At 39.7% G+C, this 72089-nt stretch overlaps 4 protein-coding genes across 8 annotated transcripts in view; 1 reads left to right on the forward strand and 3 right to left on the reverse strand.

The window, feature by feature from the left end:
• Positions 1 to 873: 873 nt before the first annotated feature.
• tmem248 (transmembrane protein 248) lies at positions 874 to 13412 on the reverse strand. 3 transcript variants are annotated; one of them, XM_022738837.1, is made up of 7 exons: positions 13076 to 13412; positions 11022 to 11180; positions 10025 to 10313; positions 7547 to 7697; positions 5697 to 5880; positions 4115 to 4258; positions 874 to 2553 (listed from the first exon to the last, which is right to left on the reverse strand). In XM_022738837.1, the coding sequence occupies exons 1-7, from the start codon at positions 13076 to 13078 to the stop codon at positions 2533 to 2535; spliced, it is 951 nt and encodes a 316-aa protein (XP_022594558.1). In that variant the 5' UTR covers positions 13079 to 13412; the 3' UTR covers positions 874 to 2532. The 3 variants fall into 3 exon arrangements, with proteins under 3 accessions (XP_022594558.1, XP_022594557.1, XP_022594560.1); XM_022738836.1 differs by having other exon boundaries at positions 4077 to 4258; XM_022738839.1 differs by lacking the exon at positions 11022 to 11180 and having other exon boundaries at positions 4077 to 4258.
• A 1438-nt stretch (positions 13413 to 14850) lies between these two features.
• lig3 (DNA ligase 3) lies at positions 14851 to 31481 on the forward strand. Of its 2 annotated transcripts, none has more exons than XM_022738757.1 (21): positions 14851 to 14913; positions 15743 to 16322; positions 16939 to 17067; positions 17971 to 18189; positions 18326 to 18477; positions 18696 to 18862; positions 20615 to 20692; positions 20784 to 20952; positions 22800 to 22955; positions 23931 to 24062; positions 24199 to 24278; positions 24900 to 24987; positions 25083 to 25160; positions 25370 to 25493; positions 26542 to 26684; positions 26773 to 26847; positions 27292 to 27438; positions 28150 to 28300; positions 29181 to 29260; positions 29407 to 29493; positions 30602 to 31481. In XM_022738757.1, the coding sequence occupies exons 2-21, from the start codon at positions 15770 to 15772 to the stop codon at positions 30833 to 30835; spliced, it is 3042 nt and encodes a 1013-aa protein (XP_022594478.1). In that variant the 5' UTR covers positions 14851 to 14913; positions 15743 to 15769; the 3' UTR covers positions 30836 to 31481. The 2 variants fall into 2 exon arrangements, with proteins under 2 accessions (XP_022594478.1, XP_022594479.1); XM_022738758.1 differs by lacking the exon at positions 14851 to 14913 and adding an exon at positions 15162 to 15181.
• On the reverse strand, positions 30742 to 49705 carry rad51d (RAD51 paralog D). Of its 2 annotated transcripts, XM_022738760.1 has the most exons (11): positions 49345 to 49705; positions 49196 to 49257; positions 42574 to 42692; positions 37272 to 37353; positions 36919 to 37053; positions 36737 to 36832; positions 36513 to 36603; positions 35215 to 35285; positions 34461 to 34628; positions 32476 to 32601; positions 30742 to 30828 (listed from the first exon to the last, which is right to left on the reverse strand). In XM_022738760.1, exons 1-10 carry the CDS (start codon positions 49424 to 49426, stop codon positions 32506 to 32508), a joined length of 1002 nt encoding a protein of 333 aa, XP_022594481.1. In that variant the 5' UTR covers positions 49427 to 49705; the 3' UTR covers positions 30742 to 30828; positions 32476 to 32505. The 2 variants fall into 2 exon arrangements, with proteins under 2 accessions (XP_022594481.1, XP_022594482.1); XM_022738761.1 differs by lacking the exon at positions 36737 to 36832.
• Positions 49706 to 66818: 17113 nt separating this feature from the next.
• tmem132e (transmembrane protein 132E) overlaps positions 66819 to 72089 on the reverse strand; it is a 346699-nt gene continuing 341428 nt past the window's right edge. The window contains exon 9 of the mRNA XM_022738956.1: positions 66819 to 71324. Within this exon, the coding sequence (XP_022594677.1) occupies positions 70254 to 71324 (1071 nt within the window). The 3' untranslated portion in view covers positions 66819 to 70253. The remainder of the gene's footprint in view (positions 71325 to 72089) is intronic.

Raw genomic sequence — 72089 nt, forward strand, 5'->3', positions numbered from 1 at the left:
CAATTCAAGTAAAGCCTTTCAAACAGAAAAAAAATAATAATCAAACTACGTCATATTTTAAAATAAGTTGGAATTCTTGCATCTCAGATTTAGATTATGCTTCTTATTAAAAAGTACATTCAACAGGTACATCAATTATGGAACAAAAATATAACACAGAGGTAAGTAAAATCTACCAGTAATTGCTATTGAAAAAAAAAAGTCATACATAACGTATATAAAAAGGCGGATTTAGATTGTTGTTTATTCTCTAGTTTTCCTTTACGACTGTTTCTACTGCATCTTCTCTGGGTAAAGACATGCGAAGATCAATTTAAACGTGTTTTCATTCATGGCAGAACAGCACTGCGGACAGTGTTTGGTGACTCAGGATTTTAACCTAATCTAAGAAAAGGAATCTATTATATTGTTTTCCCTTTATGGCAAATCCAATGTGTTGCAGTACATTTGGAATAAATGATTGTCAAAGTCAACCATGCTCTCAAAATGGAAGAGCACAAATTTCCATCCTTAAAGCTACAGTTTCAGCACAACACAATGACAACTTTTATGTATGGATGTCAGGGGAGGTGGGCTTGTTTTATTTCCGTGCGCAGTCAAGTCACTATGCATGGAGGAAATCCCATTACACTCGCAGGTATCCAGGCGCTCAGTCACCTGGAACGAGCTTTCAGAGAATCACAGTCTAAAGCCGCCTTTATTTATCTGAACATCTTCCAGACTCACTCACACACACACTCACACACCAAGTGAGTTTTTGCACATTTTGTTGTACTACAAAATAATAAAACTTATTTTAATCATAAATATATTAATTTTATAAATATAATTATAGAGTAATTTATAATTATATTTATTTTTATAAGGAGCCCCACTTGTTTGTTCAACATCAAACATTTACATGTGACCTTGGACAATTTTTTTTTATTTTTTATCTTTTATTTCTTTGCGGGAGCGAATAACACAAAATGTGCAAGAAGTCTGAAGGTGCACTAACTAAGCAAACACTTGAACACGTGCAACTGATATTGACTTGCTTAAAATAAAAGCACGAGTAATTCAAAAGCCTCTTAAAAATATAATAACTCAAGGGCCACTTGACATTTACATTAATAGGACACAGATCACAACTTTAGATTTCAAACCACAGGCTCATCAGACTGGAATAGAACAAAAAAGAGAAAGATGGCTGTGGAAGAAGGGACTGGCAAGCTAATGTTGGAAAGAGAGAAAACGATCTCCCCGCCTATTTTTAAGCAAGCAAGTCAATCATATCGTACTGTAGGTAAGGCAAGATAATGTTTCGCTTCATCCAGGTGCAACAAAGAAGACTGTATCGAACATCACGAGTCTAGAAGCCAAAACCACACAACCGCGGCAGAGCGAGTGGCAGCTGATAGAAGACGAAGAGGCAGGTGAGTTGATGAAGCCACGGAGGAAAGAAAACAAAAGGCAGAAAATCATATTTTAAGTGTGACGACATCTACTTGTCTCAAAATAAGAAAATAAGAACTAATTCTCAACACAAACCACAGGTTCTGCAGCTGATTTAACTGCTATTAAAATGGGACTCATTAATTTCACTGTTGATGGTGTATTTTGTTTGTACATTAATGTGCGCAGTGCAATTATCTAAATACTTTACTCCTTGTTCACTGACACTGCAGTCACACAGGGGAAATGGATATTTAATTTGGCTGAGATAGAATATGATTGAGAGTTAAATTCAATTAAATGAACTAATTGCACAAAGCTGCTTTTTGAATGGAGTTCATGAAATGTCCCAATTCTGATCAGACTCTTGGGTTTGGTGCAGAGAAACATGCTACATTCATTCTCTTCCCTGTTGAAGCTGCAATGCCAAGTGCATACTTTTGATTTAATTCACAAGCATCTCATCCTCAAGCAAATATCTCAACCCAGGTATTTAAGCATATGCAGTTCACTTAAAAAACATATTTTAAGTGACTAAACACCATGCTCTCTCATCACAGGAGAAAAAACACTTTGAATATCTCAAAACCTTCTGTAAACAAACATTTACATGATAGTTGCTATAAAATGTATAGTGTGACCCACTTCTGCAGTTGGAAAGGAATTTTTTTTCTCTATCTAGCTTTAAAAAAAAAAAAAAAAAAAAAAAAAAGACTAAATGACTGGTAGAAAAATGGTAATGTAGTTCTTGAATCTGGCCTTTTGCTTTTGTTTACGTACTGCATGTTCTGACATGGCACAAGGGGACTCAGGCAAAATAATGATAATAATAATTATAATAATAAACCAAAAGAAAAAAAAAGGTTTTGCACAGAATATCAGAGTTCCTACAAATATTTACACCACAGATACAGGCACTTGTATATCTTTGGTTGGAGAAACCCAACATTGCAAGAGTAATGCATTCACAGAGCTTTTGTGTCCCTTATTGTATTTCCAGGGTTCACTAGGCAACTGGTATGTTTATTTTTATTTCTTCTGTTTCTTTGAGTTTGTCCATGTTACAGGTAAGTTCTGACATAGCTCTCTGATGACTTTTTAACTCTCTGACAACGCCACCTGCAACACAAGAAATGTAGTTTAGTCCAGCTCACGACCTCGTGACACAGACCCTCACACACACACACACACACACACACACACATCAACATAAGAAATAGAAATGTGGACAGAAGCAGTGAAGTCAGATGAATGCAAGATGACAGAGAAGATTCTTTAAAGGAGCTGTCTGTAAGCGTTGCTATTGCTACATAGCCAACATTAGCATTAACTGCTGTTCACTTACCAGGCTAGAAGAAACGTTGCGAGTTCGCCATCAAATTCACTCCTTTTGCCCGCTCCAGTGGTGGAAAGCAACGCCAATGTTACCTCTGGTTTTGCTCCTATTTCTATCTTTTCTTTTCTTCTACTGAAGTTAGCATGCTAACCAGCTAGCTCCGCCCGAGTTTCGAGTGACTGTTGCGTCTAGTCTGCACTGAAGAAGTAGCGCTGCTCAGAGGACATATTATAACCTCTTGTATAGTAAATGCATGGATGGCTGAAGCTCTAAGCAAGGCTGGTAAGTAAAAAGCTGTTAATGCTAACATTGGCTACTTAGCAACAGCAAAACTTACAAATAGGTCCTTTAAGTTTGATCAGATTTCCTCAAGTAATTTTGACAACTGTAACTACTGCCAAAGTCTCATGCTTGATAACATGACTAGGTCTAAATGTAGTGGCTTGAAGAAGTCACTGAAATATCTATTTTGCAATCATAAAGTATCTAAAATGTCACTATCAGAGTGAAGGACTTCTCTATTCAACACTGTGTAGCTGATATCAAACATTATGCAAATTTATCATTCATATCCACATTTCCATGATGTGTTTATCACAGAGTTAGTGATGCTTAACTGGCGGGGCTGTTCTTCAGTAAAAACAGGAACAAGACAACAGTATATGGACAAATTCTGCGCTATTTGGTCAGCAGGCTCGTTGCAGGGAGGAATAGTACAAACATTGTGCTGTTGGATGCAGAATTTTAGTTTGGCTCAACCCCCATCTGCCTGCATCCAAAAAATAAATAAATAAATAAAACAGTATAATTTGTTCCGTTGTTCGCTCAGCGGGACACTCCCAACCATCCGTTCGGCCTGACTCAGACAATGAGTCAGAGCATCTCTGTTCACCTCTGAACTGGTGCGAGCTGCCTCAGTGTACAGTGGCTGGGATGATGGGTGATACGTGTGGGTAACGCCGTTGAGTTACATCAAACAATAAGACCAAAGAGGACAACCTTCCTTTACTCCCGGAGCGAGATGCGACGACGCACGTACCACATAAACAATGTTCACCAACAACTCACCTCCTGATACAATCACTATAAACATTACCTGAAGCATAATTTGCAAATATGTTTGTGTTAACATCAGCAGTATTAATATGTGCTCTTTGTCTTAAGCAGGAAGGAGTTAATGTGCCAGAAAGTGCAACTGTTATATATAGTCATTTATATATTTTGGAAAATTGGCAGAAAAATCAGAAGCGTGATTGGATCATGTCTTGGACCGATCACTGGTCAACTGATGCTTGGCTGAAACTACCTGTTCACGTCACATAGCACTGCTGGTGTCTGTTGTACCTTCTCAGGGCAGAAGTCAGGGTTGGTTTGTCGTACTTTGCCGGGCCGCCCCTTAATGACTGCATAGCAGAACATAGTGATGACCATGACAAACAGGAAGTAGCTAGTGTGCATCAGATGCAGGTTGATGAGAGAACGGTCATCCTGGTAAGAAATGTGTTGAAAAACAAAAAGAGTTAAGAACAGAGTTAAATAACTGAAGGTTTTCCTATAATAAAAAGGGAACTTCTACATGCTCCATACACAAAATGTGCTGCAGGTGCTATAATTAATCAGTACCTGTACATACCAGGGCTGGGTTACAATATAAAGTCACAGTATACTTATTTAATCATAACTTTAATTTACAGAATGTGATTTAAATACAGTACGAGACTGTGGGATTTTTTTTTTTTTTTTATGAACTTATGAGTTATTATCAGTTAACTTTTAATATACTTAGTATGATAGTTTACATGTTGAGACCTTATACTGCAGAGCTGATATATGCATGTGTTTTGTTGTCACTGCAGCACAACTTTGGGATTTTCTTTTGGGTGACATGTTTGCAGCTTGATATTACAAATATAATATTACATATAATATAATATTACAATCTATGAATCCAGTATCTTTTAAAGACGCGTTGATAAGTCCAGTGGCCTGATACTTAAGGCCAATTCACCATAACTGTAATTAACACCTTTATGGCATGACACAGTAGGACTAAAGAGTAAGGAAATAAAACATGAGGAGACATAAAATGAAAATTGTACAGCCATTTCTGCCCCATATGACAAAATAAAGAGGAAGCAAGAAAAAGGAAGCAAACAGAAACCTCAAGTGTCAATCCATTTCTCTCTTATTTTGTTGACGATGTCTCAAGCACCACTCCCGTATCCTCTGTGTGTTGAAGTGGGCTGAGATCAGGTAACTGTGCAGGCACAGCATATATTTTGAAATTGTTTCCGGGCTCACTGAACCATTCAGAGCCCAGTTGTGGTCTGTCAATGGGATCATTGTAATCCTGGAACAATCTACTGCCATCAGTATAGAGCTAAGACTAAATGGCTTTTAGAATGGGCTTTGTGTTTGGTCACATTCACCTTATCTTATAAGGGGGTCGGGGAGTGATTTGATACCGTCTGAAAATCACACCTGAATAGTTCCAATGACATATTTGGCCTTTCCTGTATTTTTCACGTATTGTGTTGAGCTACAATTACTTTAATAATATAACATTATAGAAAAAAATGTATGTTAAGTTAGGTATAAAATACCTCATTAAGAAGTATATACTTCTAACCATCTGACATCGTATCTGCTTGTTTGAGTAGAAGAAGCTGCATCACCAACATTTCACTCTAAAACCTTGTCTGTATCGTAACTTTTAAATTTATACATCAGAAAAAATGAATTGGAAAATGAGAAATGAAGAATAATTTACAGAAATGAGTGCAACTGGCAGGAAGCATTTGGAAGAAGTCTCCCTTCCACCTGAGAGATCTCCACTAATTACAACATTTGACACTTGAACCAGGAACTCTGGAAGAACCTGAACAATGTTTGCTAGAAATGAGAAAATAAGGAGGTGGTGACTCACATCTGGAACGATGACAGTAAGCTTTGGGTTGAGTGCGTGGTACACCTTGCCGATGGCTCCTTTGTAACACCAGAACGGGTTGTAGTCCTGACTGTACTTGGTATCCGAGTCACGGACTGTGGTGAACACCTTGTACCAGGATGTGGCATTGGTGTACGTCTCCGGCACGCAGTGTGGCGGCTGCCTGCAAACCGAAACACAGATTGCTGTTCACTGACTGGTGTTGGTTTGATTATGGTGCTGAAGGTCGTGACGGTAGAAAAGTTACAGATGTTGTTGAAGAATTTATCGACTTCTTTATATAATTCTCTGTATTTATTCATTATTTATTTCAAATGTTTTTATTATGGAACATTTTAAAGAAAATAGCAAGCAAAAATAGCTTGAAAGCAAAGGAACAAATACACCAAAAACTAACAGCTAGATTGCGTATAACAATAAAACAAAAATCAATGTACAGGCACAGAACTGTAGATAAATATCTATTCTTACTTATTGATTTTATTTTCACATTGTGCAGTTAATCTTTGGACCCCCAGAGATTTCAAAAGACAGCTAAAACCCCATAATACTTTCCACTTAATTGAGATACTACAGTGTGATATTCAAAGAGTTTGTCCACACTGACAGCAAAGACAAACTACCGATATCAAAGTCACATCTGACATCTGATAGATCCAAATGACACTGCTGATAGTTCTCAGTGGTAAACGGTACAGATTCACAGACGGACAAGACGAGCCGCTGCTCATCTCTTCAGGCTCCAGAGGTCCTGGTGCCCGTTCAATCAAATATTCAACATGAAAGCTGTGTTTGCTGCATGAGATTGTTTTGACACGTTTCACTAATCTAAACAAATAAACTTGTGCCTCACACATGAGCGTGTATGAACCCTGTAGGGCTCGCAAATTCATCATTTGCATGTGTAAATCATTTGGGAAACATGATATGAAACAAGTGACTATAGATTCACAGCTGCTGTGAAGGTGTTTGAAGATAAAATTTAATTGGGAGATTTCAACGACTGCTACCGAGAGAGCAGCCTCGTTTGGAAGCCCACGCAGGACATGAGACGGGGCTACAAACAGTAGCTGCGAACAAAGAGAGCAGAGTGGTGGCTTTGACTCTCTAATAAACTCTCTTTGGCTTCAGTGATACAGACATCATGTGTCTAACGTGACAGACATGCAGAGCAAGTTTAACATGACCAGACAACAGCTAAGTTTCATTTTTGTAGATGAATAATTGTCATCTGCAGCTTTTAAAATCTGCTGGCAACATTTTTGATTCCAGCTGGTGGTTGCCATCTTCAAATAAAGAAACTGAAAATGTGACCTTATTTGATATTTGTTTAAATGCTATCTGACCATAAGGAAAATACCACTGCAAATCATCATGTGAATGAAATTTGCAATGATTTGATTAATTTGTTATTTGCTAATAAATAAAGAGAGAATAGAGGTGCAGGTATAACATCTAACTAAACTCCACCATATATACAGTATATATATAAACATATTTATCTTTATCAGTTCAACTTTTAGCATTGGACTGATCTGAAAGTATTTCACTTTGTTGTTGCTGGGTGTAAAGAACAATAAATGCCTCTATGTGTTTTGCCTTCATCCTCATTCACACATTGGTTCTCTTTTCTTAGACACAATATCACCAGCTGCTGCGGCTGTCTAGATTAAACACTGTACGGACGCACACAACAGTCACACCCAAAGCAGTGAGAAATGACGCGAAGACAAACATTAGATACTGAATTTCAGTTGGTCAGTTATCACTCAGCTCTATGCAGAGATATGAAGTGTCTTCCTGTGAGTCAAGAAGGCAATCCAACTCACACTGTGACTGGGAAGATATTGCTGGCCGCTGTGATGGTCATGCAAGTGCTGAACACCACCTGCTCGCAGTGTCCGTGCAGCACGCAGTCGTCTGAATTCCAGGATACAGGCAGGGTGAAAGTGATGTTTATTTCTTCATGGGCTTCCCGGCCTACGACACAAAAACATGTGATTTTACAATGAGAGCATAACAGCTTATTATAAGATTTACATTATTGGAGACAAATCTGTGTCTCTTCTCTAAGTGCTTCCACTTTTCAATCACTCTGTTAGCCTTCTATGTTTATGAAACGTACCCATTACCACAATTTATATGCCTCTAACTTGCATAGCCACATTCTCGTAATTGTTATGTTGACATGGTAATAATTGGTTGTGATTAGCCATGATCAGGCTAAAACAAACTGCAGGCCTAGAGAGAGGCGCCTCCTACCTCTGAGGCAATTATTAGAGCCTAAAACAGCCTGCACACAATTCCCACAGCAGGAAACCAGGGACAGCCGCAGCAGCAATATTTGATGTCATACCAAGCATCTCCCCTGATAACAAATGACAGACTGATTGTAGGCTTATGCAATATTTATCAAACTGCAAAGGGGATTATAAGATTATCATTCAAACTGAGTGTACTCCTGGGTATGACTGAACATAGATGTGTATATCCAGGGGTGGTGGTGGTGGCGGAGGTGGCGGCGGCAGCAATGAGTCTCAAAGCAAAAGTAATTCAAGCCAAAGTCAAACAACTGGTGACCTTTCTAGTTAGTCTTCATGCGCTTCATCTAGGTAATTTTCTCTCAAAATTTCATTTGTGGAATACACATGAAGAAGGTTAATTGGATCGAGACGTAGACATGAGAACCACAATTCATGATGAGGATTTATACAGAAAATCTCATTTCAAAATAATAACTAATATACAGTATACAACACATTTGTTTACACATTCATATACAATGTTTTTTTTTTTTAAATAGATAAATGATGCATACTAAAATTTAAAGAAATCAGTTTTGAACAGTAATTGATTTTCCAAGGCTCTTCCCTCTCATACTGTGTCAATTCAGCCAGGACTGCAGTATTTACTCAGTCTAATGCAATATTTGCATAGCTCCTTATTGACTTTGCCCATCTATTCTTGTTCCTTCGTAAATCTAAAACAAGGTAGTTCTTGGCAGACTGCTGAGCCAAACAAGGGCCTGAAACATGGGAACGTTCGTCTTTGCAGATTTCAGTAGTTGAGGTATTGTGCATTCAGTAGCCACGCCAAGTTATCTATCAGCCTTGGCATGAAATTATTAGTGCACGTCAGAGATAATCAAAACAGATCAAGTATTTGGAGCTAGAACGTCCTCAAAGGCAAAAAGCTAAGACCACATATACTGCCAATCTGGACGGGATTAATATCAGTGCGTAGGGATGTGACAAATAAAATTACTGAACCTTAACCGTGGAATTTAATCTCCTCTGAATAGAGACAGAGATACAACATTTTCATTTTGCTCTGTCACTATGGTAATAGAATGACATTCCTAAATTGACCGATTTACATATCCTGACAATAATGACGTTTTGTTTCATGTCCACTACATATTTAATTTTCTTAAAAGATGGCACCAGATTCAAATATGAAAATTAATTTTAGCTGCTTAAAGTAGATGCAGAACTCTGATGCCAAGTTTAAAGATGCAATCGTTTCTTTCATCCTCCCAAATTCTTTCTATGTGGAGCTGCTGACTGCTGCCTTTAAAAATAGTCCACGTCAGTAGCATGCATACATTTCTCACATGACAAATAACTCACGAAGCAGTAACAATGTCTTTGTGACAATAATGTGCCTGAGTCTATAGTACAGAGAAACAAATTTGCTGTTGCATGTGCAGAATTCCTGCTTCGAGAGATGTAGTGACAGCTCAAGCCAACCTGAAACATCAGTATAGGTGCGTGCCATACAATGCTTTCACTAGATCATCACCATCTGATATACTGAGCTAAAATAAATTCTGGTCCTTCATTTTAGCTCACAAAACTGCATTCTGTCTGTCAGCTGTGTATGAGCGGTGTATCCACAACCTGTAGTAGCGAGGCATGGCTGTTAGTTAATACAGGCTGGTTTGTAATGGTGCATTTACAGCTGTTTTGTTGAGATCTCTAGCTACACTGTAAGCGATGGATTGATGACATTTTCTATTTGTGTTGATGCTTTTCATGAAGTAGAATGGAGTAAAACAAGTTTGTGATAATGATCTTAAACTGGACAGGTGAGGATCACAAACAGGTACACACACTTATATAAAACAAGCCCACACACAGGTAAACAGGGCACAGGAACAACAACATTAGTTACTGGCTCTTGTATTACTTTTCCAATATTTAATGGCTAGTCATTACAGCTCTACCTAATTTCCTGTCTAACACATTTTTCCCCCAAAGACTGACCACAGGTCAAATAAACTGGTGATGATGAGAAAGAGAACCTACCAGATAGACCAACTTGCTGCCCCAGCACTGTGGCGTACAGGTGAGTGATATTACGAGAATACCCTCCGAACGGGCGCTGGGGGTCCAGCGTGAGGGTGATGGGGACTGAGATGTTGATGGGACCCGAGTCCTCCAGCAGGAGCGGAGCCTGGGTGCTGGAACGAGCTTGGCCGCTGGTCACGACCATGCTCTCTGGTGTGGTGGACTCGTTCAGACCGTGCTTTATCGTTTCATTCTCCGACACACAAAAGTCCAGCTCATTGAAGCGCAGCAGAAAGGTGTTCCAGTCCTGACAAAGAGTAAGAGTTTTTTGAATGTTGGACATGACAATATGTCGTGATTAACCAAAGATCTATTATCTGATTTACACCATACCATGCACAGAACCTCCCTTATGATATTTAAGCTATGCATTAGCAGATAACATTTTTTTATATATATATCCACAGATATACCTTCAGTCCATCCAAGTATGTTACTACTTACAACCTTTTTGATTTGCATATACTTCCTGTTCAGATTCACATGCAAAAGGTTTGTTTCCACATATGTACCTTCTGTATGGGACTGTAGGGGATGTATTCTATATTCAGTCTTTATAATCGTTTGGTTTTGCTTTGACTTTTTGTTATCTCCAATTATCATCTTTATTTTCATGTGTATGTTACAGCCACTTGGAAAGCGGTTTAATGTATTGTATAGCTTGCACAATATATTAAGTAAACCTTTATTCCCTCGTTGTTATCCTAAAAGAAGCTTTTTTTTAGCCTTAAACACTGAAGTGGGTGACACTAGAAAAAGCTGAACAGGTCAGACAAAAGCAGCATGATTTAAAATTTAGGGCAAACGCATCCCTGTGGCATGAAGCAGGTCACTGAGCTCATGACCTGACATTTACCTTTAACAGTGACCACATGTTATTGGTACATGAAAGATACTTAAAGGAGCAAACCATATAAATTCATCTCCTTTAAAGAACTGAGTGCATGTGCCTCACCTCTGTCAACTCTGGAGACTTTATCTCTTTAATCTTGAAGAAATAACCGATGGTCAGGAAGGCGATCGCCACTGCACTGACGCTGATCATAAAAATGACCAGTGGTGGACGGTTGTTGATGTAGCTTCTAAGGTTCTCTATAGGATTCAACAGGTACACCTGCATATGGACAAATACACAATGTTCCAACATGTAAGCAATAAGCTTGTGTCTCACTGGGGTTTCTCACAATGATAGTAAATAATAAGATCTTACACCAACACTTTAAATTATGCATAATCTGTATCTGTGTATTTAGAATAGATCATGCAGTCACAGATATACAAATATGACAATAGATAACAGCTGCCTAGGGCTAGAGTCTCAAAACCTGAGTCTGTGTGAGGTAAATTTAAAGCATTTAAAATGTGATGCATTAATAAATGGGCCAGAAAAAATTTAGGGTTAAAATTGTGCAAAAATTAAAGGTAGTTTGGCTGAATCTGAGTCAGAATGTGACGACTGCTGGCAGATTTTACTCTGTTGTGACTGTCATGCCAGGAGGGTTTGACAAAAAAAAAAAAAAAGTGTATTGTACAGTTTGTCTGATTAATGTTGCTTAAATGTCCTTCATAATGTAGGATCTGATGAAATCTCAGAGGGTAAATTGGGGAAAGATTAAATTTAATCTAAACAATTTGAATATTCTGGCTCTAAGTGTCAACAATGCCGATGTGCTCAAGTTCCTTTTCTGTCACTCTGGATAGATGCAATAATGCAATAAATACAATTCTGATCAACTACAAATGAACCACACCTCTATAATGTTTAATTTAGAGCACCACAAAAATGACTCCCATTGACAAAATGTAATAAATGTGTATGTATGTATATATAATTCATAAATGCTGACGTGTATACCAGTATCACTTGTGCAGTACCTTTAGGTCCTTTCAAATGTATACACTCTGTGTTTGACGCTACAGTGGTTGCTTATATATACTGAAACTTCACATCAAATGGTTTAGCAAGTTGCTTTTAGCAGGAGCATGAGGTTTCAATGGGACATATGTCAACATACACAGGTTGATTTACAGGCAATGAAAAGGAACGAGTGGTTTTGAACTGGTATGTCTTCAAGACTGTTATTCAGCTAATACGTTAATGAACCAACTGTTTCTGACTGGTTCATTATCAACTTCAAAAATTAAAAACAACACATGGCAGATTGCTTCCTTAGACACTGACACTGTATAACAGACTTTGTTATGCAAAATATTTTACTGCACACCAAATACAGAGCATTTATTTATTTTTCCTATAAAAAGGCAGAAACTAGGATTGTCATTTCTTCAATGTGCCAACCAAAAGTTTTACCAACTAATATATATTTCAAAATTGCCAAAAAAACAAAACACCAAATCATCGTTGACAGTTTGACGCGTGTTTTTTAAGTTGCCACTGTGGTGCAGTAGTAAGATAAGTGTTTATGCAAATAAATGTAAGTTTTACAACCTGTCCAGTTTAAAGAAGGACGCTCATCATCATCCGTCACTCTACCTGCCTGTCTGCTTGTGCATGACGTGTAGCCATATTCTTCAAGTCAACATACTCTATGGTCAGTACAGCAAGCAAGTCTAGTTTCCATGGAGAGGAAGTCCAAATTTTCCTCCAAAATACTAAGGTCTCAATTCCGGCTGCAGCATACAGTAAGAAGTCAAAAGTTGACATTTTGTTGAAGCAAAACGATTAAAAAACGTCAATGTTTTCAAAGTGCAGGGGCCCTTAGTCTTCCTAATTCTAATTATACAAAGTAATTGCATTTGGCATTAAACAAACATCTTTAAACTGCAGGGGTTTTTCAGTCAAGGGCTGTATTTAGCTCTCTTCACACAAGAGACCGCAGCCAGCCAGGTGACAGAACCTGTCAACGCTGTAGCACGATAAGCTAGCTACCTGGCCCTTTCACAATTCTTGCGAGATGTGACAACAAACGTGACATATTAAGGGTCAGGCTATAACATTGCCAAAACAGCTGGCTAAATATAATGAAATTAGACAGAAGCAGCTCTCACCATTTTCTCTTTCTGTGCATGCGACGGATGCTAGCTGGGTGTTTCGTTGCGGGCCACAATAAAGGCAGCAGTTTTGCTAGCAGGCTAGCCTCGCTGCGGAGCTAGCCTCTACTGCTAGCTTGCTTGCTTTCCAGAAGCTAGTCCCTCCTGAATGTACAGCTGAAAAGCAAAAGTCGGTGATCGGTGGAGACGGACAGGCTTTCAGCGTTAAAAACACCACGTATACTCCTTCCCATTCTTTGCTCTATAGTTCACTGCAGGTCTGATGAGAAGTATCTCTTGCGCACAGTCTGGAATAACGTCAATAATATATCTGGGTCCTCCCTACTGACATCTCCTCCGCGTACTCGCGCACTGCGTAGTGAAAGCGTCGCAGCGCCGCCTTCTGGTTATTTCTGTAGAATCTGCGCCCGAAATTGATCGTCCATTCATTGAGAGATATTGCCGCTTACGCAATTTACGTACAAGACGAGCGAGCTCCCATCGTGTTTACAAATCTTACAAGGCTCTTGCTATATTCAGGTACCGTCGGAAATATAAAGTGTAAAGGGGTTGCGCAACTGATGATTAGGTATGCTTATTTCGTGTCTTTAACTCGGATGTATTGTAGTGTTTTGAAATGTCCTGTGCTACGAAACTAATAATAATAATAATAATAATAATAATAATAATAATAATAATAATAACAATCATAATAAATTTGAATGATAAGAAGAAGAAGAAGAAGAAGAAGAAGAATTATTATTATTAATTTAGGTATTCTACAACTACCTAGGAGTACAATATGCAGAAACTTCTATCCGGGTATTCCAATTTTTCTTGTAGCTACCAAGCTGTAGTAACTTCTGCATTATTTATCTTTCCACCTGACCTGCCAAATAACAGTATGAGAAGGAAAATTATAAATGCAACTGGACTGTTTTGATTTTTGTTATATGTTAAATTGTTCACAAAACATTATTATTAGTTCTAGACTATTAAGAGGGTACGTGCATGAAGTATAATACTTCTGCAGTTGTATAATGAAAAATGCCAGCCTAGGGGTATTTCGTTGTCCAATTTGAGCTCGTTCTTCATCAGTTAAGGTAAATAAATGAACAAACCGTCTAAATAATGAACATAATTTATAACTGTCATAAGAGAAAATTTAAAAAACGTAAATATCATTATTATAATACCACCTATCAAATAGTGGCATTTATTGTGCCACTGGTTCTGGTGGAATTTGCAACCAATCTGCCAATTTGGATGAGTTTTTGTCTGGTAATTTTTGCTGCATGAACACTTAAAAATATATATATAAGAAAGAATAATGAGAACAAAAAGTGCTCCGGTCCAGCAGATGGCAGTAGATACATCCTGCTACACGTTTAAAGGTGCACCGTTTCTCCACGCTTTGAATTCAATTAGCAGCAGAATGCCAGTGAACACCGTGCTGACTGCAGCTGCCCCGTTGGCTTTTAGCCTTTAGCTTTGTTTAGTTGCATCAAGCGAAACAGTTCACTAGAGATTTACCGGAAGTAGACAGTATATCCTTCGAAATAAAGAAACTATCTCGCTTGTGGAAATAGATAAGGCACTTCGCATGTTCTACGAGGTGGAACAATAGTACGATCTTAGTATATAAGTGTTGCAAACTTAGTTCAACACATTTTAAATTTAATTGATACAAAATTCTCACATGCCTAGCTATTATTTTGAAGGCATAAACCGGAAGTGGGTTGTTTCTCTACATTATAGTAGAATTTAACATGACACTCGAGCTGTTGTCTAACAACAATGCGAAGGGGGAGTAGAAATTTAAAACGTGTTAACATATTTTACTAAGATTCTTCAAGGTACAGTAGCTAAATATGCACAGATATATTTGCAACGTGTTCACTTATATTTGATAGTTGCTGTGAAATCGTTTAGCTGGCTAGGCTAGTCGTTTGTATGTGTAACAGAAGGAGTATGGCTAAAGCTAATCAACTAGTTAGCTTAACAATTTGCCTTCGTGTCATCAAATTTACACGTATCTTGTGCACGTATGGTTAACGTTTAAAATGATATAACCAGACCGTTATAACTGTAAACACATAGGCATTCTTCAAACATTCAGTCAAGGTAAACGATGAAGTTTAAGTTGTTAAAATGTTGAAGACACATGAGCACTTTGTGTGTTTAGCCCCACCACCTTTTGATAACAAATTAGTGATGTAAAACATGGTGGTGGTGCATGTAATCCAGTGGTAATTAACATAGTTATACACCAGCATTGTCAAATGGCATTCTTGAGAATGTGAATGCAACTTATTCTAATCAAAATGTTTGATTAAACACATAGATCAGTGAAGACATTTCCCCAACTGAGGGTCAAGATGACTTGGACCCTTTGTGAATCAAGAAATAAATTTAGGATCAGTTGCTGGGGCATACTTTGGTCCTTTAATATGTAATGGGAAGCTTCTGCTTAACTGGAGCTGCATAAAACTTTGCACTGAAATGTTGAAATGTTTAAATGTGGCACACACTTACTCATCATGATGATAACAATAAGGGAAATACACTAAGCTGAATCAGTGAAGGAAGTTTTAGTTATCTTTGATATGTTAAGGCAACATTTATACAGAACAACAATGAAACGAATTAGCTCTTTAACCCTTATGTCTCTTTGCTTTTTTTAAGGTTGTATGTACCCGCTATCACAACTGGATGCAGAGATCTCTTATTTTTTTAGCTCCCAGGACTGTCTGTGCAGGACTACAAACTCTTAGAACACTTGTTGGGTGTCAGCAACTCTTCAAAGTGTGTAGATCCTCGCCTGTCTCTTCATGCTTTGAACATCAACCTTCACCCATTTATGTGTTTAATTTTTCCAGGGAAATCTGTAATTTTTCCTCAGTATCCCATAAACACAGGTTCCTCCAAAAGTGTTCTCCCCAGCTTTCCCTGCATCAGTATTTCTCCAACGAGCCAGATATGGCAGAACAGAGGTTCATTGTGGAATACGCCAAACGTGGTACTGCAGGTTGTAAGAAATGCAAGGACAAAATCCAGAAGGGCATAGTGCGTATAGGGAAGATTGTGCCAAACCCTTTCAGTGAGTCTGCAGGAGAGATGAAAGAGTGGTATCACGTGAAGTGTATTTTTGAGAAGCTGGAAAGGGCGAGAGCCACCACGAAGAAGATTGAGGACATCACAGACCTGGAGGGCTGGGAGGAGCTGCAGGATGAAGACAAGGAACTCATTAATAAACACGTTTCAGGTACAAGACACACACCCAAAATTACATTTTTTTTAATAATATTCAAAAGCCATATCTCTTCATAATGTTCAGCACTTATAAACATCTGATAAAATTGTTGTTGTATTTTTTCTTTTGTATGTGCATAATCTAGTATTGTGTATTCTAGGCAGTGCTAACACTTACTGGGAACTCATATGTAGCACATAAAAAGGAAGGTTTTACATGTTAATATCACCAATACATTATTACACATTAAGAAAGACAGTGACTATTACACTTTTGGAAAGACAGTAATCAGTGAAACTGGCCAGAGGCTGCAATACAGTGTAGAAACTAACTTCTTCTGTCTACTGAACTTTAACTTTCAATGTTGCACAGTTAGTTAAGTGATTATATATAATAAAAACCTGAGGCATCACATATCAGTACAGATCTCTAAGAGTTATACAAAGGCAATTGGACATGCTTGGGGTTCTGGTGCAAGAGTGTGTGTGAGTCTAAGTGTTATGTATATCTAGGCATAGATGTATGTGACATTCAGAAACTCAAAACATTCATCTTTGTTCTTGTTAAAACCATGTGTATTGAAAATGGGTATGATATGGTGTCTCAAGTCATTAGTCTTGTCTTGTAGACCTGATGGCCAAGGTCAATGCAAGTCCGAAGAAGAAGGTGCAGGCCAAGATGAACACCACTGGCCAGCTGATGGCTCCTCCCGCTGACCCGTCCGTCAACGCTCCACGCAAGTTTTCAGGCTTCACTGGTAAGATAAGACATCCAAGGCCAAGTAGTTTCTTATTTGTACTGTAGCCATTCACAAAAGAAGACATGATACAAAAAGCTGCTCACTTTTACAACTAAAGTAATGGATCCAAAGAACATGATATAAGAGTGAATGATTATTCAATTCTGAGACAACAAAGAGTAACATCTTGAACACCAAGGGTCAGAAACATGTGTGCCACTTCTCTCTGTTTATTCTGTCATGGGGGACTGGGCCCTGAATACACCACACCACAATACCATATGAAATTGCCTTAATGAACTAACTTTTTAATGCTGAGAAACAAATAGAAAGATCAAAAATGTGAAGCCAAACGTGTAGATGCAGGTCAGTTCAGTTCAGATCTTTTATTATGCCACAAGAGGACATTCATAGCAATAAAATAAAAGCAATAAACTTTATGTTTTCATAGCAACATAGCATAAAAACATCAGTCACAGTAAGTTCATGTGATTAATGTATATGATTCATTGAAATTAAGGGCAATTATTGCACATGGGATAAATAAAAACTTGAACCGGTTGCAACTAATTTCTGGAAGCTTGTATCTCTGACCAGAGGGGAAGATGTTGGATTTCTCAAAGACAGAATGGTCTTGATTTGCTATGATAGATTGAACTCTGAGTGATTTTATCTGTTAAATTCTTTGACCGTGAAGGCTGCTGCTCACCAACGGATTTACTCACACTTGATAATGTTGCCCAATTGGTCCAAATTAAACCAAATTATTGTATTATCCCCTTAAAAGTGATCAGTGAAGTCGACTGAAACGTACTAATGATCATTAAGCTGTTTTTATTCCACTGTGTATCCAACTGAAGGACTCGCTTTGCCAAATTTGTTCTCTTCACTTGTACTCTTCCTCTACACTGTCCTGTCCAGCTGCGAAGGCCGGCACCTCCAGCAGCTCAGGACCATCAACCCCTTCCCCTGCCAAAGCCAGCCAAGGCAGCCCCCTGTCCTCCCAGCTCTGTGACCCCCAGCACAAGGACTGCCTCTTCAGAGAGTTTCGCAAGCTTTGTGCCACGGTGGCAGAAAACAACAGCTACAATGTCAAGACACAAATTATTGAGAAGTATCTCAAGAAAGGCTCAGGTGGAGGTTGGTGTTATTTTGTTAGTTTTTAAAAAAAATGTTATACATATTGTTTATTTAGCACGACAACATCTGACTAAATCGAAGGTCAGGATTTCTATGACATAATGTTGTTCTTAAATGTTCTTTGTTGCCATCCTAGATAAGTTCCATGGAGATCTTTACCTGACAGTGAAACTGCTCTTGCCGGGCGTTGTAAAAAGTGTCTACAACCTCAATGACAAACAGATCGTAAAACTCTTCAGTCGCATATTCAGATGCGACCAGGATGACATGGTGCGCGATCTGGAGCAGGTCGGTGATCACACACGAACTCTTGTGCTTTGTGAATATTCAAAAGTATAGCACATAGCATGAATATTAGATAATTCAAATACCTTTGGACTAATAAAAACAGTCCCAGTGGATTTCTCTCTGGGCTAATTATAGTCCCCGACATTGTGCAGTAAAAATAATGGGAAAATAATCAAAAATGACACTTGAAAAATACAGTTGGTCTCTTTGTTTTTAAGGGTGATGTATCTGAGACAGTGAGGATGTTCTTCGATGAGAGCAAAGCATTTCCTCCAGCTGCCAAGAGCCTGCTGACCATCCAGGAAGTGGACGCATCCCTGACCCGCCTCGCCCAGCTGACCAAGGAGGATGAGCAGCAGACCGAGCTGGAGGATATTGCCAAAAAGTAATACAGTATATCATCATTTCCAAATTAATTGGGCTGGATAGTAAAGTAACACAGATACTTTCATTCATAAAAATAATAAACCCTGCAGACCTGCTCTATTAAAACAGTTTAAAACACTTTAAGACTCTTTAAAGTGACAACCTCAAAGATTTCAGTCCTGGTTGCTGTGGCGACACCTGTAGTTACTGGTGGTATCAGCAAATGCAGTTTAATACTACAGGGCAGAGAATTCTTGGGGCCACAAAAGAAACTATTGTCATTTTAATAAAGAAGTCAGGAAATAATTGGCCTTTTTTCCATCACTCTGTGGGGCAACCGTGATCTGATTTTATGCTGCACACGGTTGGAGGTGTGCAGCCTGTCGCCTGCAGCTCCTCATCAACTCACTGTGGCTGCCCCCTTGTTCCATTACTCCTTGCTCTATTAATATTTCAAACTGATCTGCTGTCAAAAAAATCCAAAAATGACCCCTGGCTTGTTTTGTAGATGCATTTTTGATGAACCACTGCTCACTGGCACACTGCATTTCCTGTGACTACTTCATATCAATGTCAACTCATGTAAAATGCTTTTAATGTGAAGCTGCAGCAGCAGGAAATGATCAGTTTACATTAGCAGCAACTTAATACATCATTTCTCCCTGGAAATTCCTAGTTTGTTATACTGCTAATATATAAATATCGCAATACTATCTTCAGTCGGCCACAGGCTCCATCACTGTTGTCACCATTGCGTTGTTCAGCGATACATAGTGACTTAACAGACATTTATTTAAATGAAAATCTTCGAGATCACCACTTTAATGCATCTAACAGCAACACAATCATTCATGTGGCTGAAATTAGAAATAACTTTAACTGTTGACACATAAAACAGTCGTTCACTATAGAGACTTAAAGGTGATTTTACACTAATGAAAACATAATTATGAATATTATATTCCATTTCTGCCAATAGATCCCCCTGAATTCCACACATTGATCCTGTAAGTGACCTGTGTTATACAGAGATGTGTGTCTGTTATTTAGCCTACCCTCATTGATTGGACAAAATAAGAGAAGCACCTCTGAGTAATGCAATACAGTTCAACAGCACCACAAACTACGTCCTCCAAAATTATCGTAAAGTTGAACAAACACCTCAATGTTAATAAAATCTGAACATTATGACCTTCATGAAGAAGGGTTTATTGCAGTACTATTGCAGTAAACAGTAAACGGTTCACTCCACCACTGTGTAAAAGCCAGAGAGACAGATTTGGTGTTTTCATTTCACAGTATTTGTAAATGATGCAATTATTTGTTTCCACATGTTTAGCTTGTCCTAGATTTTTATTGTTAGCATTTGTTGGTTTTGCAGTGTTCTTGTCTTTTAAGATTGTTTGCCTCAGGCATGTGTAACACACACACACACACACACATACATCTCTATTTGACATTCTACCCTCCACAGCTCAGACACCACAGCAGGACTGTGTTTATTTGTCCGAAATTGCATGTTCCTTGTAAACGGACAGAAACATTATTTTGTGCTGTACTGAATTAAATGTCTTAAACAATAGTCTTCATGGCTGAAATGAAGCAGGTTCTTTCTGAATTATTTACAGTTGATGTAATGTAATCTAACTATTGTATATTTAAACCCTTTCTGGTCGTAAATGTTTACATTTATGCTTCATGAAACGCTGAAATACTCCAGCACTTCACAATTTTTACCCCAGTGATAATCTGCATTCTCTGCTCATCACAGATGCACCAGTAATGACCTGAAATGCATCATTCGACTTATTAAGCATGACTTGAAGATGAACTCCGGAGCGAAACACGTGTAAGTGTCTTTGTCTTCTGCACGAAAGTTAATAAACACCATGTTCTTTCAGGCCTTGTGAGTAAATTTTTTTTATTGCCCTTTCATGCAGCTTGGATGCTGTGGATCCAAACGCTTATGATGCCTTCAAAGCCTCGCGTAATCTGGGTGATGTGATTGAGCGGGTGTTGAGGAATCAGCAGGAGGCGTCCAATGGTTCAGGGCCCAGGAAGCTCCTCACTGTGGAGGCCTCTCTCATGACCCCCGTTCAGCCCATGTTGGTGAGTATCAACGCTAAAATGCGAAAAATGTTCTTGCACTCCTGTTCTCAACAGTTCACTGTCTTTTCTTCATCTTACATCTTTTACATTTCTTGTTTTGACAACTTCTGTTTGACGACGTATGTTAAATGAATCGAATGAACACGATGGGACCTCTGAGCAATGACCTAATTTAATTGCTAAATCGTTATATATCATGTATCCAGCTGTGGACCCATACTGATTACAATACTGTAATTATCCAGTTTTGCTTTAGGGCAAGGTATGTGGGCTATCAGGGAAATTAACAAGGAAATTAGAAAGAGATTTCAAATAAAAGACAATAATTGTTGAATCTGTCTTAACATCATTGGCACTGTTAGAGTTCTTGCTCAGGGGCTTCAAGTAGGATTTTATACTTTTGTGCTTTCTATCAGTTCAGAAGGTCAGCTGTTCCTTTTTCAGTAATTCTACTTTTGTTCAATTAAGGTTAGGATGACCGTACATTTGGTCCAAACAAAGCAAACATACATTCAGCACTAGAGGAGGGGCTGAAAGTCTATCTAACCATCAACCTGAGTCTCTGCCTGTGATTGGCTTGTCAAAGGATTGAATGAGTTTCCTCTACATTAGGTGAAAGCTCCACATGCTACAGAGCAAACGATGTTCAGAGTGTTTCCAGCTGATGGCTCCAACCAAACAAACAGGCAGCAGCTGGACCTTATAGATAACTCTGCACTGTAAACACATGGTTATACTGACTCCCCTTCTGCAAATGCAAATATTAATTCAACATGATTTAAAAGGTTTTCCAAAAAACCTACAGACCATTAAATTTCACATTACACAGCAGACTTTTAATTACACAGTATGAAAGTAAATTGAAACTCACTGCGGCTCCGTCACATTTTAGTTTACAAATGAATAACACGGTCCAGCTCCTAGCTTCCCACGGGCTCAGAACTTTAGCGTTTTCACTCCTTACTTCATTCTCCCCTTCACATCGGTTCGCAGAAGATAAAATGCTGCATCACTTTCTGTTACATCCAGTAGACACATTAGCGAGAGAGAGAGAGAGAGAGAGAGAGAGAGAGACACAAAATTAAGTATGATTTATTTTGATGGTGTGCTCTGAAATGCAATTAGTGCACACAGAGCAGCAGGTGAACATGCAGTCACATTGCCAGCAGAGTCACAGTCAATTAGTGTAACAGTGCAATATTACCTGACTGCATACTGGTATCACACTGAAGGGGATAAATGATGTTTTTGTGAATGACACAAACACATGGTACCACACAATGGTAAAGTGGTAAAGAGTAAAGCGCGGCTTGCTGGCTTTCACTGTCATCACTGTTCTTTCCTGCATGTAAAACCAACGCCTAGATGCAGCAAGTGGGCTGTATTTTTGTGGTTTTGACCATCATTTCTATCAGTTATAAAAACACTGTTCTCATCAAAGTCATTTCTTAGACGTGGGAAGATGATAACGCCTCTACAATGATGTCAGACGGGTTAAAACACAGGAAGTCTCATGATCAGACAGGTTGTAAACAAACAAACAAACAGCTCAGCCAGTTCAGAAATGAAGAAAAAGTGCATGTGAGCACAGCAGAAATGTCATTAATAATCCTATACTGCACAGGACTGTGGTGAGTGCATTGATATTAGCTGTAGGAATGATAGCCGAAAGCATTACAACACATTTCAGAATGAATCTATCAGGATTATCCTTTACCTGCACCTGAAAGATGAGGACATTTCTGCCAGTGGACCAACCAGAGCAAACTTTTAATGAAGAAGTAGCCATAAGAAATTGCTTACCTGCTGAGAGCTTTGTGACTGATTGTTTTTTTGTGTGATTTCAGGCAGAAGCGTGTAAATCCATAGAGTACGCCATGAAGAAATGTCCCAACGGGATGTACTCTGAGATCAAGTACGATGGAGAACGAGTGCAGGTCCATAAGAACGGAGACAACTTCAGCTACTTCAGCCGCAGCCTCAAGCCGGTGTTACCGCACAAAGTTAGTCTTATCACACACTCACAGACACACGCATCCCGCACGAATGTAAACACACAGCCGCACGGTCAATGTATGAACAGTCAGAATAAAATGACCTCAGGTTTGCCCCTGCAGGATTAGCAGCTTAAAGGTATTATCCTAGTGTGAAATTCAGACATTTCCCACAGCGTTGCTTTTCCAGTGTTTGCTTTCTCTCTATGAGGCCCAGAGCCTTAAACATGCAGGAATAAATAGCTCGACATCATGTTCATTAGCCCTTTTAAACCACTAGAGGTTGCTGCTGTGCACACAATACATCACCCACAGTCACTATGAACCTTCAGTACAGAACACAGCACCAGGAAAAGAGCAGGAGAGCTTTTATACATGTGGATGTGTACAAGTCACGTGCCTCAACTCACCGAATGCTTATGTAGGCTTCTCTGCTTATTTTTTTTTTTGCTCTCTATTTGCACAATTTTGTCAATCATAGAACTAGTCTGTTTTTGCAGTGGTTTCTGTTAAAGTATGGACCAGGTGTCGCCCTCTAAACTATGTATGTTTTATTGTGTAAAAATTGCATGATGTAGGACAGGAAAACAGAAAACAGAGAATGTAGCCCTCTATCCTGAACGGCTATAGACATGTTTCCCTGTGTGACTGCCATGCCCGCGCTCCCATAGGCCAAATGACAGATTATGCCGCCTCAGCCCCTGTAATTAAATTAATTTATGTGAATGTTAGTATATTAGAAATTACATAAACGGTTTAGATCATCCACCACAAAGTATAATGAAGGTGGATAGAGAAGACGAGCCCAAATGAGGGAGACCAAGTGCGCGTGTGTGTGTGTGTGTGTGTGTGTGTGTGTGTGTGATGCCTATTAAAATCTTTTGGTGGTGCCGATCTCTTAAGTCGTGTTGTAATAGATGTTTCAAGCGCTTCCTCTTTTTACTCAGTGCCTAAGCCCAGTGTGTGTCCATGTTGATGTTTCAGGTGGCCCATTTCAAAGACTACATCCCTCAGGCTTTTCCCGGCGGCCACAGTATGATATTGGATGCTGAAGTCCTCCTAATTGACACAAAGACCAGTAAACCCCTGCCTTTTGGGACCCTGGGTGTACACAAGGTGGGAACACCAAAGCCAATTTGTACTTTTGTTTTTTGTTTTTTTTTTCCCAGACAGCATGAATTTTGTCACGCAGCTTGTTTTTTTGATCAGTCACTCTTGTCACATGTCACACTTTCCTCTCCTCTCCCTTCAGAAAGCAGCGTTTCAAGATGCCAAAGTGTGCCTTTTTGTTTTCGACTGTATCTACTTCAATGGCGTGAGTCTCATGGAGAGGTAATGTGTTTTCACTCCAGCTATTGAAAATAAAAGCATCTTTGAATTCCAGTGTACAAAGAATAACCCCTGATGGGAATGACGCAGGCATGCACTTTTCAACGTCGTTGGTAAGATGCTTGTCCAAACATACACAAAGACTTTGCTCTGTCCTTGTGCTTTACCACTCGCGTGTGTGTGTGTGTGTGTTTAACGCTTTAACAGTGTTATTTATATAGTGTTTTGATATTGGTTTTACGTCGAGATCTCATTTTTATTTTAGCCTCTGTTTATTTAAAGGGAATTTCCTTGTGGGTTTGGTAGTTCTACTTGTGATTTATATAGTTTCAGTGTTTATTTAGGTAGGACTAAGATTAGATTAATGGAAAAAACTGAGTCTCTCTGGTATATTTGTGTAAATATATATCTCTCTAACTTAATCTAAGAAGAAGCAGCTATTTTACCCAAACTTGAATGTTTTATTAGTTTGTATATAAGGACAAAATTTAAAGCCCTTTAACATTAAATTTAGTATTTTTTCAGTCTTGTTTTTATTTTTAGAGACATTTCCCAGCATCTTGTATTTAGATATAACATATAACAAGCTGTCTTACATTTATTCACTGGCATCATATTCTCCAGGCCGCTGCGTGAACGCAGGAAGTTCCTACATGACAACATGGTGGAAGTTACCAACAGGATCCTGTTCTCAGAGATGAAGCATGTCACTGTAAGTACAACTCTTTCTGCTGTATGCACACATCTTTAATAGCTCAGTGCCGCATGGATAGCAGCTCATGCTATGTTCTGTTGTGTGCGTGGCAGAGGGCGGGAGACCTGGCTGATATGATAACTCGTGTCATCAGAGAGGGACTTGAAGGCCTGGTGCTAAAAGACATAAAGGTGAGTTGCTTTTGTGATGATAATATGGGTCTAATGTAAGATTCTCTGTCCTCGCAGTGGATCTCTTACTAACTCAGTTTTTTTTTTTTTTTTCCCCAACTAAAACATGTTATACTTCACATCTGTTGCAGTGCTAAAACGCAGTAACACAATTTAACGCGATTTATACTAAAAGTTTGAGATGATTGAGGTTTATATCTGTGTCTCAGGGCACCTATGAACCAGGAAAGCGCCACTGGCTGAAGGTGAAGAAGGACTATTTGAACGAAGGCGCGATGGCAGACACGGCTGATCTGGTGGTGCTGGGGGCCTTCTATGGAAAAGGCTCAAACGGTCTGTAAAGCCCTAACCATCTACTACAGTGTATTAATTTCTTTATGCGGGGGACTTGTAGCCTTGACGCTTTATCTTACTTGTTCTGACAGTTTTAGTGTCCCCTTTTTTTTTTTCCTATTTTCAGCCATTTCCTGTAAGGTGAGGGGCGTGACTCGGGTACTCCCAAATTAGCTAACCAAGACAGTTTTACCATTACTATTAATTTTTAATGATATGAAAATTCTTTTAATGATCAGAGGGACCGTTTTGCGAAGTGTTCAAGTTTCAGCAAAATTGATATTTAATGTGTTTTGTTAATTATATGAACAGGCTCTTTATTAAACAATACATTAGGATTTGGTATGAGAGGATTTACAGTGGGTTTAAATAGTCTGTATGACCCTAAGTCAGATCTTCAACATAAAAACGAAAATGTGTGTGTGTACTGATCAGCCACAACATTAACCCCAGTTAGTTTGGTTTATGTATGTACACAGAAATATGTAATTTGCCCAGGGCTTCCCAGACTTTTGCATACAACTGTACTTAGACAGGAAATTAACAACAACACATCTCTATTAACTCTATTCCATTGTGAGCTCAAATAGACACAACATGCACAAGGATAAGCTGTCATTAGGTAAAGCAAACAGACAGACAAGATATGGGAGCCTTTGAGGAGGCTGGGTAATGAGCATGTAACACAATGGAGGCATAACAAATGCAAAAACAAAAAGGTACACATCTCCAAAACAGGGCTAATAAAGACAGCTCATGCAGTGTGAAGACAATCTAATGGAGCAGAGACGATAAATCAGATGAAAACACTTGTCATAACACACTGTAGGACGGAAGTGGGAAGTAGCAAGCAGCAAGCAGCAGCTGGAAAAATAGACCTTATAAGTGAGTCTGAATAGGCCAGTTTTGGAAAGTCAAGTGAAATTATAGACTGTAGGCGTGTGTATTCAACGCCCGTGGAGGGGACTGTTAAGTGGGTCGGAAGTCTCAGAGGCAGCACTTTTCTAAATTTCCTTCCTAATATAAGGTGTGTTCTTCTACCCACCAGGGGGCATCATGTCCAGTTTCCTAATGGGCTGTTACGACCCGGACTCGAAGAAATGGTGCACAGTCACCAAGTGCTCTGGAGGCTACGATGACGCCACCCTGGCCAGGCTCCAGAAGGAGCTGGATGTGATCAAAATCAGCAAGGTCAGAGAGGATCCACTTAGAGGCCTGCCTGGAATATGGAGCTGATGTAATAAAACTGAAAATGAATCTTTTGTGTGTTTGTGTGTAGGAACCAAGCAAAATCCCAGGCTGGTTGAAAATCATCAAGAACTATTATCCAGATTTCATTATCCGTGATCCTGAGGTGAGATTTCATTATTCAGCGCATTTGTATTTCCCAGTGGACCTGTTCACGCTCAGCCCAGCTGTATATCTGGCTACTGTAGACCTTTAAATGAACCGATCAGTTAAAAGCATCTCTTGCATGTGTCTTCAGCAGGAACGTTTACAAATAAATTACTCCGACATATCGAGATAATGACCGCCCACGCTGTAGAGCTGGGAAGTCTTTCCAACCTGCTTATTTAATGAAAATACTTGAAACTTCAGAGACTTAAAACGTTTGATTGAAATGACCCTTCCTGGCTTGAGGTTTGAAAATAGATTGAGAACCAGTAATGAATTCCACAAACTTCTTTCCATAAATAGTAATTATCAAGGCTTTTTTTTTTTGGTCTTTTTTTTTTCCATCTAAAAAGGTAAAAGCAGTTGTATATTTACCTTGTCATTTATTTTTCACCTGCTGCAGCAAGCACCTGTCTGGGAGATCACAGGCGCTGAGTTCTCCAAATCAGAAATGCACACAGCCGATGGCATCTCTATCCGCTTTCCCCGCATGACGCGCATCCGTGATGACAAGGACTGGAAGAGTGCCACCAACTTGCACCAGCTTAAAGTAGGATATCTCCTGCTTTGATTCAAGTGTACATGCCATAGTCTGATTGTGCAGTGGTGTTAATAATGTATAGCTCTCCCTTAGTGCTTAAAGAATGAGTGGAGTGTGTTGAAAGTTGAGTTGGGTTGAAAATCTAACTTTTTGCGTCCTTTTTTTCCCCCCATTTGATACCAATTCAAGGACAACGACGTGACAATGAATGATTGTAAAAGCAGCTAATTTATGGCACTATAGGAAATAATTAAGCATTGTCACATAATGATTAGATTTTTAATGAGATCCCAGTCACAAATAATGCTGTAGGAATCAGTTGCTCATTTGATACTCAATGCCTGAAGTGCATGCCCTGGGGTTGTTGCTAATTACTTTCCATCTCTATTGTAATATATGATGGAATATGGGCGAGGAAGGGGAGGCCAAGTGATATAGGAGATGGGAGTAGTAAATAATAATAAATAAGGCCACTGTTGAACAAAGCACCCATGGGACTACCTGAGTTAAGTATGATTTAAATGCAGAGGAGGACGAGGCCCAAATTTGCAGTCAGAGTCATCCACCAAACACTGACAAATGAGCTGAAATATTGGCTGAGGCAGTAAAACATGTCTGCGCTAAATTATTTGAGTCCAACACAGGCCTTCAATCTCTGGTGACACGAAACATTACATCTCTTGGCTGAAGTCCATGTTGTCATTTCATCAATCTGCTCAGGAGCTGTATCGCATATCAAAGGAGAACTGTGACTTTAAAGTGACAGCTGGACCGTCTACATCCAACGATGACAAGGGCTCGTCAGGAGGGGACAGCGGAGGAAACTCGCCGTCGCCCTCGTCCCAGCGAGGCGCCCCTCCCAAGAAAGCCAGTAAGTACAATAGCAACATAAGTGACAACTTAGTGACACCATAGTTTTACAATGATGCTTATGCAACGGTTTGACGCTACAGCCCATGTTTATAATAAGGCAGGATCCCTACTGTTGAAGGGTGTTCAGGCACTGCAACTGACAATTATTCTCAATATCATTTAATCTGCTGAATATTTTCTTCATTAAGCTTTTAACCGGTGCAGTGTCAGTGAAGTGAGAGTCTGAGATGACATTTTGAAATTGCTCCAATTGTTTAAAACCGTATGAAGGTTTGAACAAAGAAAAGCAGCAAATCTTTACATCTGTTAAGTTGGAAGAAGCAAAAGTTTTTACTTGAATATTTTCTCAAAACAATCAATTAAACAAAACCATTGCAAATTTTCACCTCATTATTTGCTGAAATTTGGCCTCTGGAGTATTTTTGCAGTCCATGTTTATTCGCCCCGTTACAGCCCAGATGTTAGCTGTGGTACATAATGTAACACTGGATACTCCTATTCTGTTATTTTCCTTCAAAGCACTTTTTTTCCCCTGTCACTTTATATTCATGAAGTGGAGTCAAAGCCTTGGGACAAGCACCAATTTTGTTGCTCAAGTTGAAACATTTTCAACTCATGCGGACACATCTTTGCCTTCACCCACAGCAATGTCAATGTCATCATCATTTACACGCCTTTTAAAAGACAGCCTCAGAAATGGAATGCATGGTATTTATTGTACAGCGGAATAGGGTTCATTTGGCAACTTAAATTTTACCTGTAACACAGACAGAGATGTGTTGGTTGACTCAGCATTCAGAGCCCGGTGTCATGTGTGGCTGAGTGCTGCAATGCCACCTTATTCGAGATACCATCAGTAACATACACTCAATTTACAGGCAACAGCACGCCACCCAAACCAAAGGCGGTGAAATCCCAGCCTCGCACTCCAGCCTCAGAAGCACCCGCTCCCAAGAAGGTACTGACAGAATGTTCACATGACAGATGCACACTTTCAATTTTACATTCAATTCTGTGACACAGTGGGGAAACAGTGGACTTGAGCTGCACGGGCTAAACTCCATGCAACAGTAGTTGAAGTGACCGTTGTCCATTTACCACCAGGTGAAGAAGAGCGAAAGTGTTCACAGCAACGGACAACAAAACAAAACAAAGGCAACTTCTCAACTGCTGCAGCCAAGGAATGACAAGGTTGGTCAACAGCAGGTCTCACTTCATTTATACTGAAACTGTCACGGTGCTTTATAAAAACACTACAGAGGAAAAAGCTGAAGAATTTGATGTAAAAAATTTTCTGCTGCTTGTGGGGTATAATGTTTTTTTATCTTAATGGCTATTTTTAAATACATACACCACAGTGTTGACAGTCAGTGGACTGTGTAGTTTAGCTGATTAGTTCATAAATTTCATAATTAAATAATTGACTTAAAGCCCCAAATATTCTGGCAGCTGCATCTTCATTCATGTGAAGAATGGGTTCCACTGTCTTACAATTCCATAGACCAAAAATATTCAGTTAATCTACTTAGCTGCAGCTAGGTTTGTGCCGATTGGCGACCAGATTGTCTATCGACAACAAGAGACACAAACACCTGTTGTTTTGTCAGCACAAGACTCTGCTTCTTCATTCAAACCAACCTCTTCATGCTCCCTTTTCCATTCAAGTGTGTTGTGCAAACTGACAAAACCCAGAATCTCTGTTGTCCACATGCAGCTGCTGCTGCTCAATTCTAGACTGCATGTGTGTTTGTGTGTCCACCTGGTCTGTGAGCCATGCAGCTCTTTTCTCCTTTTCACCATCTCTAAGTGCCAAGCCTGTTGCAGCCATGGCGGCTTGCATCGCTAGCTGAAGCCTGAAATTCACTCGTGAGTGTATATACAGTAAACACCTGTAATTACTTACAGTTGACTTCGTTATTTTTCAGTTATGCACTGCAGAACTAGTTTTCGTGTGTATAACATGAGTGAGGGAGAAAAAACTTCATATTTTTATGCTCACTACGTCGTCTGATAAATTGAACCAATATACAGGGTAATGGCAGCAGCTGTGCTTTGGGATCGGCCATATTAACATTTAAAAAGAGTTAAAGTTACCCCACCCCTTTCAGTCACCGGAGGCGACCATATCATCTATCAGCAATCGCTGGTAATGACAAAATAACAGTATGAATAAAAAACTGTATTCATTTGTAATCATTTCTGGTCATGCTGCAGTAATTACAGAATTAAATCAAATAATAAAACACAAGTGTCATTTTGTAATTTTACTCCTGCTGACCAGTTGTGTTGTTCCCTGCAGACTCTGATGGACATCTTCAGCGGGGTGAAGCTCTTCATGCCCATCTCAGTGCAGGACTTTGACAAGCTGAGGCGGTACTTTGTGGCGTATGACGGAGACCTCGTCCCGGACTACGACACCACCTCAGCCACACACACTCTGGCTGAACCTGAAGAAGACAGCCAGGCCCAGAGAGTCACACCCAGCTGGATCTGGGAATGTATCCGCAAGAGGCGCGTCGTACCTCCCTGTTAATTTAAAACAAACAAACAAAAAACAACAGTGTTTACCTCTACTACACATCAGTGTGACTTAACTTTATGCATGTCAAACCATACGAACAGGGCTAATCTTTATGGGTTAGATTACGTGACACTAGACACTGTGTCCATGGGATTTACACACTGCTCTCACTTTTATTTTTTCCCTTTGTGTTTTGTACACTTGCAAACCAGCAGGGGCCACATTCAGTACACATTCACTTTTGGAGTTTCAATTTTTTTTTTTCTTTTTGCCAATTTCAGGTAATGGAAAAATAGTGAATCCTGGTGATAGATGTAGTTTTTTGTAAGAATGACATGAAAGAATGAAATGCATTTTACATAAAAATCATGTAACATAAAATTACAATACAGACAGTTGAACTAAAAGACGGGTGTGTAGGATTTAGGGAGATCTATTGTCAGAAATAGAATAATATTCATAATTACGTTGTCATTAGTGTACAATCACCTGAAATTATGAATCGCTGTGTTTTCATTGGCTTAGAATGAGCCCGTTATATCTACATAGCACTCCATGTTTCTACAGAACGGACAAAACAAACACTGGCTCTAGAGAGAGGGCATTTTGTGTTTTTATGTCACCTGAAGGCCACTGTAGATTTTCTTGTATGATTGGAAAGGGAGGGAGGGATGAGGGGACGGGTATGCAGCTGGTTGTGACCTGCATGCAACTAAATCCTACACACTGGTCCTTTTAAAATAATGTTTTTTTTTTTTTTTCTAGAATCATGTTTTATTTTTACTGCCAGAGTGAAACATTTCTTGGGGTATTAAACCCCAGATCATGAAGTGAAAACACCCAAATGTGTCTGCCATCAGGAATAAACTAAATGTTGATGAAGATAATAAACGTGTCAGAAGCACCATTCTAATGCTATTTATATCCTCCAATTTACTCTGTAGCCACTTACAGTAAAAGCAGTGGTGTTACAAATATGACTTAAATGGATTTCGGATGCCTGCCCAAACTACGGACTTCCTGTGTGAGATACAGGAAAAATACATTTTTCCTGTCTGAAAACAGAGCTATTTCTTTGGAGAGTGCCGTTCACCTTCCCAAATTCACCAAGATCATATGAGAGGAATTACTTGTTTTAAAAGGCTTCTCTCCTCCTAAACCAAATACATTTCACTCTGATTCTAAATCATGAGACTCTTTGTACAATACGATGAGATGCTGAAAGGTTTTTTACTGCAGCCTCCTGCATCTAATGGCTTTTCAAGGATAATTCAGATTTGCCTTTTTATCCCCGGGATACTTTAGGCTATGAGGTGGCTTAATTAAATGTTTGAATGTATTAAAGCTCTGAAGAAGCAAAATCCACTTGAACCTGCTCTGCCTCCTCTGAAAGGCCTGAACTATAGAGGAGTAAGGACTTGGCTCTTTATTCCTCCCTCCTCTCTCAACAGGTAAAAAGAAAATCTAGGGCCAAAATATTAATACTGCAGCAGATGACTGACAGAGCATCTCAAAGGTATATGCTGCCAATTTTGCAGCAACAATCATTTTGATCTGAATAACTGCTATAACTTAATTCCAGTTATCAAATATTTGCATATCGCTCCAAAGACACATTTTCTTGCAAATTTGGTCAAGAAACACTCATTTACCTTTGGTCAGAGGATTATAGTCGGCTCTCATCAGGAATCAGTCTCATCCAATTTTCGCTTTCCTGAGGGTTCTACTTGCGAGCGACTCCACCACTGCAAGTCGAACTCTTCTTTGATGTGACAAGGCTAAGAAGTAGAGCAGATGACAGGGTTGATTTAGACCTAGTTTAAAAAAACAAAACAAAAACAACTCGGCTGCAATATAAAACATTCATTTTGGCAATGTTCACTTTGTTTGTTTCATCTGATGGACGACTTTTATGATTCCAAAAACAGAAAATGTATAATAAATGCATTTGTGGACAGTTATTTATGCAAGGAGGAAAAAGTACAACAGTTTTCAACAATAACAACAATTTCCTCCTGGTATTAATATTAGTCCATTCATGTATTTGCTACGCTGTAGTCAGAAGGCTGTTCTGCTGCCTCACTTATTTTTGCCCGCTCGGTGTGTAACTGAAAAACTACAACAAACCCTTGAATCACATCAGCTACATGATAATGGTGTAGAGCTGAAACCTGCAACATACCTTACACAGTGTATTATTACTTTAGTCAAAGAAAAAAGTATTTTGGGAAGCTTTAGCTCCTATTTACTGATGATTCTTTTTTTTTTTTTTGTTTATTGTATTAGTTTTCATATCTCCATGCAGCCATTGGTTCGTGCGGTACTGAAATCAGTTTGAAGACTTTTTCAGATCTGTATTACACCACAGTGAATACTACTAATGTTTCAAGAGTCAAATACTGTATTTTTCTACTGTTTGAAAATAAATCGGACACCAATAAATGCATGGAATACATGCTCAAAACACACAGCTGTGATGTAAGTATATGTGGTTTGTAGTAACACTGTTTTATAGCAAACCAACAGGTATGTTAAAAAGGTCCCATATTATATAAACTGAGGTTTCCATGTCTTTTTTGATTATAGATCAGGTCTAGGTTCTTTATTAATACTGTGAAAATATCAAAGCGCTCAGTCCACAGAGAAATGCACACAGCCTGGGTTCAGAAACTGAACCTTAAAACCAGCCGTCAGGACTTCTGTAACTCTGTGATGTCAAAACAAAGCAGTCAATGCTCTCAGCCATACCCCAAGCCCCGCCTACCTGGAGCCACCATCCAACCTTGCAGGATTTGGTTTCTCTGAGTGTTTACCTGAATATTTTTATTTGATCACTCCAAAAACAGTCGGCCAATCAAGCTCAAAGCATCCTCTCTTCTGATTGGTTCACTGACCTGTTGTTACTAGAGCTACAGAGAGAAGCCTGAGAGAGGAGATGTAAAACTACATTGAGATGGTTTTTGGTTCTTAAAACCACAAATATATGTTCTTATAAATATCAACACATCAAATAAAAAAATGTATAAGTGTAAAATATGGGACCTTTAGGACAGTGTGTGTTTACACCTTTCTCCAATAAAAAGAATGCACAAATAATTAGTTTATAGAAACATTTTTTGGTTATGGTAGTAAAGCAGTGAAGAAAAGACTTTTAATGAGCAATAACTGCACAGTAAATCTGCACTAGGCTCCAAACTGCAGCCAGAGGCGACTGTTTGAAAATATAAACTTCGCTAACAAGAAATCTTAACAAAGTATCTACAGTTTTATAGAGACCAAACTTCACTTGAGTGCTCGCTCAGGGTTTAATATTTTGTCACATCTTGTAGATGGATGACTGTGTACATGGCAGTAGAATTGTTTTTGGGTGAACAGCTGGGTGTCCTGTATCTTGTTTGTTGCTTTGTCTTTGTTAATTAGAGTGATGAGATATTTTTCTTGCAAGAAGCTGCTGTTAAAATGAAATAAAGAGCTTCTTTATCAAACCAGACCTGTTTTCAAAAAGAGCAAACACGACTTCAAAAGCTCCATTATAACAAGACATTTTGACGTTTGCCTCTCAATGAAACCCCCTTTAACAGAATCAATACTGTGTTGCTGCAGCAGATGATGGGCAAGTCAATGCTGCTCGTCGTACCTGTCTAGAAGACTTGATCAGTGTTGCAGAGCGCACACTGGAGCGGCTGACAGCCGTGGCCTTCTCCGCTCGCTCCAGCAGGACTCTGGTTCTGGGGATGTGACTCCATGATACACCGAGGCCTGGCTGCACCTCCCCGCTGCCGCTTCTCGTTACATGGTTTGTAACCTGCAGGCCCAGACACCTTCATGTTAAGTTTTTAGTTGTTGTTTTTTTTTTTCCCCTTTCTCTCTCGGGATTATCACACCATTTCTACATACTGTTTTCTGATGCAGTGTAGCTTTCCAGAGATAATGAAAGCTTTAGAAGACGGGGAAAAAATAAGTAGGACAAGCATATCGTCCCACTTTTAATCAAACGGGACATCAAACAGCCCGTCAAATTATCTTTATCTCACTTCAAATAACTTGATGAGCTGAGGTGAAGGCAGATTTTCTTTGGTGCATGCCTTTTAATGCGATTAGTTCTTTTCTTCTTTTTTTTTTTTTTTTTTACATAATTATAACCTGCAGTCATACACCTGAACTAACAAAGGTGTTTTTGTTTTACACCTTCAATTGTCAGAATTGTTTTTATCTTGATTCTGTTTTCTTACCCAAAACAAAAGGTGGGAAAAAAATTGCTTAGTTTTCATTTCAGGTCTTACAGCAGTAACAAGAGAAAGGGTGAAAAGGTTTGTGGGGAGTTTAGATTGACACTGGAAATGCATCTTGCATCCAGAGCAGCACACGTCAAAGGGCTGTGTCGTCCTTACTAAAACAGCAGCATTGAAGTCCTTCGCCAGCGTCTTCAGAATTCCTGCCACTTGTATCATCAAGGACATCCCTGGAGGCACAGGAAGTTGTGGCGAGGTTAGTCTGTGTGCAGAATACTTTTAAGTCTTATTGTTGACTCACTTCGTTTTTAGCCACACTTGGTGTGGGCTCTAGTGATGGCAATGACAGACGACTATTTGGCAAATATTAGCATGTTAACACGCAAAACTAAGATGATAAACATGGCAAATATTACCTGCCTGTTGAGCTACATACAAATCGTACACACTATGTACTAATCTTCACAGCATACACTTCTTTGCAGTTAATTAAAGAAAAAAAAAAAAAAAAAAAAACTCCTCAAACTCAAACATACTCAAAACCTGCTTTGAATCAGTATTAGCATATAATAGCTAACCCCATTCGTGACCTCAGCAGTACGAGCATTACTTCAGACCATCTTTGATTCAGTTACGTAACATCCCCAACTTAAAACTCAAATATCAAAATGCTAATTTTTGCCTATCATCCAGCAGCAAGTGTCATCTTCAGGTTATTTTAGTTATCTCAGATGTCCACTGTCTGCACAGAATGATAAAATGTTTGCCCAGGGTGACTGTGCCAGTCACTGCCTCGGCCTGCCACAACCAGCTCAGTCTGTGGACACATGAGATCACAGAATTATCTTTGAAGATGTAACCTGCGGGTTGAGGACAGCAGTCTTGACTTCTGTCCTAAGGTCCACATGGAAAACTTTCTGTGACTGTATAAAAGATCAAAATGTGGTCAAGGTCAAAAATGGGCCGATTAAGTCGCCAAATACACTGAAGGATATTTTTTTTAATATAAATATAAAATTTTAGGACATTAATAATTACTCTATGATACAACTACCTCATCTCAACATTATCTGAGCTGAAGTGAGCTCCTTCTGTTGTCACATGACCTCCAGTTTAGAGACATAGTCTGAAGTGTTTTTGTTATAATATATATATATTATTTTATTCACTTGTGGAGAAAAAGAAACTGATTCCAGAGAAATTATATTGATATGAAAACAACCTTTGATTACTATACATAGATACATAGAGTTATTTTAAAGTGTCTAAAGCCTTTAACTAAATGCTTCATTAATTATTTCTTATGACTGGAACTCACTTAAATGTGATGGGAACCCCTTTTTTATTTTTTATTTTATCTTATAGATTCTTGACAGGCGTTAGCAGTTTACAGGCTCAGGTGTAAACACAGCCTCAGGAATGATGGACTATGATGGACTAACAGAAAGAGATATCACCTTCATTTTGTTTGCTTCCCAGTAGAGGAGAGATAACAGCCGACACCGAGTCCACAATCACTGCCTTGGCAGAGCCACCGCCAACAGATGCCTAATACAAAATATGACAAACTTAGATTGCTGAAAATTTGATCTGTCTTTCTCAAAAGGTTCCCTAGGTACAGAGGGATTGTTGGTGTATTTTAAGCAAAAAGGAAAAAAAAAACAATCTACTGGAAACGAACCTGCTGAAGCCCACCACTGCAAAGACTGTACAGACAGTCGAGTAAGGAGAAGATGTCAAACAAACGAAAGATGTGGATCCTCTGAAGAGCTTCCATCTGTAACGTGATAGTGTCTTGTTCCATATTATTTTATATTACACATTATGTGATATTTCTTTAAAGCTCAATTCCTGTCAACACACCTGCTCTTCTGTGTTACTTGTTTCAGTTTGTAGCATTTGAAGCAAGCGCCTGGCAGTCAGCCCTCCTGTCGTATCAATATATATTACACTCTGCTTCAGTTGGTATGAAATGTGCACCGCGACACCAAAACACACCTAGAAGACATGACAAGCATGCAGGGAATAGTTAAAGACGGCAGGGATAATTGGACATGTTGGTTAACTACATGGATAACCACAATTAAGTATTACTTCAGTATTATTTCAGCCAGAGTTCATTTTCTTATTCTACAGGAGAAGGGGGAATTCTAAAAAGAGGGAATTTATGAGACTGAAATTATCAGTGATGGAGAGGGGAGGTAGGAAATGTTCACCTGAGATTTGCCACTTCCTGGGCCTCCTGACAGCTCTGTTATCTCTCCAGTATACAACCCCGAATCCAGCAGTTTATCTAAGCTGCAAGAAACAAGGTACAATTCATTACTCACCGCTGCCATCCCATGTAATAAAATATTAAGTCCAAGTGCATCTGTAGGCCCAACAAAAACTGCAGTTGGCTAAACATAATACACACACAGCTTGCATTAGGTACCAGACTATTATTAAAATGTTTGGCCAATTCTTAATTTCAGTTGCTATTTCATTGCTTCTTATCGAGGCTCAGCCACTGGCTGCAGCTTTCAAATTAAACCTTTCAAAAATAGTTGGCTTTTCATGTTTTTGTGTGTGTGTGTGTGTGTGAAATATTACAACAACTACTGGATAGACTGGCAAGAAATTAGTGGTTCCAAGAAGACGAACCAAATGACCTTGGTGATCAAGAAGTGGCTCAACCTTTAGCGGGGTGGTCGGCAGTAGATCATATGAGTTGATCTGCAGTATTGGCTTATCTAGCTTGTAAGTTCTGCCAGTGCAGCTGAACAAGTGAACAAGGTGTTCAGGCTGATGGTTCACTGATGTTTCATACACCGGGAAGCGTTTGAAAAACTCAGCAAAAAGCCTGAAGTGTAAGCGGTCACACAACTGTTCCCAAGGTCAAGAATGCACTTTTGGCACGCCGATATAAACCTTCTGTGTACGTCCTGTTTAAACACCGCTCTATTCAATTAACTCCCATTTCACCATCCATTTTTTATGACTTTGTCTATCTCTTCCAGCATTCATTCCAGCTGAGGCCAGTTACAAGAAACCCTTGTACCAGGTGAAAGCAGATACAATAGCCTCGAATTCCTTGCAAGAACAGGCCGAGATGGATATTTTATCCATCTTTATTGACAGGAATATATTGAGAGGAGAAGGGCCTGTACTTAAGATTCATAACTTTGCCAGTTTTGTTATTGGTTCTTTGTTGCTGCACAGGTAAATCTTCCATGAGCACTGTATTTCTATTTTGATACTTGAAGCTCCAGATAAATGAGTTCTATTTGTGCGCTCATATTTTTCGATCATCATCAACAAAGTGTGTGTTGTCCTGATGCTTCAACCATCTGATCTTTCAGTATTGGAAAGTGTTGATTACCTGACATTCACGCCGGTGATCTGCGCAATTTGTGGAAATCGCATCGTCTTTGCCTGCATGTGTGATGACGGATTTGACAGCCTTACAGTTAAATCTATACAGCCAAGGTCCTTCAGCTTGAAGGTTAAGCATCACTGGAAGCCTGTGGTTGGTTGATAGTGGTTCTCATCACCCACAGCGTGATTGTGAAGAGGAGAATTGGCGGGGAGGGACATACTTGCATTATTGCAGCCATTTCTGACAATGGTGCAGAGAGGGTTGCGCTGTTGATGAAAACATCAGGTTGCTCTCTTGTAACACGTTATTGTGAAGGCTCAGAAGGATGAAAGAGTTTGCCCTTGAAAAGCTGTAGATCCAGAATCTCCCATTGGCTGCACTCATCGGAGAGATCAAAATACTGTGCAGTCCTTGAACCTAAAGGTCTTCATCATAGTGTATGATTGGACTGAAGCAGTGGGAAAGGCTCAGATTGTGTTGTTGAATCTCGTTTTCTTTACAGAGAGAGAGCACAAGACAATTTTAAATTCCGGTGTACAGATATTTACTTGACTTCAGCACCAGGATAATAATTTAAGGTAGACACATCATGCACATTTCCAGGTCTATGTTTTATTCTGGGTGCTACTGGCATAGCTTTGCATAATTTATAGATAAAAAAAAAAAATCAATGTATTTTATACTGGCCCCTCGTGCAGCCACTAAGTTCAGCCTCTGTCTGGAAAAGTCAGTTTCAGCTTCTGTCTCTTTGAGCCCCCTCACATGAGCCCTCGAGCTGCCCCTCGACTTCTGCTGGCTCAGGAGACTACAAAAACAGACAGTGGTCAGATTCACTTACTCTTCTCATTCTTTACTCAAAACGTCAACTTCACAAATACATCCGCGCAAGTTCGAGCCCGAAGCCGATCCAAAATATACACAAGTGGACGGCGCTAACGACACACTGAACTACCTTAGCAACAAAGGCTACAGAACTGAGAGGGATGCGTTTGCGGGAACGCGCACACGATCTGTCGTTCACCAAATCGTGGAACTTCGCCCTTGTATCACAGACATCTGAGATCATAACAGGTTATAGGACAAAAACAATACAAAAAGGCAGGACAAGTCCCCTTTAAAGAGATGGTGGGAGTCATAAGCATCTTACTTAAGGGGGCTGAAATACTTGTATCAGTTGCAGCTTCAAGTGGCTGTGGGCTAATGAGAGTCACTAACACTGAGCTTCAAAGCTGAATCCCTCATGAGAAGACTATGACAGAAGAGGTTTGAAGTGACTGTCTTGATTTGAGTCTGAATCTTATCTCTTAATCACAACCAAAACGTCTCTACAGTAGCCTACACATGCCATTATAATATCATTGTGACATTACGCTATCAAGTGTTGACAAAAAAAGAAAAAGGAAAAAAAAAAGAAATGCTACATGACACATAAGCTGATGAAAGCTGTAAACCATTATCAGCCCTCATCATTCATCCTGTTTGTATGAAAAATCACCATGGCAGCCATGTAAGTCTGTTTCTGTTTGTCTTGGCGCGTATTGTTAGATCTTCTGAGTGGCTACAATAAAAGCCATTTATCATTCATGATCAATTATTATGCTACTTTTGTGCTTTGCCACTTAAGTTGTGATGGAGCTGTTTGCAGTGTAAGTTGCATGTCTGTGTTTTGAGTGTTTTCTTGCCACCAAAACACAAAGACATAGAGACTTCTTGAAATTTCAAGAGGCAGCTACTATTGTGGGCATAATAATGAGAATACAGTTTAGGCAGAGAGCTCACAAATTTCTGACAGTCCAGGAAAGATTTCCTACTCATGCCAAGTGTAAGGCTTCAAAAACACATTTGGTTATTTCATTATGTTATAGCAGAAAGGTTTTCTTTGAGCTTTTTTGATTACTTTTTGACATTTCTATTAGCTGGATGAAATGAAACCAAAAAAGTATTATGTCCATTAAGTTCTTTTCATCATCCTCTGAGCTGAAAAGACTCACATTCACTGTGCGTATATATTAAACACCTAGAAGAAGAAAGGGAGTGTTAAAAAGTGTGTACAGCCTTCAGGGCTTCAGGGCTCTCGGTAGGAAAAGTCAACAGTTAACTGTCTTCAGTGAGTATGATGAAGAAAATGTAAATACTAAAATATTTGCATTATTTCATTCAGGCTGAATTCTTTTCTCAAACAGAAGAAAAGAAGAAAAAGAAACATTAGTTATCTGCTATTATAATGAATAATGTTTTCTGTAAGCAGCTCAAGATCTTCTCTTCCTCTTCTGTCTACGCAGGCGACCTGCCAAGAAAACTAGTTTCACACTCAGCATCAGTCAGAGAGGAGAACAGGAAGTATCCTATTGACTATCAACTGATTAAAGTCTCTAAAAGCATGTACTCTACAAAATACTTGCTGCCAGTTTAACAGGCACAACCAGCTGAAACTAATCCAGCCCAATACAAAAGCCCTGCAATAAATCCAACCAGCATGAAGGTTGTAATTTTCAGATTTGTTGAAACTGCTTTAGAGATATATATACCTCTCAGTATAACTTCAACAGCATCACAAGTCTGCCTCTGTAACCTGAATCAACACCTCTCACAAACTGTTTCAACTGAGCCTTTATACAGGTAGGATTTACTGCCGGGTTGTTTTATTTGGGTAGCTGTACCTAATAAACTGGCGACTAAATACATGTTTCATCGCAGCGTCTCTGCAGAAACCACACAGCGTGTACCGACTGAACAGCAGAGAGCATCACTCATCACTTCACTTTTTCACCAGCAGAGCGCAACCAAGACACACACAAATCACACCGGCTTCACTCACATGGCTGATTCAGTTTCATATCACTAATCCAAAGCACTAACTAATTCATGAAAACCACTTAAAAAGAGCCATGAAGAGAGAGAGAGAAAAAAAAACACCTGTGGTCATTAATTATGCTGAAACAGTGAGTTTAGCTGCAGAAAAAGTACCATCCTATAAATTATGCCAGGAGGGCCCATTTCACAGATTTGTCCAGAGCAGTCTGTGTCCTGGCTCAAGAATATCTCCCTCCTAAAAGTGAAATATTTATCTGCCACGCTTTGTGCTGTGGCTGTAAACAGCTGACTCAATCTTGTGATGCCGGTACACATTTACCTTTCACGGGATGCAGTGTCTCAGTTTGGCAGGTTAACTGTAAAGTCCTGCTGCACTGTAACACAATACCATGCTGGTATCAGTGGAATTTTTTTATTTATTTTTTTGGTTTCTTTCAAGTCATTAAATTTTGATTTTCTGATGTACCGCGAAAATGCTTTAAAAAGGACACGGCAATGGTGTTTGTTTTTTTAGTGGGAAGTAGTCAAACTGGAGGCCAAGTAAATGCAGCTGATATATCAGAAGCCACTTTAGGCTGCGTTCATGAGCCAAATGGAACAACGAGCAAAAGGAGTGAGCTTTAGCTGCTAAAATGTTTCCTCGGAGCATGAACGTAGCACACAGGCCATTTCTAAAACGCTCTATTGCTCTGCTGTATTTTTAACTACAGCAGCCGTACTCCAGGTGCATGTTCTACCGGCGCAGTTCGATGCAAATTCGATTCTAACAACACTGAAAAAGATTTTAGTTTGATAAAAATGGATCGATGCAGAGGATTCCAGTTACAAACATCTTTGGTAATGTACGATACTATTGATTTCACGTTATCCTGCGATCATGCAAAGTCTGTACTGGTTTACAATGCTGAAGACTGACACTTGCAAACATAAGAAAACTATCTCCTCCTCCATTAAAAGGCTCTTTTAACACAAATTAACTTGGACTAGTATTTAAAAGTTCTTCTTCAACCATCATGTCTTTCAATTTAAAAAAAAAAATATATATATATATATAACCACTGTCAATAAAACAAATCAGACACTTTACTCTGAAATGATGTTAGGAGGCACTGATGAAGAGGCCCCTATATGCTCCAGCAAGCATCTTAAAATCACTTCTGCCTCTCAGTTGAATGCAGGGAAGTGTCTTTTAATTCAATATGTGGAGAGCTGTCCTTAGTAATACATATTTGATTTCGGAGGTGAACCTTCCTCTAAGCTCTTGTGGCACTGAGCCCACCGTTAAATCCCCCGGTCCCTGAGAGACAAGGCGGTGCGCTCTGCTGTGTGTGCAGAATTGTCTTTACCTGGGATTTCCAGTGGAGAGGATAGCTGTTGAACTCAATAGTTCCTCATACAGATCAGCTCCGGACACAGGGAACGCTGTGTGTTGGGCCAGCAGCACTCTGCGGATGGCGAACAAGGCCTGAAATACAAAAATGACAGTGTATGAGGCTCACACGACTGCTGCACGGCACAAGTACTGATCCAACCCGGCCAGCGATACCGGATTGTGTAGCTTTCCTACAGACAGGGCCATTAGGTCAAATTCTGGCTTGTTTTGATGTGATTAGGAGGATTTTTGATAAAATGTCCCACTTTCTGCTTTCTCATGCTTGTTCTCACATGTTATTCGGTTCACATGAAAGTGCTGCAGCTACAGTGGCGAGAAAAAGTAAGTGAACCCTTTGGAATTACCTGCATTTATGTATAAATTTATCCTAAAATATCAGATCTTCATCCAAGTTACACACAATCAATTTGAAGTAGTAACACAAATCATAGTATTATTCTTGTACATATTGAAAACACAATTCAAACATTCACATTGTAGGTTGGAAAAAGTATGTGAACTTCGAGCCTAATGACATCGACAAAAGCTAATTGGAGTCATGAAGTCAGATTCGATGTGTGTGTTCGAGCTACTTTTACTTATAAAAAACAACAACAAAAAAAAACCTTGAGTTTGCTGTTAACGAGAATCATCTGCTGATGTGAACCATGCCTCGCAGAAAAAGAGAGAGATTTACAATCAAGATTTGTTGATTGCATGAAGCTGAACAGGTCACAGAGTCATCTCAGACAGTTTAGATATTCATCGGCCCACAGTTTAACAAACTGTCAATCAATAGAGATGATGTAGTTCTCTGGCTATTCTGCACAGAAGTGGGCGTCTAGCTAAAATAAGCCATTACAGTGCAGAATGATCAGTAACATAACAAAGATGCTCAGAATAACAGCTAAAAGCTTAAAGGAATCATTGGAGCTGGTTAACGTCTATATTCATGAGTCTACCAGACACACACACACACACACACACACACACACACACACACACACACATCATGGGAAAGGAGCACAGAGGAAGCTGCTGCGCAGGGGAGCGTCATGATTTTGGAGCTTTGCTGCCTCTGGACCTGAACAGCTCGACAACATCGACGGGGAAAATGAATTCCCAAGTTTATCAAGGTCTCTGCAGGATAACGTCAGAGTGGCTGTCCACCTGCTGAAGCTCAGTAGAAGCTGAGTGATGCAGCAAGACAATGACCCGAAACATCAAAGTAAATGTACTACAGAATGACTTCAAACAAAGAAAATCCAACTCCAGGCCCAGTCAGAGCTCAGACCTTAGAATGACCCGAGGAGAGCCGCTCACACCCGACATCCTCAGAATACGACTGAGCTGAAGCAGCTCTGTAGGAGGAATGGTCCAATATTACCCCCCGAACATTGTGCAGGTCTGATCAGCTGCTACTGGAAGAGCTGCTTTGAGGTTATCGTAGGTTCAACCAGTTATTAAATCACAGGGTTCACTTACTTTTTCCACCAGCACTGTGAAAGTTTAATGGCTGTGTTCAATAAATACACAAAGAGTATAATTGTTTGTGTGTTATTAGCTTAATCACATAGTGTGTGTCTACCTAGATGAAGCTCAGATCACAGTTTATGAGCAGTTAATGCAGAAAATCAGGTCATTCAAAACTATTTTCTTGCCACTGTAACCGTTTCTGCTCAGGCTCCATATCAAACCCAACAATTACTGTTGTCATAGAGTCATCTGATTATTTTTTGTTTGTCTGGCCAGAAACTAGTGAAAAATGTGCATGTCCATCACATTCTGCCACCCTTTTTTCCCCCTCGTCTTTTTTTCCCCTTTTCCTCCAAGCTACATAAACAATAATGGTTGTCCACGGCCTCTGACACACACCTGACACACGCCTACACTCCGGCAGTAGAGGAAATAGAACACCTAACTATATAGCTTGAATGCCCATCAAAAGTTCCCACAGACAAAAAGGTGGTATCCTGAAATTGCCTGTTTTCTTTCAGCCACCAATCTTAAACCCAAAATATTCTCAATGATTCGACGATATAAAAACAGAAGGGAAGCTGAAAATCCTAACATTTGGGAACCTGAAGGAGCAGCCGTGATATTTTTGCTTGATAACTTGAATGAAGGATGAATCATTTATCAAATCTGTTGACTTGGAATCCTCTGTTGATTGATTAACTGAGTAATCTTTTCAGCACTTTGTCTGGAAAAGCTTTGATCCTGGCTTTGACAATGTCAGGGGAGGAATACTGCATTATGTGAGTTTGAAATACAGGAAATGTTATATCCAATATCAAATTTGTGTTGGTCTTGTGTTGATATGGAGCCAGCAGCCAAGCAAAGCTCTTCACCATGGGAATACTTTGATTTCTCTCAACTAGACAGTACTTAGTTTGATATTTTAATTACCAAACAAGCTAACACACCATTCAGTTGTAATGGAAATAAAGTTAAATCAATTCAGTTACACAAGCACACTAAGTGTCGCATTTGTTGCCTAATTAAACAAAGTATTGTTACTGTTGAGCTGAAACACACAAACCTTCCCTTTATTTAAGCTTCACATCAACACTCTGCTGTATCTGAACAGACACAAATGACAAGAAGGTGTCCTACAGTTAATTATAAGCCAATACAATGTAGATCAATAATTATCACTGAGTTAACATTGATCTAGAACACAGATCAAAATAAATCCCACTTCTCATCAGGACAACAAAACCAACGGGGTCAGAGAGAAACCATCACCAAGGGAGAAAGTCGGGATATCTCTACGTCAGGACTGAGCTCATTGTTGAACCCAGTCTCCACACAACTGGCCGGAAAGTCTCATAACTGTCGCTATTTAAAAACAACATGAGGTCCACGCTCTAGTAAATGAATGATTTCGATTGTCAAAAACGTCTCCTGATCTAACAACACAGGTGAGGGAGGTGCGGTTGGAGCGAACAGTCCTGTATAGTTGGTGTTATTACAGCGAGACAACCGAGAACCATCGCCACCTCCAGCAACCCACCACTAAACTGGCTCCTCGATCATTCCTGACAGACATAATGTTTTGAAAATGTAGGGACATTTCTCTTCATTCTAAGTCTCTAAAGGAAGTGGAGCACTTCATGAAAAGTCCCTGAAGAGCCGACTGAAGGTACATGACCGAAGGGAGCACGACTGCCAGAGGCGAATAAACGAACGACCAATCGGGTCATGACAAGCGCTTTTCTGATGCTCACAGGGTCATCTCATGGGATGTATGGCTTTTAGTAAACAAGTATGTGATTGTCTATTTGATGTTTGTATCTACCACACTGCAGTACAACAACACAAGTGCATCCCACTGGATCTCACATGACATCAGTCTACTGCATGAGAACACACTGCTTTTCATCGTCCAGGCTGCGTTGTGATGTTTTGTATTTAAAAAAAGGGATCTGAGAGAGAAAACAGCAAATGTTGGATGATCAGCTTTCTGTGGAAGAGCACTTAGTGCTATTTAGGAGACTCACATTCTGATTAGTCTCTCCTTCCGGGCAGAAAGGATTTCCTGCCTGCGTTCAAGTCCGACAGCGAAAATTTATTTAGTAAAATAAGACAAATCTGTTGGGTCTCAATTAGTGGGATTTTTTGGCGCCCCAATTTAGGATGTGGCCTAATGAGATGGGTGTGTTTTTACATAAAAGCCTTGCCTTGTTCAGCTTTAATTGAACTACAAGAGGCTGCTGCAGTCGAATAAACGTGTCGGTACAGACGACCTAGCATTGACCTCCTGCCCGTTGTGTGTGTACAACAATGGTTCACATTCACAGCAGGAGTCTGCCCGACCAGAGGGATGCTGGTTATCAGCTCAGGGGATGCCTGCAGGCTGAACAAGCAGGTCAGGAAGTCTAGCTCAGTCACAGGGATGAACCTGAACCTGCTACAGGCAGAGATGGAAAAAAAAAAAAAAAAAAAGAAATATTCAAAAAACTAATGATCTCATGCGGGAAAAAAAAAACATTCACTCATTCTGTGGCGATATCTTCAACACTTTCAACTTAAATCACCTTGGTCAAAGTGGTACGTGACTGCTGGAAATAAAATATATATAAGTGAATCGGGAGGCTACAGGCGCAGAAAAGTTTAATTACGTGTCGACAACATGAAAAGAAAATGTGCAGTGATAGGAGTATGGAGACGGTACAATATATTCACACTTTTTTTTTAACTTTCTCTTATACTTTAAGTTTTTTAATCCCTTGGGGTTAAAAAAACTCATTTCCTATACGTGTCTATACAATTGCATGTACTGACACTCTGACCACAGAATGACTGAAACTCTCACATTGCCAGAGTCGTCTTCCATGCCCCGTCCAACCCACACAATTATGCATGGATACAATTTTATCTAAAAAGGCCCTTCTGGGTCTCCATCCTGATTATTTGTTAGTCTTATATGTTCGAAAAACTTTGGTGGAAAACACCGATTATTATACAAAAAAACTGTTTTCTTTTATCTGCCCATAAGGTCAGAACTCGGTTAGGCAGAATTTCTTTTATGATCTCTGCTCTCTCTTCATGGTTCTCACTGAAAGAAAGATTTAAAACTGAAAGAACTGGCCTCTCTTTGTGGGTTCAAACTGATAATGAAGGACTCTGCGGCAGAACCAGTCAGGAGTTTTTAGAATTGCTGATGGCTAAAAACATTTTTCTGTTTATTCCTTCCTACTCTACACATACAGTGCATAGTAATTAAATACTACTTTTAATATTTGCCACGTCACTACTCTATTAGAGTTGTCTGCAAAACTTTGCCCATCACTGTACAATTCACATATTTTGTTGATGTTGATTTTTAGGATGAAAAGAGTTTAAAAAACCCCCCCAAAACATCGCCTGCAGCAATGCTGATGCACTGTTACTTTTTATTTCATGAACTTAAAGAATAGAGACAAATTAAACAGTGACTGTCATGTGCAAATGTTTGGACACCCTATTGAGCCAGTGCATAGACTCAGTGACTCTTTTCAGTCTCACTTTCTTGACTGTCATTTGAATCCAGAATTTGTTGATATCTCTCTGCACAGTGCTTCCTGTGCCACTGGCTGCCACACAACCCCAAAGCAGAATATTTCCACCCCAATGATTAACAGTTGATAAGTTGTTCTTTTCATCAAATGCTGCTGATTTTTCTCTCCAAACACACCTTTGGTGATTGTGGCCAAAGAGCTCAGTTTGAGCTTCATCTGTCTCCAGCACTTGTTTCTAAAATTACTCTGGCTTATCCAGATGTTGCTTTGAATATTTCAGGTGTTGACTTTAGTGATGAGGTCGCAGCTTAGGTGTCCTTCTGATGACTCCTCCGTGTAAACACTGTTTGTGCGTCAATGTTGCACAGTCGAACCACCACTTCTGTGGCAGCTCCTCAGCAGTCATACGGGAGTTTTACTTCTCCTTTCTGCCCAGCAGTCATGGAGGTGTATCTTATAGTTTTCTTGGTCCTCCAGATCTTGTCTTTACTTCCACAGTTGCACTTAACTGCTATGTGTCAACAACATTTCAGACAGTGGAAATTTCAACCTTTGACACTTCTTTTTATAGCTTCTCCTGCTTTGTAGGCAGTAATTAGCTTCATTTTCTGATTCTCAGTGTCACCACAAAGTTTGAACAGACAGAAAATTACCAGCTCTGGAAATGTAATTAGCTGAATTCCTAATGACAATTCTTGGCCTGCCTTACAAGACTTAATGAGTCACTTAAGGCCTATCAAGTTATTGAAGTTGTATTTACCAGTAGAAAGGTGCCCAAAACTTTGCACATGCCACAATTAGTAAAATTTTTTCCTGTTTTTTAAGTTCTTCACATAAAAACTAACAATGCATCAACAAGTGGATAAAGGCTTTTCAATGTCTGTTTACTGCAGGGGCCATATTTGCATGCAACTGTACTCTACATACATACAAAACATTATCTAGTTGTACTTGCTGAGTGGGAAAAATACAATAAAATATACATAATATATAGAAATTAATAGGAAGCAAATGCGATGTTCAACCTTGAACTGAACCACTGCTGTGAAACAATTTGCATGGCTTCTAAACTAGCTGACCTGTGGTGTCAGGCTGCACATAACAAGCCCAGTGGGAGGTTTGCTTACATTAAGCATGCCCTTTTTTTTAATTATAGGCCACCTATTATAATAAAGCCCTTAGACTATGAGATACTAATGCAGCATGTGGGTGAAAGTGTGTCCAAGATCAACATGATATTGGTCGGGTCCTAAACCTCCCACTCTACACTGAAATGCAAAGTGTAAAACGTGGGTGTCCTTTGTTTACACATCACAAAAGACAGATATGAATTTGACTTATTTAAAGGAAATGATGAAAGTTTGTCATTCGTGAGGAAATGTGTTTGGTTTAAGGGGTTTAGATGAAGCAGCACTACTACTATTGCATGTTTTTGGACACCTGGTGGGTGTAGTACAATACGTGGAGGAAATGTGGCTGAACTGGACAGCCAAAATCTGGCAGGGTTGATTCCCCAAAGGTGTTTATTTTGACATGGAGTTTTCAGTGTCCCTCAGTTAACGAGCCCAATGTTTTAATTTACGGTATAAATACCTTATAGGACACAGAACATTTCTGTGCAAGCTCCTCAATGTCAGATGAGACCAGGTCCTCCACTGTGAAAACAAAACACTATGAGTCAGATGTTAACTATGATGAAACGTCCTCAAAACACAAACGCACGCACACACACACACACTAACCTGTTTTAATATCAGCAGCTCGCAGGTCCCGCACTAAACCCTCATCCAGCCCAGGACACATACCTTCTCTCAAGACTACCATGTTCTTGCATAGTTAACTGCTCGTTCTCATGTAACGCGACGTTAGGGAATGAGACGCAGCTGAACTAGCTAGCTACAGTTGTTTTTAGCTTGAAGTTACGCAGCAAACTTAATTTGCCTGTTTGTTCGTTGTAGTCTGTTTGATTGACTTTTAAAAACAAAACTCTGCTTCTAAAGTTCACGACGACAAAACCCAAACCTTATCTTAACTAAGACAAACTGACACTTCAGAAAACCTTTTCGCAAACACTACAGTACGCAAGTCTACACACTGATTCGAGCCAAAATATAGGCGAAGGCTTAAATATCACCCTCCCGCTTGCCGTAGTAAAGCGCGCTCGCAGTGTTGTTAGGGTAATGTAGTATACTACTCTGGAGTTGCTGGGTTGGTTTGTTATTTTTTGTCTGCCTCAATTATCATTAGACTGTTTTGTTAATTTCATGTCGTTTTATTGTTAATTCTTTTTTCTATTTCTATGTATTCCTATGTGAAATACTGAAATAAAGATGTAATAAAAATACTTAAACGTTTTTTTTCCCAGTAGTAGCCTACAACTTGGTGCCTAGTGATTATCCACAAAAACTGATTTGATTATGTCACTTAAAATATAGGCCCAACAAATAGGTCCAAACGCAAAACCAAGAAAAACTGAAAGAAATAACACAGATTTAATCCAACATAGAACATAGACATGTCAAATAAAATAACATACTATAGAACTACAAATAGTATGTAATACAAACAAGTGTTGAAGTCATAATATGAGAACATCACAAATTAGTCTTAGACTCTCTTTTCTTTCTTTCTAGATAGAGGTGTGCATTATTTTTGTTATGTCGGATAAGGCCAGTCACCCAGCAAGTTAAGACTGTTCTTCCTTGTTTCAAGGTAATAAAGCCTTGCATAGACACCATCAGTTCAGAGTCTTAGGTCCTTCAGGCGGATTAGTGACACACAGAAAATCATCAGTGAAAGGGATTTTAGGGTTCACCTTGCTCCTTCTGCAAAAATCTGTGTTATCTCGGGTGTGGAAGTGGTGATGGCACTTTGGATGCTGAGGACACTTATTCTAAGAGAGACTTCTAACTGGATGATACAGTGATCATAAACCCAGTTATGTACTGATCCTCACTAGCTCAAAAAGTCATTGACTTTGGCTCAGCTTGTAACGCTTTCTGTGCTCTCCGGTTCAACTTCTGACCATTTTCACTGAGTTCAGGCTCTGTTCTCTGTCTGTGCTTCTTTGAACTGCAGCCTTGTGAGTGGGGATACTCTCCCTTTAACCCCAGTTCTTCTATCAGCAGTCATTTCTTTGAGCAAGACAAAGTAATGCCAGCCATCTTTTTTTTTTTTTTTTTTTTTACTTACTTCTCCTTTCATTGTTTTATTGTAACTAATCGTTTTCCTAATCTCCCAAGATGGCTGCATTGCTTCTTCTGCACATTCAAATTTTACAAAATATATGCTTTATAAATATAGTTAGATTTATTTGATCTGATACCCCATGGAAGAAAATGATACAAGAGAAAATGTGATTCTCTCAGGGATCAATAAAGAATCCTATAATAACCATTAATATGCTAATATAATTCTAGCCGAATGAATCGTATTAGAGCTATGGATAAAGAGCTGATACTGTGTTAATCTTTTGATTATGCCTGCATGCATGAGTCGTGAAGTTCTGCTCTGTGATGTGGAGTTTTGACTAAAATCCAGCTGCTCTATACTCTCCATTATGAAGGCTTTATTCTGAAAAGTAATTTCTGGTTCCAGACCGGTCCTGTGAGTACATCGCCCTGCTGAAGGCGGAGTGAAGACACAATGTGATCTAGAGATGCTGTGGATACTGTGCATGTAAATGTTACATAGCAAAAATAAATGGATCACTTTGATCAATGAGGTTTACAAAGTGTAATGCAAGAAGATGATATAAGCTCTGAATATCACATGTCATGTGTGGAAATCGCAGGTAATGCTGGGGCACCTTCACGCCACATAAACACTTTATGCCCTGAAGTGACTTTTTCTTTTAAATAGCACAAGGCCACAGTAGTGTTAGAATTAACAAGGTGTATTGTATAGCTTAGGGAACATTTACTCTTTGGTGACAAAGAACCTTTTTTCCACTGCAGGAACTTCATGGCATATAATGTAACATGTGGCCCCCTTTTCAAGAACTATATTTCAGCTCTGCTCAGGAGGTGATCTTACATACACGTTCCAGGTACTTTCAGGGGTTGTCAGCAGTGTCACCGTTCAGGATTATAGCTACGGGTATTTTTTGTGACTTCACAAAAAGGACAGCTAGAACAAACCCAACAGAAATCATAATTCTACAAATACTGTTTTACTAAGATGCCCAAATTCTCATCAGTATTTAGGGAGAGGAGGCTATTCAAAGGAGATGAAGAGTCAGCAGTTAGAAATAAAAACTTGGAGCTGAAGTGTCTAGAAGAAAAATACAAAACCAAGCCGTGCAGGAAAAAAAATTATGAGATGAAACAAAATGATAGAAGCTCTCAGTAAGTTTGATGTGTCCAATTAAATATGAACATAAAAGAAAATGATCAAATCTTACAAAGTCATGGAAAGCCCTAGATTACAGGCTTAAGTTCCTACTCACCTATGCACCTTTGTTTCACGAGTAAAGGTGAAACGATGTGAGATGGAGATCTGCTGGAAAAACATAATGAACTTGGGTTAAATTTGGATGAACTCACAATATGTTCCATGCATGACCATGTCCATTTGGAGCTTCACAACAGTGAAGTGGTGTAAAAAAAACAAAAAAAAAAAAAACACATGGGTCAGTAATGGCAGTGGGAAAAAATGAAAAGGTTGAAATGAGTCATCCCTTTTGCCCTCTTCTCATCATGCCAGATATGAACTTATGTGCACATCAAAACAGGGCAAATCAAGTCCGCAGACTTGGCCATTAACAGAGTGAAAGGTTGTTGTACTGGATGTTTTGTGAAGCCCATTTGTCTGGTTTGGCTGTAGTGCTGTGAATGACTCTGAGGCAAACGTCAGTCACACTAAGTGTTACTGAGTGCTGGAAACCATGTGGTAAAGGATTCCTGGTTAGAATCAAAGTCAAGACTTTCACATTGGCATCGCTGTCAAAGTCATTCATTTTAGGCGTAGACACAAAGAAAGAGATTAAAAACCTGAAAAAGATTGATCTCAACAGGTGAGTTCACACACCCCTCTGGGCTTCAGGTTGATACGTGAAGTGGCAGCACCACCTGCGCTCCATCTTTACCACGTTTAGTGAGTGAGAGATTAATAATGCATACTGCAGTTTGGGAAAAAAAGACAGACAACCCTGTGATCTGCCATATCAACCCCAAAGGGTAAACAATGAATCAATCTCTTTTCCACCAAATTTAGGCAACGTGGCCAAAGTCAGCCTCACTTTACACAGAGCTTGTTTTTGCAAACACAACATACAACACAGCCATTCCAGTCAACACATTTCAACCCAATACCACAGACTGGTGTCTGAGAAAGTGTCAGGTACCATTAGCAGAAAACCTACAAATTAGAAATTTTTTTTTCTTTTTTTTTTTTTGAAGGAATGGTGTCAAATCTCTCTCGCAGAACACCAGAGACTTATCACTGTCAAGACTCTGTGAGGATGTGCTTCAGAAGCCAATTACAGGCTGAAAGTTGCTGCACATCTTGATTCTGTTTCTTTGAAGCCTAAAAACCAAGTCAGAAATCTTGGGGTTATTATTGACTCCAATTTAAATTTTAACTCCCATATCAAGTCTATGACAAAATCGGCCCATTATCATCTTAAAAATATGGCAAGAATTACAGGAGACATGTCTAAACAAAAACTTCTTTCAGAACTTCCCAGAAAAGCAGCAGCTACATATAATTCAGGAAACTCACTGCTACGAGAGTCTCAAAGAATTGAATTCAAAATATTCTTACTTGTCTATAAATCATTTAAAGGTTTAGGACCTAAGTACATCTCTGACTTGCTTCCACACCATGAAGCCTCAGGCATCAGTCTGCTCAGTGTTCCTGTATTAAAAAACAAAACAGAGTGAAGCTGCATTAACTTATTATGCTACACACAACTGAAATAAACATCTTAGATGTGGCCCATCTCTAGCTTAAAAACACCAAATCACCTCTCCTTTTAACTGCTGCTAATAATTGCACCCTGACTCTTTTTATGGATTTTCTTGTTTTGATCCATTTTATACTTATTATTTTTTATTTTTCTATGCTCTGTTCTCTCTATTTTTGAATTGCCTCTGTGTATGAAATATGCCTTATAAATAAACTTTCCTTTTGGCAGTTGGACTCCTAACAATAGGAGGCGTTACTAGAATCAGAGAGTTGTTTTTAACTTGTGTATTTTTGGCCTGGTTAGACTTTGAGCTCAGGTTACACTCAGAACCCTCTGCAAGAGATTCACCAAGAAATCCTAGTTAATTACACAGAACTAGGTATGACAGCACACCAAGTGGTTATATCTGGACCCTTAAGCAAAGAGACTTACGTACGTCTAATGTTTCAAACAACTCTCTTCATCTCTTGAGGACGGTTTCAGTATAATCCCTGTTGCATTCTCAAAGTTCTTTAAATATGCCTCTACAATGAACAATGTCATATTTTATGTTCCTTTTTTTATTTAAACATCTGACTAATGCTAATAACATAAGAAGACCAAGAGTCTACAGCCACACTGAGTTTAAAATGCTCACTGTAAACTCACTGTAATGATTATGGCGACAGATGAAAAGTCAGGATCACCAGAGTTTGCGAAGACCATGAACGTCTGCACCAGATTACATGGTAATCCACTCAAGACATTTGACTCTGAACCACAAAGGTCAACCTGCTGGTGGTGCTAGAGGAAAAGTCACTAAAGTCGTTAGGATTCATCCCCTGGGGAACATTGCCTGTACCAATGTTTGCGAGAGCCAGTCTCGCAGACGCAGAGATATTTAATTGGATAAGTGGAAGTTTTGACCCGCAGGTTATATGTGAATGTCCTCTTTGATATTTCTTTGGCTGTCCACTGACTCCTGGTCGATGACTTTGATTTCTTCACAGAGCTGTGGCCCCTCTTGGTCTGATGTTCACAGACTGCTGATGTTGTCCGGTGTTCTTTCAGTCTCTTGTCTACACTCAGACCGCCCTTGTTGGAGGGTAGAGAGGTCGAAATGCAGATGCTTTTGGAAGCATGATACCCCCAAGATTGTTCTGATTAGAGGCAGGATTCAATATTACTGAGGCATGTTTTATTATGGCATCTGATCAATACAAGAGAACAACAGAAAAATCATAAAATGGGAGTCTAAGTGTTCAGGCGAGGTACATCAGGTTCTCCTCATTTGGAGCCCCCCTGTAATAGTAGAGGCTGGTCATTAGGTGATGTATGACCATAGACTAATGGCTTAACATACAGTCCTCTAAATCAACCTCAACCGTCTTTTAGAAAGTATGTTTATATACAACTAATTTGCAACAACAAATTATTTTTGTAGGAAACATAAATGCAACCACATTCTATGCTGAACATTTCAGTGAAAAGTTCAGACAACGTATCTGATCTTGCAGTAAAACATCCACTTGTAGTGATTACAGCAGTATTACACCTTTTCATGGTTATATTTAGACTCACACATCACTTGTTTAATGTTAGGGAAAGACTGTGGTCTAGTTTAATACAGAAAAGGTTCACAGTGACTTCAGACACAACCTTTTTAATTTAGACTGACCCTAAACTGTGATCCTGCCCTAATGATCCAGCCAGCGATTGCATTGCCACCACAGCCTCACTGGGAAAACATGTTTAGTAATACATGAATGTAATTTCTAAGAGACAGGGTTAAAATAGTTTAGGGATTTGCTCGTTCCATCATTGTAACATATTAAACTCAAAATCCTTCCATCCACTATAAGAAAGTTTCAACTGGTCCTGGTGAGATAATCGAGTGGTTGCCACATTAAAATAAATGATCAATTAAATGATTAAATTTGTTTTCATGTGTGAAAAGTCACATCAAGCTACATCAGCGCAGCTCAATGGAAAACTGTAATGATAACAATCCAGTGCTCGTGTTGTAGCCACTATAGATCCCCGAAATTGTAAAAAAATAAAATAAAATAAAATAAACAAAGAAAGATTAATAACAAAAACCACATGGTAGTTTAAAGTTTAAAGGAATACACATTTCTCCATTTATCACACAGCTCTTTTGATGGTCTTATCATGAATTGAGTTTTTGTGGGTTGTGAGCTAACTTTATATATTTATTTTTTTTATTGGCTCCCTTTTAAGCAGCGTACATCGCCATGGTAACCCAGCTCCACTAGTCTCAGCAAGACTATATTCAAGCTATGAAGCCTAAATGTGTGAAAAGCCTCGACAGTCACTGGGCCCAGTGGTCATTTTAAAATAAACACCTTTATTGTGATGGTGTCATCTGCAGACCTGATCACCTGTCTCACTCGAAACAAATGAGACCAGTAATAAAAAGAAGTGTACAGGGAGACTGCGGTGGATTAACAGATGGTGGGAACTGGTCTCAAGGCGGTGCTGTTTGCAGAGCAGTGCAGCCACTTTGCCTTCTGTGATGATTTATTATATCCAACATATAATGAATGTTTGTGGTGTTTCCGGGCCATTTGCCCACTAAAGATGGTCTCTTTAACTGTGAGGTAGCTATCACTGTTTGATGATAGTTATCAATAATGAATTAAATTGACTACTGCATATTAAGAGTGCTGAAATTATTCATTGTATTCCCAAGAGTGATTAATGTAGTAGAATGTGCCCATAGTCCATCACCTCAGCATGAGACTGACTCTTTCACAGACTCAGTGTGAAGACACAACGTCGCCTCAGTGAGAGGAACTGCACTACCCTCAGCCGTATGTGAGGGTAGTGACAAGCAACCTATATTGTTTAAGTTGGACAACTTGTTGACTTAAAACACACGAGGGATGAAGATTGGACAAACGATATGGCACAACTAACAAGAGGTCACTAACGGGCAGACCACGGTCCGGATCCGGGCCGAGACCTATAACCTATAAATTACTGACAATTATCAAATTTTGGCAGAGCATTTTTTATTTTAACTGGTGCAGTTTTTCTAGGTCTTGCAGCTTTCGTCACATGACACTACTCAGCCAATCATTGCGACTCGAGTGTGCGTGAGATACACACATGAGGGAGAAGACATAAGAAAAATAATAAGTGGGGAAAGTGAGATAGAAGAGGGAAAGAGAGAAAAAGGACGTATTAAAAAAGGTGTTCAGTTGTTCAGATGAGTTGAGATTGTTTCTTATAAAACTGGTTGAGACTGCTGGTTAACTGAACAGAACAGGACATATAACAGAACATATAGTTATCATTATATTATATAGAGAAGGAACCTCTTGGAATTTCAATTGCAAACCCTGGTGTATAGTTTATATGTTTGTCAAGGCATCATAACCAGAACAGGGCCTTCTTCTTATAGCTGGAAATGAATCATTTATGAGCTATAAATTATATAAAACGTGTCTTTGATGGTCATGTAACACGATGGGTTTGCTCAGTATGTGCAGCAGCACATGGTGGTGAGCTGTGACCTACAAGCAGGATCAAGCTCTGTCTTCCCTCGTTTCTCTGACCCTACCCCCTGGAATCTCAGTTAACTAAAGTGTGCTCCTGTGCCGGCTCCATCCTTGGCTCCCCTGCAGCCTGTGATGCTGCCGGGTACAAACACTCCGGTTCTCCAGTACGTGGGGGGAAAAACAACAACAAAAAAAACACTTAGGATCAACATCTAAATGCACATATTTACCATATGAAATTGAAGTGGATGATTCAATAATGCCTGGTCTTGACATTTATTTGCTTTCAAAATAAAATCTCCCCACTATAGCAAAAAAAAAAAATCCCTAATGAATAATGGATCCATGAAAAACAAATTCCTTACAACACAGTAATTTGCAAAAACAAACTTTGATTTACCTGATGCCTATAGATTTATCCCCATGTCTTATTTCATGTTGCTTTCAGGAGAGACGGGTCCATAGTGTATTAATTATGTATCATTATCTGCTACACCTCATTAGCCTTTGTGTAGTCAGACAAGGGATATTTCTCAGCCTGAAAAGGTGTCTTAATAATTTAATCCTACAAATTTCAATGCTTCATAAAGCTGAATTTTCTAGGGCAAAAAAAAAAAAAACAAACAAAAAAACTATCCATATTTTATGTTTGGCATTAATCTTAATTACATCTGTAAGATTGAGTAAACACCAAGAACAAACAGGTGTCACCTTGAGTGTGACAGAGGCGCTGTGGACGAGGGTGCATCACGTAATACAGGATGAATCCAGTTTTGCTTCATTAAAGAAAATGGCTGCTCAACTGTTCTCATCATTCATATATATTGTTAGTAAGTAGTGGCATGAACGTGACAAAAAAGATGAAATTATGAGATCAGTTAAAATATTTTCTGTGTTTCTGTTTGCTGTGGAGACAGAAACACAAAGGAAGGGAGATTTGGCATCAAAGAAACCCTTATTCAACATATCTCTAACTTAAAAGGCATCCATTATTCATGAATTTGCCACACCGGACATGTCATGTGGATTACGAAAATACACAGTTTGTTTGTTATGGGTGAGAGTTTATTTGCTTTCTTTGCATTTCTTCTTCTAGGTCAGACTCTTACCGATGATTAAGTTGAACACGCTGGCTGAGAAAAATGCTCGGGGTTATCACCCTCTTGCAGAGGCCTCGCTGCCGATGGACCCTGACAAGATGTTGACTCCCACTGAGACTGTGAACCCTCCCTTTCTCTGCCATTTAAGGGAGCCTGCCAACAGTTCCTATTAAGCCTGTCTGTGGGTGTGTGTGTGTGGGTATGCGCTTCTGCCGTCTCTGTAGACATCATGCTGCATGGAAATGTGGGCAACGCTCATAATGAAAGATATCATCAGTTATATCAGTTACATATAAGGCTTTAAATGATTTGCATTATCAGTTCGTGCTGTTGTTCTAAAGATTCTGAGATTGCTGCAGAGGTAGCAGCAAAAAAAAAAAAAAATATATATATATATATATATATAACAAAAGCAAGAGACACTTGAAAGAGTTGCTAACTTCAGCCTCAGTTTCATTTAACTTTTTTGCTTTAAGGAATTTCAAGTCAACCATAAACTACAGCCGAAATTGCTTTACATAAATAGATTGCATTCAGATGATCAAATTGGCGGGTTCAGTGCCATGTTTGCTGCTTGTGATAACCACAATTCATGACACTAAGTGGGTGCCCGTGCAGACTTCCAACATGACGTGAACGCATCGTGATCCCGTCTCCAACATCAAAGCGGGCTGAGCTTCCCAGGCCTGCTGTGAAGGTGGCAATGTACTAAAAACACATTTTCACTGTCTGAGACGCATTTGCATATCATTACACGGAGATCGCTGCACGGTCCAATCAGAAATGATTTTTGAAAGCTGGGTTTTTTCCTGGCACCCTACTTGAAGTGAAGTATGGCCAGCCAGCCAACCAGCAGCAGCAGCAGCAGCAGCAAGGCACACTGTGGCCCTGCAGAGTGTTTAAAAACTCAGCTGCTATCGTCCGTCTTTCAAAAGTGACTCACAGACCAACATCCACACGCAAGGTGATGAAACCAGAAAGACCTCATACAACTAATTCCTGACTATGTTGCTTATTCTCCAGCAGCACACACGGAGCCTGTGGGGGCTGCTGAGCACCTTCATCCCTGCTCTGACATAACTTGGCCCTGGTTGCTGTTGCCGGGTTGTGTCTCCTCAGAGGACCCAATCATATGCAGGTGAGTTGCGGTCTGAACACACAATCTCTCTCACACACACACACACACACACACACACACACACATATGATGTTTCAGTCAGTAGAAAAAAAATCCATCTTCTTAAGCTTTGACTTTTATTTCCTGAGAGCCATGCCAAGAGCCAAACAAGCTCCCACACACGTTCTCCATGCTTGAGGGATCACTCAGCAACGCCCTCGAACTGAGCGTCTCTGGATGGATGTCAGCATGTGATGGCATGAGCTGTCGGCACTATTGTTGCTGTGCATACATTAAACTCCAATAAATAATAACTGAACTGTGTCCTCTACGTCACGATTTCAGGCCTTATTGGACAAGACATGATGACACTTTTGTGTTTGGGTAGGAAAAGTTGAATTTTTCATTGGGCACTTGAGTTCATTAAACATGTATGATTATTTGGTGCGTTTGCTGTCTGAGAATCCACACTGTAGTGTCAGCACAAAGACCATCAAAAGGAAAATAAAAAAAAAATAAAAACCTGCTGATACAAAGGCTTGAAAAACACATCTATGATTCTTTTAGTGTCTATCTCATATGATTTTTTAATCTTCGAGGGCATATATCATCACACCCCAGAAAACCTTGAAAGAGTAATTATCAAGAAAAAAAAGGTTCCCAAAGGCTAGCATGCCTTCCCCTCAATTTTCTAGACCTTCATTGGCCAAGGTTGAAAACAGGACATGCTTACAAAGGCACACCTTGAGCCTCAATAAAACTTTAAACTGCTGTCTTGCCAGCCATGATGAATAATGGTTTTGTTGTCCTTGGCTGCAAAAGCATGTTCCCCTAGAAAACAAAAGAAGCGTCCAGATAGCCAGCCAGCCTCTCTGATGAAAGAGGAAATACATGCTGGAATTATACGAGTCGAACGGTGGGAAGACACGATGCTTTGGCGAACGCTCGCCAAACACTCCACAGCAGCTACTGATTACACAGCATTTCAAGCAGTGAATAATGTTAGTCGGGACAGGACAGCCGCTGGCACAGCACATTGACCTGGCTAAGAGTTGTCAACACGTGTCAGTGAAAGCAGCTCGTTTCGATGCTGCCCCTTTATTGGTAGCCCCTCCCTGTGTTTGAGCCTTTCCTCATCCAACAAATTGATTTTCTTTTAACCAAAGTGCAATGTCACCGTGTAAGTGCTGCAGAAAAAAGAAAAAAAAAAATCACTATAAGATACTGTAGGTTGGTCATATTTTTAAACCCCCCAAACCGGAAACATTAAGTGTACTGTATGTTCAATCACACGCTTACGTACACACCACATGTTTCATAGTCAATCAGCCACTGACTATGACACTTGCCTTTAACTCATAGGCAAACAACAGCCTTGACTAGTGACACACACACACACACACAGATCGATCAGTGCTGAACTCAGATGCATTGTTTGCAACATCTATTTAAGCGCTGACAACAAGCACAGTATTTATATTTAATATTTTTGTTAAATTTGGTAATGAATATTGAAAACATATTGGTGTTTTACAGACATTTGTCGGGACTCGGGACACCCAGCTTGAAACCGGAACATTTCTGCACAAACCAGTGCATCTGGTCATCGCACTGTATGATAAAGCCTCTTGCTACGAGCTGGAGGCTGACTTCAGGGTTATCATCTACCCACGGTCACCGAAAACTTGCAAGTCATCGCCAAAAAACTGCAAAATCCTGACCAGTGTTTTCCATAAATTGAAATTAAGGTACAGCACACAGATTATATGATACATGGCATGTACAGTTGCTGTGGAGGCTAGGCTAACAAAAGGCTAACGCTAATTTGGTCCTTAACTGCAATTCCCTGTGTAGGACAGAAAGTCTGTATCCACGGCAGCTTAACCAACATGTACCACATCTGTTTTTTAAATGAATTTTTAGCAGCTAAAATGAGGGTTTACACAAATATTGCAAAAATCCGTCTGTTAAGAAACAGGAAAAAGGAAATTGATTCCTCTCCTACCTGTAATCATCGAGGTGTGGAAGTTATCGCGGAGTCATCCTCAGATGGGGGGCCGGCCTCGTCGATGCTGCTAGCTGCCATTTCTCAGTCCCATGTCATGTCAGCTAACAAGAGCTGATGTGTCACAGTTCGTCTCTGGGCTCTCTTGTTCCCTGCTCTGGATCTGCCATTCCCTCCTGCCCCAGTGCAGTCACCTGGCTTTCCCTGTTCATCTGCCCACCTGTTCTCACTCCAATCTAATCACCCAGCTCTCATTGCCACACCCACCTCACTTGTTTTTCATCTCCAATCAGCCACTATACACCTGCCCCCTGCCCATGGTGGGGAATGGTAACAAGGCAAACTGACAATGGTACGTTTGCCTTGTTACCATCCCTGTGTCCATGTATTCCTGTGAGTTTCTGGACTTTGATATTCTGTTCCTGTCTGCTTTTCTGCGGTTCATGTTCTTACCTGTTGTTCCTGTTTACTTGCCTGTAAGTTTGAGTGTCACTGTTAATGCACTTAATGGTTCCTGCCTGCTTCTGGCTTGATAACATGTCTGTCTATGTGGTAAAAAAAAAATGTTTTGGAAATGTGAGGAAGTGGCACATGTAAATGTACCTTTTAAAAAAATAAAAATAAAAAGGTAAATGTCAGTGTTTTGAAAAAAGAAAAATAGCAGCTGTATGAACCAGTTTGCTGAAGCCTGAGCAAAAATATGTCAGATTAACTGACCCTTTAATATTAACACTACATTGTCAGAACTACATATTCTCTCTCTCGCCTCTAGTAACATCTGGTTTTGCAAGTAGTTTTGGTTATTTGCTCAAGTTCAGTGACGTCCAGCGCCTCCAAAATATAATACAACCTTTTTCACAGCAGTCGTGTGGACATTTCAAAGCAGGAAGAAGCACAGGTGTTTCAGGCGTACAATGATTATAACTATTAACTGAACCAGTAACACCTGTGCTTCTCCTGCTATGACATGTCAAACTGGCTGGTGTGATGTCTGATACACGTCTGTGTCTTCCTTTGAAAACTGTTCACAGCGAGAGTGGTGGATTATCCGCAGCGTTGGGGACACTGTCTTTTGAAAGAAATAATATTTCACAATAAAACACATGTAAAAACTGCTGACTGTGATATTACTTTCATTATGAATGAAAGTATGTTTTGGTTTTTATAGAATTACGCCTTCAGTTGGAGGCAGTGGGCTTGGGGCCACAGACGTGGGAGGGAAATTGGAAAGTAGTAAGAGACACTGTTGGCTAATATAAATGTTGAATATTGTCATCCCAGCCCCTTTGCCTTTATGTGAGCACCAAGAATCAATTTACATTCACCTCCATAGTATTGGAATCTAAGCAGAACATTGATATTGATCATCAGTATTAATCTGTCATGTGATCCTCATCGCACTAAAGGAGTTACAGTTGTTGAAAAAGTGTTGACATGTACTTTTTTTAGGTGCATCAACTTTCCTTCAACCTGCCGGTCTATGTCTATTTCAAGGAGCTTTAACTAACGAGCAACGGCATAGGTTTGCATATGGACATGTCGCTACTAATATTTTGGGAGGACAGAATTGCCCCTGCCAATAATATTATTTTTTTTATCATGCCTTTCTATACTATGACTTTTTATATCTTACTATATTATAATGTTTTTATGCCTTATTATATTATCTATCTCTTCGTTTTGGAGGGGTGGCGGGGTTGTTGCTACCAAACCTACGCCTTTGTTTACAAGGATATATATATATTATATATAATATATATATGAGAGAAGAAATGTGAATAGCACAACTACAGCAAGATTTTTACCAGTCACATAAAGAGTTGTAGCCCTTACCTACAATGCAACATGTCATGTCTCAGCATTGCATTCTGGTCTATGGAGGCAGCTGTCAGTGTGAAGCTGTTATCTCCGCTTCCGCTGTGATGGATTTCTCCTGGTATGATTGCTGAACGGCTGTGAAAATGGTGAGTCTAGAAAGAAGCCTCTCTCTTTGATTCGGAGAGCCTGACACTGAAACCTGACATTTACTGTTGATGTTTCATATAGTTAAAGATATTTCTGCTGTCAGGCTTCATTGTAGCTGCTCTGGAAATATCTTGACACAAGATCACAGTCTCCATGACTGGCCTGTTACCCAGAGGAATAAAATAAAAACATAGCAACACATGAAAACGGGACAAGAAATGTTAGCACCTGCTGCTTTGGGTCTTTTTTTTTTTACCTTTATGTTTCAGAATTTCATGTATAAAATATATTGAATGTATAGGTGTGAATAAATTTCAGTCCAGGCATTGAAGTACTGTATTCATGCACTTTGACTTTAAACACACAAGTTTTCTCAAGCAGCGGGGCTCCTCCAAAGCGGTTTGATGTGAACACTGGTTTGAAGGAGCCCCACTGCAGAAGTGACCCTTTATTACAGGTTAGATAAGGCATAAATGGCTGGTGTGCTTGCCGAGGGCCCGCAGATTGATTCACTCGGAGTCACCCCTGCACCCCACATTGAAACAAATTACCACTGAGCTGAATCTATTCGAGTGCTGAAATGCCACTGACATGAGGCGTCAGAAAAATATGTTAAACCAGAGAAGTTATTACCAAGGTGCACTACTGTTCCTCTGAGCATCAAATGTGCAATTAAATGGATCAGCTAAGGCAGATTACCAGCAGAGTATGAAATGGCAAAATGGCATGAATGCGTGCTCCCAAGTACTGTGTGTTTTCCCATGCACACATGCCAAACACAAAACAGCCTTTAACCTGAAAGTGCATGGGTCATAGTACCAGAAATGAATATGCCAATGGCTTTTTCAAGGACATGGGAGCTGTATCTGTGCACAGACCAAAGCCACAGATAGTTTTAATCCATGTCTTCTTCGTATGTACGTAAATATTCGAAAACAGGTCACAATTACACGGTTACATTATTTAAAAAAGGAAAAATAATTTTCCAGCTGGGAACTATAGTTGTTAGTAAACGTCACTCAAACAGCAGTAAATAATGTATTTATGCTGGTCTATTTTCAGCTGTGGATACTGAGTATTTCCCCAAAGCTACGGTTTATGCAGAACTGACTCAAAATTAACTTCAGTGCCCATTTTCATCATAATATACTGCGAGGATGCAGTTTTTAATAGTTTATATAAGACACACGAGGCTTTGGCTACAGAGTCAGTGCTTGTTATTAGGATCAATTCATTGTCTTTTCATAAGATTCATTGACCATGACAAAAATTCAGATTTAATCTTTTAAGAATGAGAGCATGTTTGGAATGACTGAGGACTAAGTGCAGCATCAACAAACGGGCTGCTACCCTGTGTCTTTTACTCTGCAATAAACTATTTGTTTTTTTGGTCTTACAGAAAAACAGCTGCTGTTTGTTTTGTTGCAAATAAAAATGAAATCAATTCCCATTTGAAACTTCAGGTGCCTGTTTGAGTAGCTTTGACTATATTTAATGTTTGCATGATTCTCCAAGGAGATACAAATCTATATTGTTGCTTTGCGACCTTCAGATCTTTGTGGAGGGTGTGTAAAGATTTGCCATGATCACGGGATACTGGTAGGAATACTTGTGGCTATTTCTTTTTATATTTCCATATTTATTATTGATTAAAAAGATAAGGTTAAAAGGCAGCAATTTAATACATCGCTGCACCATCCTGCACTGTATGGAGGAGGCTTACAGTAGCTGCTGACGGGAGCTACAGCGTTGAGGCCACTGCTCACAGAGCACAGACCACCCCCGGCACTTAGTCTCAAATGGATATAACTTGGCAGCACCTTGCAGGCTGTCTTGTATTTTCTGTATGAAAATGTGTTTACTTTGTGTAAAAAGCCTTTTGAATCCATTATGGGAATTTGTATTACATGTACTGCACAAAGAAAGAAGTATTGTCATAAACCTGAACATGAGCAAAGATTCAAATGAAAGAATGACAGAAAAATACCTCTCCTGGAGTCTTTCCTGTAATTACTGAAAACATTTAATTTAGTAAACTGCTCCCTTTTGAATTTGAGCCTTTACAAAGATTTAATATGTGAAGCTCTTTGTTATGCTCGTATTTTTCTATCATTTGTATTTCATAGTATGACATGAATCTCCGTAAGTTTTGAAATATACAGTTGTTAGAGAAGACACGTCTGGTTTTGCATGGGTTGAAGAAGCAGCTGATAACATTTTATATTGATCCAGATTTGTAATTTCTGACATTAAATAATAATGTATGTTTTTCATACTCAACCTTGAACATGAAAATCTTTCCCAGTTTATTATTCAAGCCTTTGCCATTGGCTATCAGATGTCAGCATCTGTCCCCTCTGTCCTATGGACCTACTTACTCTCTCCTAATGACCTGAGTGGCTAACCTGAGTTCAAAGAGTTTGAACTCCCCAAATAAAGAGAACTAAGAGCGTAAACACTCCCGACTTCAAATAAACACCTCCAAGTATGGATTTTGTGGCTGGGAGCTGCAGGATGAGTAGAGATGCACTACAGTAGGCTTTTATACCCATGTCTCTGCAGGATGTTTATGCTGCTGCTGCTGCTGCTGCTTCTGCAGAAACTGCCAGTGAATGTAATGGCAGGGCCTTCAGACCCACCACAGCAAGGGCTGAACAGCAGTGAATCATGGACTTCAAACACTGGTCGGACTCAAGCCAGGATCTGATCAGCCCTGGCAGAGACTCACGGATGGGCGAAGGTGTCAGATGTGAGCTACATACCGTACAGCTAAAATTCAGAGGAATAAAAATCTTACCTAATCAGCCTCCTCTTTTGTCAGTGAGTCTGTTTGTTGTTTAAAGATCCCATATTATATGAAGAGAGATGTCCATGTCTCTTTTGAGTATAGAGCAGGTCTAAGTTCTATATTAATACTGTGAAAGTATCAAAGCGCCTGGATTCAGAAACTGAGCCTTAAAACGAGCCGTCGGGACTTTTATAACTTTGTGATGTCACAACAAATCAGTCACCGCTCTCAGCCATGCCCCAAGCCCCGCCCACCTGGACCCACCATCCAACCTTGCAGGATTTGGTTTCTCGGAGTGTTTTACCTGAACTCTGATCTATTATTGATCTATTTTTATTGGATACCTCAGCCTGAGCCTCTCTTCTGATTGGCTCACCGATCTGTTGTTACTAGAGCTCCAGAGAGAAGCCTGAGAGAGGAGATGTAAAACTACATTGAGATGGATTTTGGTTCTTAAAACCACAAATATATTGTTACACTTCAAACAAAACACTGGAAAAGTGCAGAATAGGAGCCCTTTAAATATCTGTGAATGAGTGGAAGTTAAAACAAGATATAAATAAGGCTGAATTAAACAACCATTACCTTCATATAGTGTATAAATGAAACATGTTTGAGGTTTTTGTCCCACTTCTCTTGTGAGGCATTAAGTGCCCAATAAGCCAAACTCCGTCAAGGTCAGAGTGTTCGCTCATGAGGCTGCTGAGGCTGAATCCTACATATAGGACACATCACGCTGAAGCATTAAAAATGTTTAGTCTTCAACTCTAGTAAATGAAGAAAAATAATGACAAATCATTTGTGTATTGCATTTTCTTTAGTACTTTACATATAACGGGAAAATACAAGGGTTTGTTTTCAAGAGAATACAGGAAATTTAACAGTGCTCTATACATTAACATATTATAGTCAGTGTGGTGGTTACCTGGCACAGCCAACTGAGTTGTGCACATCGTGCACAGTTTTCCGTGGTGGGGAGGGGAACAGGAAAATACAATTCAAGATCTTCAATTATATGTTGTAAGAAGATTTAGTTTCTATTAGCAGCTTGAAGAAAATATAAAATGACCGTGCACCGCGCACCGTTACCAAAGCAGCGTTACAAAAAAGACAGAATTCACAGAGGAAGTAAGATGTAAAAAATGATCTAAAAATAAAATGTTTTTGAGATGTATCATGTCATGTGCAAGGTATTTTACATACTGTGTGAGTAAATTAGTGGGGGGGGGAAATCATTAAAAAAATCAGTGTGTGGAGCTGCTATTAGATACTTAATCTGTTATAATAACGTCACCAGATTGGGGCGACGACGTTAACACTAAACACAAAACAGCCAGCTTTAGTTAAAGAAATCCAACACTCATCCTGAGACACCATCGTTTTAAAGTTACAACTGAAACGCTTCCAGCTGGCTGCTGCTGTTCTCGATTTCATGGCAGATCATGTTGATGCTGTGGCTGAAGGACGGGCTTGGACTGTCAAAAAAACATCTCATCTCCTTCTCAGATGTTAACACAGATTGAACATTATTATACAGTAGAATCAGGTCATTATTCATTTCAACCACATGGAACATAGAGAGGGCATGCAGTAAACCAAATCCTTAAAGTCCCAATCCAGGATTTATCAGTATATCAAATGTGGGTCTATATACATGTAGAATATTGAAAGGTATGGTTTACTGATGGAAAATAATCTCATGGCAACTTTGGAGTAAGTGGGAAAAGTAAAGCCTGTTTTGCTCCAGTATTTACAACGTTGCTGTAAGGAAACCATTTCAATCTTCAGATCACATTTAACAGTTGTGTTTAGCCGTCAGTCGATGAAAACGCGTGTGTCTCTGTGTTTTCGTCCCGTCTGAAGCTGGTATTTGTATGACAGCGCTGCCACAAGGAGAACAATTCTGGATTGGGTCTTTAATAAGGCTGCAGGGGCTGAAAAGCAGGTAGGATGGCAACAAAATGTACATTTTGAAGTGAAACAGAGCTTGTGCTCATCATCACCACAGAGGGAGCAAGCAACATTAGTTTTTTCATAGGATCACCAAAAATCAGTCAGTCAGTTAACATAAAATAAAAATCCAAGCCCTTAGATGCAGTAGAGAATTAAAGGAAAGTGACACGGAAACTACTTTTTATCTCACAGTTGCTTCATTAGTCCTGAAAAAAAAAAAAAAAAAAAAAAAACTTGTTTTATGTGAGATCAGAGCTGGAACAACATCAACCTTCATCTCCAGTCATCCACTCTACTACTAAAAAGCAAACGCTACACTAACAGGGCAACTGCAATTAAAAATACTATTAACTCTGCTTTCATCATGCTCTCAGTTACTACGTGTCTGGCTGCCTCGCTATGTTTTGGTTGAAATCTCACTTGAGATATTTGATGCTCTTTCTAACCCCACCAGATCTCTCTCCTCTGCTTTAGTGTGGTGTAGTCAGTAAACCTTTAGAAGCTCAACGCAGCAATTAACACTTCTGCACATGGCAAACACTGGCTGTGTTGTTCGCAATCACTCTCAATTGCCAGTGAAGTCGATCAGCATCCTGAGATACGTTCACACGTTCTTTCAACCGCACGTCTGCGCCGCTCGTGCGCCTCTAGCAACACCGCTGTTTTCTTTAGCAGTAAGAGCTACCGGTCTCTGTCTGCGAAGTTCAGACAGAGCAAAGCTGTGACCCCCTCCCCTGGTGAGGGTTCACGAGAACAAAATAGGGACTACATACATTACACAGTGTGTTTGAAAAACAGCATGACATCATGGGATGACCTCGATTTAAATGATGAAGCAAAATCAATAATTTATTCAGTAATCTTTATGGGGAAATTACATTTCCTGCAGACTTTAGAGGATCTTGTCTCCAGTGAGAATATTTCCAACTAGTACGTTATAAGTTTGTTTTTTTTTTTTTTAGTTTTTTTAATTGTTTTTTTTAATTTTCCCGAAGGCTGGAGGCCAGAACTCAGAGGCGAAATAAATCATCAAAAGATGAGATCTGTTACAATTCTGATGCATAGCAAATCCTCATGTTCAACAATCAAACGTGATACCAGTTTGTTAAAAAGCTACGGTTCTGTCGAGACATTACTGAGGGGAACCTTCTACTCACCACGACACTATAAAATTTTCAAGACATCAACCGGCCCTCCGCTCCTCCTAGCTTGGATTAAGTAACGCGCTGAACGTTCGTGCCGGAGGTGACTCTGGCCCGGTACCATATATACATATACTAGAGAGGAATGTCTGCGTGTAGGCCTGACATGCGTGTAATGCATGATAACATATTTACTCCTGTAATGTGTATGAATGATTATATAATTACAATACAAACATTTACAAATTTGGAAAAAAAGTTGCTGATTGTGCCTCAAAGATCCCCTTCCATGCAAAGACTGTCAGAGATCCTCACAATACTCAAGCTCTTCTCTATTTATTACCCCATGCTCGAGATCAGTCGTAGCATTTTACGTAGTTGCTCTGTACTACGCTGCCTCTGGCCGTAGTGAGAAAACAGCGCGTCTGTTGACTGATATAAGAAGTGAACTGTGACCGTTTTGATAAGGCATTAGATTTGTTCAGGACCAGGAGGACTAGAAGTAGGGCACTGCTTTTGACTACCTATGAAATGTAGAAAAATGTAAGGAATGATAATGAGTACAAATCATGAGTGTGCTGCACCAAGAACGACAATGAAACAAGTTTTGCCATTAAAAGAATTCCTTTCCTACTTTGGCAAAAACAAAATGATTTTTTTTTTTTTTTTCTTTTTCAACATAACTTTCATGAGAGTCTTTGACAGTTTTTCTGTTCATCAAAGGCCTCTTAGTTTGGAGTAGGTACAGTACTGCAGAGTCCCACTGAGTCAGCAAAAACACAGCCAGTACCATAGCTCTTCCACTCTCCTGTCCATGTCAGGCTTTCTCTAGAATCAGATCCTGAAAAGAAGAAGAGAGCTGGGGCAGCGCTCACGTCTGGCCATGGCTCAGCTTCCCAGTGAAACATTTTTCCTACAGCCATCATTTTACAGATTTCTCTAGTGATTGAGATCCTCTGGTCAAGTCTTTGGCTTCCTGGCATTCTCTTCTGTGTGAGCGTGTATTAGATTACAGCACTGTGCAAACTAAATGGAACAAACCCTAACCAAAACAACAATTGGCCTTTTAGTCTGTGAAAGTTTATCTTTCACTCAGGTGAAAAAGAGAAAAATAGAAAGGAACGTTTCATTAGAAAGCTGAGAGCAGTGCTTCACACTGCACCTCTCATCTCAGGCTATTTCTTTTATTCTGCGCATGTAATCATGCAGTTCCTCTGGGTCTTGAAAGCCCATATCCTGGCAAACCCACTGAATGTCCTCTTCATCTGCGATGGGGATGGAGTTGTAGGGCAGCTCCTCTGTAGGAAGGGTGGTAAAGGTGGTAAACTTGACTCTCTTGCGCTTGGAGGTGGGTGAGCTGGCCTCCTCGCCGTTATCCTTCGTCGAGCCGCCAGAGCTGCCGTCACCCCGCCCGTGCACCTGGCTTTGAACGCTAGTCTGGGAACTGCCACTGCTGTGGTGGTCCCCGTGACAGCAAGTCTGTACGCCCTCCAAAGGGTTACTGGGACTTTCTACCTGCTGCGGTGACAGATCGCACTGGGCCCTCAGCGGCTGGCCGTTTCCCAGGAACACCCAGTGGTGGGAGTGGTCCATGTTGGCCTGACCCTCAGGCGGGATCCGTTTATGGCGGTATTTCAGCACAAAGACTATGCAGTTGATGAGAAAGACTAAGATGGCCAGGCAGAAGACTCCCAGTAAAGCGTACATGCCGATCTCGAGGTCGGTCATATTGCGAGGTGAATGTACAAAGTCGTCTTCCTCCTCTTCATCACTCTCGGTCGGCCGCTCCTGGTTGCTAATAGTGGGGAAATTAGTGTAATCAATGGGAACACTAGCAGGCTGCTCGTTAGACGTCTCATAAATTCTTCCATTGATGTTCGGATCAATGATTGGACGTCTGGTGACGGGCCCCAGCTCGATCTCGCCCTCTGTGGTTGCCTCTTCCTCGGAGTCTTCCTCTGGGCCGAAGCGGACCTTGACGTAAACTGCGGCAGATGCGATGACGCTTTTGCGTTTGGTCTTCTGGCAGGCCTCGCAGATAGTCATCTCTACACGCACCGTCTCACCGGACCCCTCCCCTTCTGCCACCACCACCGGCCAGCGCTGCTGAGGCTCCTGGGACACTGACACCACTTTGTCATCCAGTGTGGAGGCATTGAGGTTGTAGTCTTTGGGATCAAAGTAAGTCAGGGTGGCGGCTGTGTTGTCACTGAAGAGCATCCAGACGGACAAACTGGCCTCCTGTCGGACAACGAGAGAGAAATATTTTCTTTAACACCACAAAATAACTCAAACTGGTTTTCTGTTTTTAACATTTAATCACAAGGGGAGATAAATGTCTGTTCTGACTTGTAGTTCATGAGGAAAAAGCTTAACAAGATATTTAAAAAATCCAGAATTTCTGCAAAACTAGACAGCAAATGGTTCTGATCCGACAGGAACCTACGCACCATGTTGACGCACCTGAATACAGAAAAAAACCCCACCAATTTGCATCTGACTATTAGGCTGAAGACAGAATTGAAAGGGATGAAGGGCAGGAGATTCGTTGTTAGTGTCACAACAGAAAGTCTCGTCATACTGAAAAGCAGCTGAAAAAGAATCAGACTCTGAAAAACTTTATTTTCCATCACAAAGTAATTAAAATTTGCCTTTGACGTTTCTGACCAACTTTTGCAATTATACTAGATTGATTACTTTACTCTTACTTTCATGGACAATTTGTGCTAAGTGATTGAAAACCGGTGGTTGATGGTGGTTAATGATTCTGCCCAGGCTGAATTGCTCTCTTAGCTTTACAAGAAGCGGAAAATCCAGGCACAAGCAGGTTTAACATGTCATCAAATACACTGTAGGCATGTGCTGCACAGTTTGACTCTCAGACTTTAAGTCCATGTAAAATCGTTTGACAAATGCTTGGTTTGAAAATGACCTATAAAGGGGGGGACAGGTAAGAGGAAAGTTGTATGTACTGCAGCAGCTTTAAAACTTTCACACATGTATGTT

This window comes from Seriola dumerili, unplaced genomic scaffold, assembly GCF_002260705.1.
Source record: "Seriola dumerili isolate Sdu_G_001 unplaced genomic scaffold, Sdu_1.0 BDQW01000040.1, whole genome shotgun sequence".
NCBI lineage: Eukaryota > Metazoa > Chordata > Actinopteri > Carangiformes > Carangidae > Seriola > Seriola dumerili.

Coding starts and splice junctions, on each gene's coding strand:
- lig3 (XM_022738757.1), top strand. CDS start 15,770: ATGCAGAGATCTCTTATTTTTTTAGCTCCCAGGACTGTCTGTGCAGGA. Junction 18,190..18,325: donor CAAGAAAGGCTCAGGTGGAG/GTTGGTGTTATT, acceptor TTGCCATCCTAG/ATAAGTTCCATGGAGATCTT. Junction 22,956..23,930: donor AGCCGGTGTTACCGCACAAA/GTTAGTCTTATC, acceptor TTGATGTTTCAG/GTGGCCCATTTCAAAGACTA.
- rad51d (XM_022738760.1), bottom strand. CDS start 49,426: ATGGTAGTCTTGAGAGAAGGTATGTGTCCTGGGCTGGATGAGGGTTTA. Junction 49,258..49,344: donor AGCTGCTGATATTAAAACAG/GTTAGTGTGTGT, acceptor TTGTTTTCACAG/TGGAGGACCTGGTCTCATCT. Junction 35,286..36,512: donor GGGAAGCAAACAAAATGAAG/GTGATATCTCTT, acceptor CTGTGCCTCCAG/GGATGTCCTTGATGATACAA.
- tmem248 (XM_022738836.1), bottom strand. Junction 5,881..7,546: donor AATATCTTCCCAGTCACAGT/GTGAGTTGGATT, acceptor TTCGGTTTGCAG/GCAGCCGCCACACTGCGTGC. Junction 2,554..4,076: donor GTGCTATGTGACGTGAACAG/GTAGTTTCAGCC, acceptor CTTGTGTTGCAG/GTGGCGTTGTCAGAGAGTTA.